The sequence below is a fragment of the Muscardinus avellanarius genome, assembly GCF_963383645.1.
Source record: "Muscardinus avellanarius genome assembly, chromosome: 3".
In the NCBI taxonomy this organism is placed as follows: domain Eukaryota; kingdom Metazoa; phylum Chordata; class Mammalia; order Rodentia; family Gliridae; genus Muscardinus; species Muscardinus avellanarius.
In genome coordinates this window covers 125,941,194-126,012,905 of record NC_137788.1, presented here as the reverse complement: position 1 = coordinate 126,012,905, position 71,712 = coordinate 125,941,194, and the positions used below count along the sequence as shown (strand labels likewise).

The 71,712-nt window shown below is 45.4% G+C and overlaps 1 protein-coding gene across 1 annotated transcript; it reads left to right on the top strand.

The window, feature by feature from the left end:
- Positions 1-26,622: 26,622 nt before the first annotated feature.
- ANXA2 (annexin A2) lies at positions 26,623-61,654 on the top strand (the record flags this gene model as incomplete). Its single annotated transcript, XM_080692109.1, has 12 exons — positions 26,623-26,670; positions 30,216-30,315; positions 44,733-44,827; positions 49,140-49,253; positions 52,946-53,036; positions 54,256-54,335; positions 55,483-55,542; positions 57,840-57,933; positions 58,360-58,455; positions 59,108-59,166; positions 60,179-60,301; positions 61,453-61,654. 12 exons carry the CDS (start codon positions 26,623-26,625, stop codon positions 61,510-61,512), a joined length of 1,020 nt encoding a protein of 339 aa, XP_080548235.1. The 3' UTR covers positions 61,513-61,654.
- Positions 61,655-71,712: the final 10,058 nt, after the last annotated feature.

Below are 71,712 nucleotides of genomic sequence, written 5' to 3'. Positions count from 1 at the left end.
ACCCAAGGGTGCAGTGGCCATTCTCACGTGGCACGCCGCTCACCCTGTTTCTATTGTGCCACATCAGCCTGCCATATTATGAAGACTGTAGCCAGGCCAATGAGGTGGAAGGTTACACACTGTGTCTGCTCAGGTGGGAGGAGTGATTCGGTAATGTTCTGCACAGCCTCATGGGTGGGTCAGATGTCTCCCCCTTCCAAGCCCCCAGACCTAAGTGGAATAGGGTTCCTTTCAGAAAGTTTTCTTTAGAGATTTAAATTGCTCTTACATAATTTGGTAGTGATTCTGAATCTGGAAAAAGATTGGTTCCTGCTCAAAAAAGTTGCTTAAAAAATAACAGTTGACAACCAGCTTCAGTTACTTAGTGAGGCCCTTTGTAACTCAGTGAGACCCTATTTCAAAATAAAGAATAAAAAATAGGGCTGGGGGTGTAGCTTGGAGGTGGAATGCTCCTGGGTTTCATCCCTAATACTGCCAAAAAAAAATAATAAATAAATGAATAAATAATGGTTGACTTTTATTTTATTTATTTATTTTGGTGGTACTGGGGTTCCTGGAAACCCTTCTACCTCCAGGCTACACTCCCAGACCCATTTTTTAAAATATTTTTATTTGGAAACAGGGTCTCTTAAGCTAGCACGGCTGGCTTCGAACCTGCGCGATCCTCCTGTCTCTGCCTCCCAAGCGGAGGGATTACAAGTGTGCGCCACCACACCCGGCACGGTTGACTATTTAAATGCTACTATTTTACCTACTTGCTCTTTCTCCCAACCTTTTAAAGCTTAGACTCTGAAAAAGAAGCCAGTCTGCTGGGAGCAGTGGGGCCGCAGGCTCAAGGGCAGAAGCTATCACAGCCACACTTCTCCCCAGGCTGCTTCAGTATTCATTTTGCATTTATGTTAATGTTTAAATGCTCAGAGTACTTGCTGTAAGTCTTGAAAAAGAAACGTGAGTTTAACAAACTAAATAGTAATCTGGAGGGCTGGGGCTAATGCAGCTCTTCACTGAAATACAGCTGTGTTAGAGTCTCCCATGGTGCCAGGCTGGCCTCATCCTCCTGGCACAAGCCAGCCTCCCACCTCTGCCCCCAGTACCTGAGACTTCTCTGCACCATCCTGGCTTGTTTGGTCTTGTTTTGTTTTTGTGAGGCCAGAGGCTGCCGAGCTACACCCCAGCCCTAGACAGAACCTAGACAGAAACCTCAGGGGTCTGATGTCATCCACTGCAAACTCAGCACGCTGGCTGTTCCCTTGCCCTGGGAGTGTTGGTTTTGTACTCTTTTGTTGGTCTTACCCATTTATTATTCATAGATATGTTATCATCAGGGTTTCCATTTCCCCACTATATTTTTTAAATATTGTCATCCTCCCTCCCAAATTAACTACTTTTAAATGGCAGGAACTCCAAAAACTTGATTGGACTAACAGATTTCTGCTCAGACCTCATATCAGAATGATCAAATTCCCTTGAAACTAGAAAGCAACCTGCTGAGATCATGGGACAGTCAGGCAGCATTCTGCCTTCCCATAACCTTTGTCCTATTAGTCAAAGCCTTAGCTCAGGATGACTGTTAGTGAGCACACCACCACTGAACTCTACCCCAGCCTTTTTTTTTTTTTTTTTTTTTTTTGGTGGTACTGGGGTTCCTGGACACCCTTCTACCTCTACCTCTGGGCTACACTCCCAGACCTATTTTATACTTTTTAAATTTGGAAACAGGGTCACTTAAGCCAGTGCGGCTGGCTTCGAACCTGTGTGATCCTCCTGTCTCTGCCTCCCAAGCGCAGGGATTACAAGCGTGCGCCTCCATGCCCGGCCTCTTTTTATGTTCTAATTTGAAACACAGTCTCCCTAAATTGCCCTGGCTGGTCTTGAACTTGAGATCCTCCTGTCTCAGCTTGCCAAGTAGCTAGGATTACAGGCCTGGGCCACTGAGCCCAGCCATGCTAGCTTTTCCTCAAAACTCAGCGACTAGGATTTGCTTTGACTTTGAGGGAAATACTTGAGAGGAATTCCAAAACTGTCCTCACAATGGTGCATTAGTCATTTCCCTAGTGACAATCCTCCATTTCAGTTTTTATACTGGCTGGTTTAAGAATAAACGGTCATACCTTTCTGTGCAGCCACTCCCTGCCGATATGTAATACAAGGGTATGTTCACTTCCCTTTTATGGTTGCACAATGACCTCCAGTAATCCTGAGTAACTGGCGCACTGGCAAAGATGGGATGGTTTACTTCCTTTCTCTAATGGTTAACTATCCTTAACAGAATATAGCCTTTTTACTATTGTGCTCCCCTGGTGCTTAGATTTAATTTTTTATACACTTGTCAAATACTAATTACTTCGTTTCATGAGACCTTAAGAATGGGCTACTGTTTTGTTTTTGTTTTTCCTACTGTGTATCTGCTGTACAGTCCTGCCCCAGTGCTAGGCCTTTAGTGGATACTCAGTATTTGTTAGTTGGATGCTTTTGTCTTGGAGTTCCTTGGTCATTTACACAGGTAAATCCTAGCAGCTTGTTCAGGGACATGGATGATCAAAACAAGCTAGGCTTGTATCTGTACAAGCTTTCCCCTCAAAATTTCATAGAAAAATATGTATAAACCATTTTATAGTGGGTTTTTTTTTTGTGTGTGTGTGTGTGTGACATTGGGGGTGGAACTCAGGGGCATTCTACCTTCGGGCTACACCCCCAGCCCTATTTTCTATTCTTTATTTTGAAACAGGGTCTCACTGAATTGCAAAGGGCCTCCCTAAGTAGCTAAGGCTGTCTGCAAACCTCAATCTTCCTGTCTCAGCCTCCCAAATGCTGAGATTACAAGCGTGCACCACCATGCCTGGCTCTAAAATACAGGTACATAAACCATTTGATAAACAGTGAAGTTCATGTTATTGATAATGAAAAATAAAATAGGAATCACCCAATATAGAAAATACTCCTAGGAAATATTTCTTTCTTTCTTTTTTTTTTTTTTTTTGCACTAAGGGGGATGAAACCCAGGGGCTTTTCTACTTCCGGGGTATACTCCCAGACGTATTTTATACTTTATTTGGAAACAGGGTCTCACTAAGTTGCTGAGAGCCCACTTAGTAGCTGAGGTTGGCTTCGAACTTGTGCGATCCTCCTGTCTCAGCCTCCAAAGTGGTGGGGGATTACAAGCATGCTCCACCACACCCAGCTTATTCTTTATTTTAAAACGGTCTTACCGAGTTGTGAAGAGCCTCACTAAGAAGCTAGGCTGTCCGCAAACCATGATCCTTCTGTCTCAGCCTCCCAAATGCTGGGATTACAAGCGTGCACCACCATGCCTGGCTCTAAAATACAGGTACATAAACCATTTGATAAACAGTGAAGTTCATGTTATTGATAATGAAAAATAAAATAGGAATCACCCAATATAGAAAATACTCCTAGGAAATATTTCTTTCTTTCTTTTTTTTTTTTTTTTGCACTAAGGGGGATGAAACCCAGGGGCTTTTCTACTTCCGGGGTATACTCCCAGACGTATTTTATACTTTATTTGGAAACAGGGTCTCACTAAGTTGCTGAGAGCCCACTTAGTAGCTGAGGTTGGCTTCGAACTTGTGCGATCCTCCTGTCTCAGCCTCCAAAGTGGTGGGGGATTACAAGCATGCTCCACCACACCCAGCTTATTCTTTATTTTAAAACGGTCTTACCGAGTTGTGAAGAGCCTCACTAAGAAGCTAGGCTGTCCGCAAACCATGATCCTTCTGTCTCAGCCTCCCAAATGCTGGGATTACAAGTGTGCGCCACCATACCAGGCTCCTAGAAAATATTTCTGAGTTAGCTTTTCTCATTCTTTTTTGTTTTGTGCTTTGCAGTACTGGGGTTCCAACTGAGTCATGCATGCTAGGCAGGTGCCACACCACTGAGCTATACCCCCAACTCCCTTTTCTCATTCTTTTAAAATCATAATAGTTTTTTCCTAGCCGGGTATGGTGGCTGGCACATACCTGTAATCCCAGCATTTGGGAGGCGGAGACCAGAAGATCTTGGTTTGCAGACAGCCTCAGCTACTTATTAAGGCACTTTGCAACTCATTGAGACCCTGTTTCAAAAAATAAAAAAGACTAAGAAATAGGACTGGTAGAGCTGGGCGTGGCGGCACACGCTTGTAATCCCAGCATTTGGTAGGCTGAGACAGGAGGATAGTGGTTTGCAGACAGCCTAGCTACTTAGGCCCTTTGCAATTCAGTGAGACCCTGTTTCGAAATAAAGAATAAAAATAAGGCTGGGAATGTAGCTCAGAGGAACAGCGCCCCTGGGTTCCATCCCCAGTACCTCACCAAAAAAAAAATAGGCCTGGGGGTGTAGCTCGGAGGCAGAATACCCCTGGGTTCCATCCCCAGTGCCATGAAAATAAATAAATAAAATCCTATCCTTTTTTCCTTTGGAGCTGAGACATAACCTGAAAACTGGAGCTGTGTTTTCTTTACCCCACCCTAGTTGCTACAGCTGATGAGTCATACAAACCAGAGGAGGAAAAGACCAGTGAAATCATCTGGTTCATCTCCAAATTAGGGAGTGGAGTGCTGGGTTGGGGGAAGACTAACCCCTCGTTTTGAAAGAGAAGAAAGAATGGCGGCAGCTAGAGCTGATTAGAGCAGCTCACCCTCTGCCTTCTGCTCCTAGCACACTCCGAGACCCGCCCTATTAGAAGGCATCTGGCAGTCTGACCGAGGGCCAGCTGCCAGGGTATTAAGAAGTTAGACTAAAATCCTGTTGCTTGAGTAATGTAGCTGGATCATGAATCTTTCAGTGATTATTTTAACTGACCACCAGAAAATTTTGAGACTCTGGTTTAGCAAACTTAAGAGTTAGCAAGGAAGTGATAGGTATTCTGAGCCAAAATACCTTGTCCCCAGATGCTAAGAAACTACGATTGAGAGAGTAAAAACGAACATGTGTACCAAGGGTGGGAGTGCAGATTTCTCATCTATTTCCCTCTAAATCATAATCTCCCAGGAAGGACCAGCCTTCCCAAAGCTCCTCTCTACCATGTTTATCTTTCCCTCCTCCTCCTCCTCCTCTTCTTCTGTACTGAGTGTTGATCCTAGGGGCATTCTATCTCCCAGATATACTCTCAGAGTATATCTCCCAGATATACTGTTTTATCTTTCATTTTGAAATAGGATCTCACTAAATTGCTAAAGCTGGCCTCAAACCTGCGATCTTCCTGTCTTAGCTTCCCAAGCTCAGAGATTACATGCACGTGTCACCATGCCTGGCTCTTCTCCTGTTCTTTTTTTTTTTTTTTGGCATTATTGCTTAATAAAATAGCAGAAATGATTTAGTATCTAAACAAGCTATTCACTCCAGCCAACCCCACCCCCAAGAATCAGGCATCATTGAGGCAAAGGGAGGCCACGTTTGCCCCACTTGCAGCCTGTTTACCATTTCTTTTTTTTGAAGTTTTTATTGGTACCTTGTAGTCATTCATCTTAGTGGAGTACAAGATGGTACAGGCATACATGCACACGTCACCCAGTTAGCCCTTACCCAGTTTCCACCCCACTTCCACTTCCCTCGCTTCCCTGCTGCTGGTTTCTCTCTTCCAGCCAGAGAGCCCGTTTCATCTCCTGTTTAGATACCACCCCATTCTTCACACCTTTAAACAGATCATAGTGTCCTCGACTCTTGCCCTGGTGTCTAGCTTAGCTCTACTCTAATTTCTCACGACCCCTCACTGCATCCCTGAGTTTTGCTCCTAAGATACAAAACTGGCCCATGTTCCCTAACACTCCCTGACAGAGGGGGAAATATCTATACCCTGTGAGTGCTGATGGCGTAAGTGTGTCTCCAGTGCTACCCTCATGTCTGTTTACCTGCATGTTATCACAGGTTCACACTATTAGAAATCAAAATTCCAGCCGAGCATAGTGGCACATGCCTGTAAAATCCCAGTACTTGGGAAGCTAAAACAGGAGGATCCTGGGTTCAAGACAGCCTCAGCAAGTAGTAAGACTCTCATCAACCTAGTGAGACCCTGTTTCAAAATAAATAAAAAGTAAAATAGGGCTGGGAATGTAGTTTGGAAGTAGAATATCCCTGGGTTCCATCCCCAACACCACACACACAAAAAAATTCCTTTGCAAAATTAGGGATATTTAGCAGTCATCTGTTACTACTTTAATATTCCATACAATTTTATTTTACTTTAGAGCAATATTTCTTAATAACAGCTATACATTGAATAATCTAGGGACTAAAAACATGTTGGGATCCTATAACACAAAGAGTCTAAATGAAAGCAGTAACTTTATATATTATATACAGTTCCCTCAGAGGGGAATTGGTTACAGGGCTTCCCCCCCCCGTAGATACCAAAATATGAGGATGTTCACATCCCTTATACAAAACAACATAGTTTTTGCATATATGCACATAGCTTAAATCATCTCATAGTTATTTATAATAACAATACAATGTAAAGGCTACATAAATAATTGTTATGCTATATTATTTAGGGAATAATGACACAAAATATCTGTATATGTTCAATACTGATAGTTTTTTCCCAAATATTTTCATCTGCAGTTGGTTCAATCTGTTGTTATAGAGTAAGCAGATGTATAGTGTCAACTATACTCAATTACACAAATTCCTACGGACAAAAAAGAATATAGAGAAAGAGGAAGACCAATTGTATGTGAAGATAAATCTATAGATCTACTTATAAAAAGTTATAGTTTTATATGAACAGGTTAAAAGGTTTTCCCCGACTTTTCAAATCCCATGTTTTGTGTTGCATTGGGGCAAGGGTGGGTTTGGGGTTTTCTTCTGCCAGGAACAGCCCTGGTAGATACAGCTGACAGTAGATGAAAAGCTGGGGAGAGGTTTTCGTTAGTTTGGTTTTGTTTGTCTAGACTAGTCCTGTTGAAAGAAACTAAGCCACCTTCAGTGTCTGCCTTACTGATTTTCCAGGAAGGAAACAATGGGCTTCCACCCTTCTTTCTAAGTGTTCCTCTTTGATTTTGATTGTGGCAAAATGTTAAGCATTTATTTTGAGCTAAAAATAAAAACTAATTTCATACTAAAAAAAAATAATAAAAATAAAAAGTTATAGTTTAATTATTCAAAGTATTTCCATTCAGAAATATTGGACCCTTTCAACAAATAAAGCAACATTCATGTACATGTACATGATTATTGAGCCTAAATTATTACATTTACATATTAATGGTCTTGCTTTAGAACTAAAAGAGGACTTGATGATTTCCTAGTCAAAGTCCCTATTTTCCAAATGAAAAACAACCAGAGAGCTAAAATGATTTGTCTGAGAACTCCCAATTTGAAGGGAACTAAAACCCATATTTTGAATGTTATAATGATTAGGGTACTCAGGAATAGAATTCACTCCCAAAAAGTGAGGCCTCAACACGGGACCCGGTCGGGAGCTCACTGGGGAGGTGCAGGCTTACCAAGATGAGCGCCGAGCTCACCTGCTAATGCAGCCTGGTTAGTCACGGGGCTGAGGTCAAAGGTTACATGAAGCAAGGTCTACTCTACCCTTCCCATAAACTTCATGCCGCAAGGTATTCATTATATTAATTTGCCTAGTGGAGCTTTTATTTCCTTCATAAATCGTAGGTATACGCCCTGCCTAGGTTGTATAATCATAGATTTGATTAGAAGAATCAAAATCAAGTTAGATTTTATAATAGTATGAAATTTGTATTTCACAGTGTACTTTATTGGCGTGGGATGATATGATGTTCCATTTTTCCTCTATTGATAGATTATTTTCTTATTGTGTTGTCCTAAATATTAATGAGAAAAATGCCACAAAAAAGATTGAAGCTTTCTCCAAAGCCTAGCACAAGCTCTCATATTATGTATAAGAAGGCAGTAGCCCTTCTCTTTACTACTTTATATCTTTTTTTACTATTTTTAAAACTGTAGAAATAATTTATGTTCATTATTAGTAGAAATAAAGCAAAGAAGTACATATAAAAAAGTGAATATTCTCCTTAGAGATACTTCCCTAAAGCTAACAACCACGCCAAGCTAAAGCTATCTTTTTGTATGTCTTTATACTCATTAAGAATATTTTAGCTGGGCATAGTGGCGCATGCTTGTAATTCCAGCATTTGGGAGGCTGAGATCGGAGTTCGCGGACAGCCTCAGCATTCTTGTAATCTCAGTACTTGGGAGGCTGAGACAGGAGAATTGAAGGTTCAAGGACAGCCTAAGCAAATGGTGAGACTCATTAATCTAGTGAGACCCTGTTTCAAAATAAAACTAAAATAGGGCTGGGCGTAGATCAGAGGTAGAATGTCCCTGGGTTCAATCTCTAGTCACACACACACACACACACACACACACACACACACACACACACACTTTTATGAAGCTGGGCATGGTGACACACTCCTGTAATCCCAGTATCTGGGAGGCTGAGAGAGGAGGATCGCAGGTTTGAGGACAGCCTCAGCAAGTAGGAAGGCTCTCAGCATCCTAGCGACACCCTGTTTCAAAACAGAATTTAAAAAAGGGCTGGGGTGTTAGGATTCCCTTAGGTTCAATCACTAATACCACATAAATACACACACACACACACACACACACACACACACACACATTTTATGAGAAATAGTGTCCTATTCTCAACAGATGCTAAGACTAAGAGATATAATGCTGTATTGCAGAAGTAGTATTTTTCAATTGATAATAGACTTAGCACTTAAATGTGTGTGTATATATATATATATATATATATATATATATATATATATATATATATATGTGCCAAACTATGTGGAAAATGCTGCTTGAAGAAACAATAGAGGTTAATTGGGTTTGAAATATTCATCCTCTGACTTGTCAACCCATAAAAATGCAGCAAAATAAGCTGAAGTAACAACTACGCTGCGTTCGCTCAGGGAGATGGAGTAGCCCAGTGAGCCGAGTGATCCCGACGGGCACACATCGCGGCCACATCCCGTGCCATAACACTCTCCATGCTGTTATAACCAAGCACGCCAGAAAGATGCAGGTTTGCACTTACATTCTGCTTGTTCTTTTACTCAACACAATATTTTTAAAAATCTGTCCGTGTCAAGAACACTGGTCCACTTCATGTTTTTCAGTAGCATAGTAGAGATTTCCCATAAGTAATTTACTTCAGCTTCATTTATGGACACTTAGGGTGTTTCATTCTTAAAATGCAGTCATAGACAACATCAGGAACGTGAAGCAACATCACTGAATCAAAGGCCATGAGCACTTTAAAAAATGTACTACCAGCCGGGCGTGGTGGCGCACGCTTGTAATCCCCGCATTCCGGAGGCTGAGACCAGAGGATCGCGGTTTGCGGACAGCCTCAGCTACTTAGTGAGGCCCTGTTTCAAAATAAAAAATAAATTGGGCAGGGGGTGTAGCTCGGAGGTCAAATGCCCCTGGGTTCCGTCCCTAGACACCTCCCCCCATTAAATAAAATACACTGCCACATTGCTTTCCCACCAATAATATACGGGAATTCCCGTTTTGCCTATTTTTAGGCGGGATACGATGAGCCTTTTAATTCTGGCCAGGTGAGCTGGAGTATGCAGCAGGTACAGGTGAGACATGTCAACTCAAACAGGAAACGACCAAAGGCCTGACCTCAAGGAGCTAGTCGCACAGACCAGCAAGTACGGAAGCCATGATGCAGAGCGCGAGCATCGTGGGAGGAGAGGCCCTTTAGAAAGGCCAGGAGGAGCCGGGCGCAGTGGCCGCGCTTGTAATCCCCGCGCTTGGGAGGCGGAGACAGGAGGACCGCGCAGGTTCGAAGCCAGCCTCGCGCGCTGGCTTAGGAGACCCTGTTTCCAAATAAAAAGGTAAAAATAGGTCTGGGAGTGTAGCCCGGAGATAGAAGGGCTTCCAGGAACACCAGTACCACCAAAAAAAAAAAAGAAAGAAAGAAATGCCAGGAGGAGCCGATGAAACCAAAATGCCTGGAGCACTGGGGAAAGGTTTCCTTCAGAAGAAAATAATATTCGCTCCAAGGCTCGGAGAAGGAGGCAAAGTTCACCTCTGAAGAAAGTAGGCAAGTTAATCCCCACAGGGAGGGGGCACTGCTGCAGGCACAGGCGCAGCTGCTGGAGTCAGGGTGTGGCGTGGCGCAGGGAGCAGTGAGGGCAGAGGCAGAGACACGCGGGCCAGGCAGTCAGAGCCCTGCCGGGAAGAGCTCTGGAGGGAGCGAGAGTCGCCCAGCCCTCCTTCCTGAGGTCAGAATTCTGTCTTAGGAAGATCATTCTGGCACCTTGTGGAGGATGAGTGGAGACCCAAAGCATCTGTTGGAGCTGAAGATGCTGGTTCCACTGCAGATGTTTCTCTGAAAATATCTCCAAACAAAATAGGAATCAAGGCTCATCCACACCAAGAATGCTCTGTGTGTTTTGGGTTATAACACCTGAATCGAATATGGGTTTACTGAGGACTTACCATGAGCTCAGCAAGGCTAAATGCTGAAGACTTAAAAAGCCATCAAAATCACCACCACTGTTTTATTTTTTTCAGCATGTATGTCAGGCATTACTTACACTTTTTTTTTTTTTTTTTTTTTTTGCACTTCTGGGGATTGAACCCAGGTGACTTCTACCTCTGAGCTATACCCTTGGCTTTATTTTTTATTCATTATTTTGAAACAAGATCTCACTAAGTTGCAGAGTACCTCACTAAGTATGTGAGGCTGGCTGCAAACCTGCGATCCTCTTGTCTCAGCCTCCCAAGTACCGAGATTATAGGCAGGCAGGTGCCACCATGTCCCACCCTTTTTAGATTTTCTAATCTATATAATAGTCCTGCAGTTGAGAAAACTGAGGTTTTCAAAGGATCCACCTGGCCGTGGATCTGGATCTGTCCAAATACTGTTAGACGTTGCCGTTCATATGGAAATAAGAGCTCTCTGCATCCAACCTTTTTGTGGAGTTCTAAGTGATCAATTTTAGATTATTCAATGTGTTATAATTGACTTCCGTTACTATTCAATGCATTGCTCATGTTATCCCAAGTTTTTACCATGCAAATCATTTCAAATTGACTTTTGTGCTTTTTTTTTGCTGTGTCCCCATTTGTCTTTTAATGTAAAGCTCAACTTGTATTTTCTCTGCTCCATCCCTGGAAATGACTCTTTAAGCAGCCCTAAGGAACAGTATCTGGAAACTCAGATCTGGGTGTTGAATGTGACCACTCTTAGCTCTGCACCTCTGTTATCACTCTGGAGTCTTTTTGGAACTTCTGCTTGTTCTCACCACTGCTCTATTTTTTTTTCTTTTTTGGTGTGTGTGTGTGTGTGTGTGTGTGTGTGTGTGTGTGTGTGTGTACAATCAGGGATTAAAACCCAGAGCATTCTAACTCCATGCCCCCAGCCTATTTTTTTAAGTTAAATTTTATTTATCTATTTTGGTACTGAGGATGGAACCCAGCAGGGTCTTTCTACCTCCAGGCTATACTCCCCAACCTATTTTATATTTTACTTGGAAACAAGGTCTCACTAAGTTGCCAAGAGCCTCACTAAGTGGCTGAGGCTGGCTTCGAACCTGTGCGATACTCCTGTCTCAGCCTCCCAAGAACTGGGATTACAAGCGTGTGCCACCACGCCGGGACTCAGCCTTTTTTTTTTTTTTTTTTTTTAAACAGGGTCTTGTTAAGTTGCTGAGAGTCTTGGCTGATTGCTGAAACTATCCTCAAACCCACAACTGTCCTGTCTCAGCCTCCCAAGTACTGGGATTACAGGCATGTACCACTATGCTTAGCTCATTGTTCTAAAATTTTATGATAATATGTGCCTTGGTTTGTTTTGTGTTTCCATTAATTGTGGCATTTTCTGTATTGCTCTCAGCTATCCTTTGCTTTGTCTCCCCTTCATTTTGCCTATTATTTGCATGTTGGACTTAGCAGATCATTCCCTTTTCCTCTTCTGGCCATGCCTTTGCTGATAACAGACTCAAGGGAAGAGTGGCTTTACGGCCAGTGAGCATCAAGCCATAGAATGCAGAGAGCCCCGCATCAACTTGTATCACACTGAAACAGTGACAGCATCTGAGAAATGTGGCATATGGGGAAAACAGTCGATTGAAAGACAGAAAAATATATTCTAGCTTCAGCTCCTTAACGAGTTTCAAAGATTTTGGTAGGCTACGGGAAGGTGATGGCGACAGTTCCTTCCATCCACGTAGACGCGTGCCACTCCTCGATGAGGGTGGACCTCCTTCCCCTGCTTTGGTTTTGGGTAATGTGACTTGCTTGGCCAGTGCAGTGCAGTGACAGTGTCACTGTCCTAGTTCTGGCCCTGGCAGCTTGTATTGTCCCCTCTGGAGCCAACAGCGCCCTGGTTTGAAGAGAGGCCCTTTTCGACCTTCCAGCCTCACTAAGGTCAAAAGAGTTTAATTCTAGGTCTACCTAGGTAGACCTAGAATTAAACTGTCCCAAGTACCCTGCCTTTTGCAGAATTATGAACAAGTAAATGGTGGTGGTTATTTTAAGAATCTAAGATTGGGAGATGGTTTATTTCATTCTGGGTAAATAGAACAGAAATTTAGTAAGTAAATGTAGTGTTACTGTAATAAAAACCTAAAATATTTGACATTGACTCTACTGCTAGGTGGTAGCCATAGAGGACACTATGAGTTAGAGATTGGAAGAGAAGTGAATAAATTGCTGTGGAAGGATATACCGGCACCCTGTATCATGTCACAGAGCTGCAGGATGTTTGGCATTCCTGCTCCCTCTGGTACCGGAACGGCAGCACATGTGCCTGGTGAACTTGTGGATCTAACCAAGGAGATTTCTGGGGAATGTTGGAAGTGCCAATGAGCATTTGAGCTGCGTGTTATAAAGGCCAAGAAGGAAGACCTGCACTGAAGGAATCTGATTGATTTTCAGGCAGAGTTATAGCCAGTGGCTTTCAAAGAAAGACGACCTCAGGATCAAGCGCATGACGTGAAGCTCGGCAACACTTATAGAAAACCCACATTGTTTAAGAAACGTGTATTGCTGAAAGACCTGTTAGCTTGGACAGAGAAACAGTTCAAACAGAAGAGGCTTCTAGATCCTTGAGTTTGTACCGGCATGGAACGAATGACGGAGAGAGAGGTGCTCAGCCGCAGATGTGGGTCGTCAGCCTTCTCTCATTCTAGCAACCCATCTGAGCTCCAGGCAGATGAAGCCACTGTCAGTCTCCAACCCAGTGTCATGGGGAACAGAGCCATCTCTCCCCACACAGTCCTGCCCAAAGTGCAGAATTATGAGCAAATAAAAAGTTAATTATGTTTTGAACACCAAGTTTCAGGGAGTAATTTATTCTTTGTAGTAAATAACTGGTACAAGGACTTTGGGCATGTTATTTAATCCCTAGACTGGACAGGAGACTTTGTTTGGGTTTGAATTTCTTCATAGACAAAAATCGAAGAGGGGGTGGGCCTGTAGCCCAGTGGTACTGTTTACCTAGCATATGGGAAGCCCTTGGTTCAATCCCCAGCACCTCAATAAAAAAAAGTCAAGGATGTGACGGGATATGACTTCCTCTAAGTCCCCTTCCTACTCTCACATTTGTTCATTTTGTGAATAAGTTTATCTTTCTAGAACATTCAGCAGGTATTTCTCATCGCTACGAGACAGTACTAGAGATGCTGAAGTACAGTATATAAAGTGTGAACCTGTAAGGTCAAGCACTTAGAAGATAAAATGAACAGCAGCAGATATCATCTGTGATTTCTAATGGAGTGAACCTTCTCCCCAACCGCAAAAAGAAGGAAGAAAGAAAGAGAATCTTTAGATGAATATTCAAAAGTTCTTTGCTGCAAGCAGAAGTGACCTCACATTCCTCAGAAATAGCAAACCGTGGCTTCTACTCACTCATCTTTATGATAACATCACTGCCTACTTCTTTCTAGTTCTGACATCGCACAGATCTATGCACATTTTGATTTGCAGATGCTCAAGATAAGCAAAAGATTGTTTTTTATATTTGATAACTTATGTACGTTCCACACGACTTGGTGGAAGGTATATAGGCCCTCTTCTGTAGAAGACCTCCCACAGCACAAGCAGGAGAGAGAGACTGGATCCGGACCTGAGGGGCAGAGGAGGGGGCTGATTTCTGCTGGCCTGCGTTTCTCCTATATTCCAAAATGTATGTTTGCACCAACTAGGCAGATAAACATGGTTTCTAATGTCAAAGCTGTGGAAATTGAAGAGTTGTAAATCAGTAAATTGTATCAAGTTGTAAACCACAAATTATATAAAAATATTGCTTTATTATCTGTTAGTGTGTCCCTATATTTTCTACTGATCAGCTGTGTGAGAGGGAGCTCTGTCTCTGGTGAGACCCCAGTCGTGTGGACTTTGCAGCCAGCTCCATGAGGCAGTGAGCGCTCCAGGCCCCAGGAGTGCGGTGTGGTTCAGTGGAAAGTCAAAGCAGCCCCTGCTGCACTGGATGGGAGAGAGGACACAAAAGCTTCGCACTGGAGGAACTCGCCGAGTGTGGGAGGAGCGGGCTCCAAGAGGAAGCCAAGGGCCCTGGGCATCCCAGCAAGGCCTTTCTGCTAGTTGAGGTTAGCGTACAGCTTTGGCCCAGTCACCCGCACAAATATGCTCGCACACATGCTGCCAACGTGACTCGGCCGCAGAGCTGTAGAAACGCTGGAAACCACAAACCCAGCCAGGGAGCTGGCTCTCCTGCGCAAAATCCCAGCAGCCAGGAAAGGAGGAAGGGAGGAAAGTTCTTTGTTGGAACTGGGGGTTCAAAGCCTCGGCCCACCCGCAGGGATGGCCGGGCAGAGCTGTCAGGGCGCGGTGGGCGCGGCCCTGGGGCGGGCGGGGCTTGGGGGGTGCGAGTGGGCTGTGCCCGCTGCTCCAGCTTCGGCCTCCCACCCCACCCCATCCCATCCCATCCCCATCCCCAACCCCGGCTGCGGCCTCCCGAGCTCTCGGCATTCAGGCGGGTGGGTTTTGCGGGGCAGGACCCGGAGAATCGCCCTCGCGGGCCGAGGCCAGCCAAAGCTTAGCAGACGGTAAATGGGTGGCTGGATGCCAGCGCCCCAGCTCGGGGAACCCACACTTATGTTTCCTGGAACAGTTCCTCCCTCCGTGGCACCGATGCCTAAAAGCCTTTTAAACAACTTAAGCGAGCCAGAGTCTACCAGAGTCTCGCTCGTTTATTAACCCCAGCCGGGGCGGAGACCTCGACGTGGCACTCTAGAAGTAAAACGAGGAAGGCGGGAAGAGGGGCGCGGAGCGGGGAGCGGGGCGGCCGGGCGGGTGACTCAGGCGGCGGGGTGGGGGGGCGGGGGGGCGGGGTGGCCTCGCCCACTCCGGGCGCCGCGCGGGTATAAAGGCCCCACCCAGCCTGCGCGCGGCGCTCTCGCGGACCTCGCAGCTCGGCGGCCCAGGTAAGCGGCCCAGCCCCGGGAGCTGGCGGCCGCCGGCGTGCACCCCCTCCTGCCCTCGCGGGAAGCGGGCGAGGCTGGCCGGGGGTGGGGGCGGGGGCGGCCGCCCCTCTAGGCTGACCGAGCCCGCTGCCCTCGGGAGCGGCCGGGGGTCGCGTCGCCCCCAGGACCGCGCCGTCGAGCCGCTCGGCCGGCTGCAGGGGGAGGGCGCCCCGAGGACTCCGGAGCCCAGCTTGCTCCTGCTGCAGACCGGCTCGGAGGGGGCGGCTGGGACCTCAGGCCAGGAGGAGGGTCCCGCTGGAGGCCCCGTCTGCACGGGCGGGTGCCCCCGGTCCGGGGAGGCCGCCTGGCGGCACTGGGACAGACTGGGCAGTGAGTGGGCCCGGGGAATGGAGCAAACTGGGCAGTGAGTGGGCCCGGGACTGGCCGGCAGAAAAGGGCGTGGCGCCCTGTGCAGCGGTCCGGGCTGTGAGTGCTGTCAGGACTCCTCCGCCCTAACGGGATATTAATGCAGATGCTAACGACGATGCCCATTCAAAATAAACCTGGAAAGTGTACCGAAAACAAGAAGTGCTGTACTCAGGTCCAGCAGTGGCGTTTTCCTAGTGAGATCGGCCGCGCCCAGGCCCTGCGCAGCCTGCAGGTGGGTGCGTGGCCTTCACCAGCGGCCTCAGCTCCAGGGCCCGGGCCTCACTCTGCCAGGGGTTCCGCCCATGATGAGGCCCTGCCCTGCCTGCGCCAACTTAGTGGTTTGAATGCAGAATGCACGTTCCCATCAAAACGTGTAGAAGTTCTGAGGTTCCAGGCAACCCCAGAAAGCCCCATTTAACCTGCATATTGAAGTAAGTGCTGCTGATTTCAGGGGCAAAAGACGGAGGCGGGAGGTTGAGGGGCCCTGTGTGGATAGGAAGACTAAATCCCTGAAATATTTGTATGGCTCTTTAATTTTTTTTGTGTGTGTGGTACTGTGGGTGGGCTTTCTACCTCCGGGATACACTCCCAGACCTATTTTATACTTTATTTCGAAACAGGGTCTAAGTTGCTGAGAGCCTCACTAAGTAGCTGAGGCTGGCTTCGAACCAAGGGTAAGTCTCCCAAGCGCTGGGATTACAAGCGTGTGGCCACGCCCGGCTCCCCTTTGTGTTTTGGTCTCAGTCCTCAGGCATTCCAGCCTCTTCCCTGTTCCTGTGTAATGAACTTCCATCCAGCTGGAGACTAGCAATTGAATCACTGTTAGGTCACCAATGGTTGGTGGTCCTCAGAATCTCAGCAACCCAGAGACGTTGTGTTAAAATAAATACCCACCTACCTAAATACATATATACATAAGAGCCGGGTGTGGTGGTGCTCCCCGTAATCCCAGTACCTGTGAGCTGAGACAGGAGGATTGCAGGTTCCAGGCCAGCCTCAGCAACTTAATGAGATGTTGTTCCAAAATAGATTATCTTAAAAAGGAGTGAATGTAGCCTGGAGGTAGAATGCCCCTGGGTTTAGTCCCCACTACCAAAAAGAACGTGAACAAAACCTCGCTTACCTAAGTGAATCTGCTATTTCTGGAATTTGAGGGTATGGAAGAACATTCAGGCCATGTGAAGGAAGGGTTTAGGTGAAACCAGGGCTGGCCAGATGTCCTCTGCGGCCATGCGTGTTAAGCATTCCTCCTTTGGAGTTTCTTCTGTCTTCTAAGGCCAGCTATTACCCACAAGTTCCAAGGGTTTCTCCCAAAGCATTGTTGCCCCTGCGGTGCCTTTGAATCTTTCAGTGGGAGGCAGGTGATTGGGTGGCCCGCCTGCAGGGACTCTGACTGCTTAGATGGAGAGCTGTCTTGGGCTGGAGTCTCCATATTTAACATCCTGCATCCTCCCCCTTGTCAAGAACCCTATTGATTGACATTAAACTTGCAGTCATGGCCATCGGTTTCCTGGCTAATCTGGTTTAAGTAGTTTTCCTGGCAAAGCAGAGACTCTTCTGTAATTGCTATTGATTTTGAGGGCTCTTAGCTCTTCCTGGACCTTTGGACCTAGGATCTGGCACTAGTACATGTCCAGGAGGCTCTGTCTCACTTTTTGCTGGCGCAGTGTGTAGGGCCTGCTGGGCTTTTTTCATTAAGGGAAGGCGGAGGCTGGGTGTGTCACAAAATGAGTTCCAGGCTCTAATAGGCTGCTTTCAATATCCTTTTGTTCCACAAAATATCTGTTAAGCATATACTGTGTTCTACTCAAAGTTAAAACATAAATGAACATAATCCTGCTCAAAAACTTTAAGCAAGCTCTTGGGGAAAGAAAAATAAGTGAACTGTACACCCAAAACTAACGTTAGCTGTCAGATGGCTGGGCACCTCTTTGCTTTAATCTGGCTGCTTCACAGACTCCAGCGTTGATTTTGTTCACCTCCAGGATGTGGTATTTAAAGTTATTGCGACCATCTTTCAGATTTGCTTGAGAGAATGAGATAGAACCGGGATGTTCCTCTTTTTTTGCACGTGAAAATCATCTTCCTTCATTTTCTCTGGTGCCACACCCTGTTCTGGTTTAGGCCACACCAGAGGAAATTCCAGTCCTTTAAAAAAAAACCTCCTTCCTCCCAGTCACCGTCTGATAGATTTTTCCTTTTCCCATTGGCAGAAATAATCTTCAGCTACTTTGTTTGGGGGACAGGTCATCAGGAAGTGTCAGGAGATCCACACTTGTGTTCTGGGTGGTTCTGCTAAAATTACTTCCAAACTTCCCATTCAGGGTACACGATGAAGCTTTTAAAACATCTTGAGTTCTGCCCGGCGTGGTGGCACATGCTTGTAATCTCTCTCAGAAGCTGAGAATGGGAAGATCACAGGTTCTTTCTTGGCCAGCCTCAGCTACTTAGTGAGGCTCTCAGCAACTTAGTGAGACCTGTTTCCAAATAAAATATAAAATAGATTTGGGAGTGTAGCCCAGAGGTAGAAAGCCCCTGGTTTTCACCCCCAGTACCACAAAAACAAACACAAAAAAACCATCTGAGCTCAACTTGGCAGGGGACAGGACAGCACCCGAGTGGCTGAGTTCCAGCCCTGGGCTGGGTGTAGAATGCTCTGACCTCAGGGAGTGGCCATGACGTGGAACCCTCCCTCCATGCCCTTTGCCTCCTCTCCAGGCCCAGACTGTACACTTCTGGCTCCCAGGAAATCAGAGTCCCAGTCCCAAGGCCACTTGCACATCCTGTCTCCTGTGGCCTTCGGTTACATGCCCACATTGCCCCGTGGCCAGAGCTGGGGACTCACCAGCCCTCTTATAGTGGCGAGGCCGTGCTGGGGTGGGGACAGGCTGTTGGGATGGCAAGGAGACTGACCAGGGGGTGATCAGCTGGGCCTTGCAAGGATTTGCAGAGGCCAGAATCAAAGCTTCTATCTCAGAATGTATGGAACTGGACATGTGCTTAAATGCTTAGTATGGCGGTGCGTGGTGGCACTTGCCTGTAATCCCAGGCTTGGGAGGCTGAGACAGGGGGATCACAGGTTCAAGGACAACCCAGAAAGTTCTGAGACTCATCAACCAAGTGAGACCCTGTTTCAAAATACAAGTAAAACAGTAGAGCTGGGACTGGAAGTGCAGCCCAAGGGTTGATTTACCCCTGGGTTCAGTTCCCAGTACCATACACAAACAAAAAGTTCAATAGAGGGAAAGAAGGAAGAAAAAGAGGCCTTTTCAAATGTAAAGAAACCATCCCAACATGTGATCAAATATGTACCCTAAGCCAGGCACCATGCTTGAGGACACAGTAAGTAGTCAGAGGCCTCTGGGTGGACACTGTTAAAGGTGGCCCGCACACACTAATGTTTCTCAGGCACACAAAGAGCTACAGGAGCACACAGCCTGGGGGGTGGGGGGGTGAGAAAGGGTGTTAAGATTTTCTGTATCTGAAGTCTCCTTTGGAAGGCAGCTAGTCAAGATAGCCTTTCTAATGGAGGGGAGGTGCGCAGCCTGTTAGGTGGGGAGTTAGTCCAATCTGATTTCTGGGTAGGGTGTGTGCCTGCGCATGCGCCCACAGAAGGTATTAAAAGGAAAGGTGGATTAAGTCTGGAGTGTGGAAGTGTTTGAATCCTGTATTTAGACATTTTTCTGTAGGTGGCTGGTATGTGGCCCATCACTCCCTGAAACTGAATTACAAGCATGAAGGACTGACTGTCTTTCCCACCCCACAGAGTTTTGGTGCAAGCTAGGTAACATCGTCTTCCTGCCGGTCTCCTTAAACCTCAGATCAGGGGACTGACAGGCTCTGAGAGCCAGGGCTTCTCTGCAGTGGCTCTGTAGATAGCAAATACTGCTCTGGAGAGCAAGTGCTCTGCCGACCAAGGAAGGCCGCTGGGCAGGATTCCAGGAATTCCGGGGAATGACTGGGCCCTGTGACTCAGACATTAATCAGGACCATAAAACCAAAAGAAAAGTATGTGCTCTCAAGAAGGTTCTATTAAATAAAGATGATTCAGAGGGATGGAGAGGGGACTCTCTTTCCTCCTCCTTTGTGCATTGTTTGGTTTAAAATTTCAGGGCAGTCCGTAGACTGCAGTGTCCAGGACAGCGTGGTAAGGGCTCTGCTGGGGAACCCCGTCCTCCACACTCCACCCCCACGCATTTTTGCTTGAATATCCTCGTCTGCGTCATCCAGGCGCTGATGAATCGTTCATGGTTGCTAGGGATCTGTTTTGTGGTAACGGGACAACACACCATGTTTCAGCTCTTAAGTGGGTGTGTTTCCGAAACCGTTCGGTTAGGCGCAGACTAGTCTCTGCACACCAGCCCTGTTTCAACACCCTCTTGTTTGTTTGAATTAGCATTTAGACCCCTTCTGGAGCGGATTCTTGATTCAGTTTAGTGCGACTTGATTTTCGTTTTTGAAGTGTTAACTTTTTCATTTTGTTGGTTTCAGCCTTCTTGCAAACTTTGTTTTGCTTTCGTTTTGGGGAGTGAAGTTAAACTGTTTCGGTTGTCCTTTTGGGGGGCAGAAACATGCAATAAAATGTGTAGTTTTTTTCTTTTTTCAAATGACAAACCCATAAGCTATCTTTAAAATACTCGTTATGTTAAATGGAAATGATTCTTCCACAGCTGCCTCAGCTGGGCAGATTCCATTACTGTGTAGCTTTCACCTGGAGAGCTTTTCTTCTGAAGCAATTAACAGTCTCAGTTATTAATCTTTTCAAGGCCAGAAAAGACTGTCTGTTCCCTTCATTAGGTGGAGTCCACGGAGTCTGTTTTCCCACCAACTGGCTTGCGGTGGGTGTGGCTCTTTTAGTAATCTTGTGCCTCTCTGGTTTATTTTCCTAAACAGAAACACTTTCCCTGGGCTGTTTAAACAGTGCCCTGCAGGTGCCCAGCCCTCCCTGGGAAAGGAGGGCCCTGCTACACGGTGTCCTCAGCAGATTATACTCCCTGATAGCACTTACTGGTTTGCCAGTTGAAACCTGTGGGCAAACTGGGTGAGGCTGAGGTGTTGGGAAGAGCGATGCAGGCTTCTCTTTTCATGTTCTGGGGAGCAGTTGGCCAGAAAGGAGGGTTGCCATGCTTAGCTTGACTTATTCTTAGGCTTCCCACAGGGCACCATGTGGGACATGGTTCCTTTCTAAACCTTTATGTCCTCTTATTCTCCTGCCACCTTGGGGTGCCCTCCCCTGTCAGGCACCCCAGGCCTCCTGGGTTCTCTGGCTGCATCCTCCTGTGGTGACTCAGCCCACCAGCTAAGGTATCAGTGCCTAAGCCCACGCTGAGCTGATCTCACTCTGTTCTTGTAACCTTTCTCTTTTTCTCTTTGTATCTTACCCTGCCAGAAGGAAGAGCGATCCTGGGGTGGAAAGGGCCAAGGCCAGGAGGCAGAGGCCCTGGGTCCTGCCCTCCCTCACCGGGGACCCCGCCGGAGGTGCACTTTACACTTTTGTGTCTTTCATTAATGTAGTACAGGCCTAGAGTGGATGGCTTACTTGAATATTATCAGTGTTTGTAACTTGCCAAAACTTTTCTGTTTTCAAAGGTACCAGCACATTGACACATTATCATTAGTCAAAGATATTGTGTTAAGTCAGGTGTGGTTGTGCACACATGTAATCCCAGTGCTTGGGAGGCTGAGACAGGAAGACCACAGGTTCGGGGCCAGCCTCAACAATTTAGCAAGACCCTATTTCAAAATAAAAAGGGCTGGGGGCAGAGCTTGGAGGTAGAATGCCCTGGGTACAATCCCCAGAGTCCCTCTGTACTCCTCTACCCTGCAAAAGGTACTGTATTAAACTAATGTTCTTCTTTTTTTTTTTTTTTGGTAGTACTGGGGTTTCTGGAAGCCCTTCTACCTCCGAGCTACACTCCCAGACCTATTTTTATATTTTTATTTAGAAGCAGGATCTCTTAAGCCAGCGCGGCTGGCTTTGAACCTGTGCGATCCTCCTGTCTCTGGTTCCCAAGCGCGGGGATTACAAGAGTGCGCCACCACACCTGGCGCTTAAACTAATGTTTTAACAAACATTGTGAGTAGCAAAGTCAACTATTTCTTCTAGCGACCTATCAGTTGTACTTGGAGTGACTTTGCGGTGCCAGGGGAATGGATGAAGTGAAAAGGCAAAGGAGGGATTTTGTTTCTAAAGTGAAAATGTGTTTACCATTAAACTTGTATGAAATCAGAAATATTTATAGCTATCAGAAGCTGGCCTGAAGTATTAGCAAGCTTCCTGGATATTGCTTTGTGGTCATTGTGACTTTATGGTTGTGACTACATTTTTATTTTTAGAATGATTACTTATGATAAAAATGTTACTTATACAAAATAGCAACTCATTGTTTTAAAAAGTTTAGCACCTAAAGGGTGCAAAGGTAGTGTTAAGCTTGTGTGTGTGGAGAGATATGGCAGAGAAGATAAAACATTACTGCTTTTTTGTGGGGGGGATACTGAGGTTTGAACCCAGAGGAATTCTACCTCCAAGCTCCACCCCAACCCCTTTTATTTTTTATTTTGAAACAGAGTCTTACTAAGTTGCTGAGGGTCTCACTATACTGCTGAGACTAGTCCAGAAACTGTGATCTCCTGTTTCAGCCTCCCAGGTCCTGAGATGACAGGCAAGCCCCACCAGCCTGCTTCTGATGTTAATCTCTAAAGGCCACTAGATCTGCTGGAGTGAGAGGAAGCCGCAGTGTTGATCTTGAATATTTGACAAGTCAGATGGAGAGATGTAGTTGATGGTGGCACACAGGACTGGTTTGATGAAAGAGCACCACAATTAGAGATGGTGAAATGGAAAGCGAGATTTGTGAGGCCTTCACAAATCCCTGTTATTTGTCTTCTGAAGACTTGGGGGCTGTGAGGGAATCAACATGGCTGGAGGATGGGAAAAAGTATAGCAGACTGTCTTTGATCTGTACAGTACTTGGGCGGAAGGGTGCCGGAACTCAGTGTGGGGGGTGGGGATTGAACCCAGGCTCTGGGTCTGCCTCTGAATGACACTCCCAGCTCTTTTTATTTTTTTATTTTGAAGCGGGGTCTTGCTAAGTTGGTGAGGGTCTCCCTATGTTGCTGAGGCTGGCTTCAAGCCTACAATCCTTCTGTCTCAGCCTACCAAGCAGTGGGATTACAGGCATGTGCCACTGTGCTCGCCTTGGAAAGACATCTTGAGAGAACTTGGTACAAACTTTGCTGTGCCTCTGTAGTTGAGATTGCCTAAACATCAGAATCACCATGAAGAGCCTGGTTTAATAAATACATGAACTTAAATCCACAGTCTGCGAGTGGAAACATCTCTGCAGCTCTGACTTGCGGGTCCCTGTTTTGTTTCTTGTTTGGTGTCTTTATTTTAGTTGTTTGTAGTAGTGTCGGCTGGTGCATTTCCTGGTACACGTTAAAGTTGTAGATTTCTTGCTCTGTCAAAGAAGACATTAACTTCTCTTTGACAAGAAATCTCAAACTTAAGGTTCACTTGAGCTGGGCTACTGCAAAGGTTTTGGGTTAATACTGGACCATAGCTGTGCTGGTACAAGCTGTAGTCCCAGTACTTGGGAGGCTGAGCTAGGAGGATGGCAGGTTCTAGGCCAGTGCAATAACTCAATGAGACCCTGTTTCTTAAAAAAATAATAATAAAGGGCTGGAGTAGCTTAGAGGTAAAACATCCCTAGATTCATTCCCCAGTTTCATATTAAAAAAGAAAAAAGACTGGACCATGGCTCTCTGGGATCCACTAGATCAGCACCACCCAGCAGAAATAGAATGTGATTTGTATATGCAATAGCAAATCCTTACTCCTTCTCCCTCCTTCTCCTTCCTCTTCTCCTCTTCCTCCTGCTCCTCTTCCTTGTCCTCATCTTGGTCCTCCTCCTCCTCTTCATCCTCCATCATCATCATCATCATCACCATCACCATCATCATCTGGTACCAGGGATTGAACATAAGGGCATTCCGCCTCTGAGCTAAACCCTAGCCCAATTTTTTAATTAATCAATTTATTTATTTATTTATTTTTGTGGTACTAGGAATTGAACCCAGGGGCTTTCTCCATCCCCAGCCCTGATTTTTATTCTTTATTTTGAAACAGGGTCTCACTAAGTAGCCTCACAAGTACTGGGATTACAAGCATGTGCCACCACACCCAGCTCTTATTTTTTTTATCTTGAAACAGGGCTGGTCTCAAACCTGTAGACCTCTTATCTCAGCCTCCCAAGTACGGGGGTTACAGGTATGCACCATTATGCCTGGCTGCAATAGTAAATATTCTAGTAGCCACATTAGAAATTAAAAGAAACATGAAATTAAATTCAAGTTATTAATTAATTTATTTTGCGGTACTGGGGATTGAACCCATGGATATTCTGCCTCTGAACTATATCCTCAGCCTGATTTTTTTTTTTTTTTTTATTTTGGGACAGGGTATTACTAAGTTATGGAGGGCATTACTAAGTTGCTGAGGCTGGCCATGATCCTGTGATCCTTGTGTCTCAGCCTCCCAAGTACTGGGATTAAAGACGTGCATCATTGCACCCAGCTATATTTTATTTAGTGTGACATACCCAACATATAATTATAATGTATAATCAGTATAAAAATTATTGAGAGATTTTACTTTTTTATACTAATTCTTAAAAATCAGTTATGTCCTTTTTACTTACAGCACACCTCAGTTTGTACTGGCCACATTTCAAATGCTTCATAGCCACCTGAGGTGGGTGGCGAGTATATCGGACAGTAGAGCTCTAGAGCAAGACTTAAAAAAAAAAAAGATTTTAGCCAAGCATGGTGGCATGCTTGTAATCCCAGTTCTTGTGAGGCTGAGACAGGAAGATCGCAGGTTCACGGCCAGCCTCGGCTACTTAGTGAGACCCTGTTTCAAAATAAAGAATAAACAAAATAGGGGTGGCAGTGTATCGCGGAGATAAAATGCCTTTGGGTTCAATCCCCAGTAAAACACACACACACACACACACACACACACACACACACACACACTAAAAGCCAGATTTTATTATTTTGGGGGCCAGTTTTCTGTTCAGAAAAACTGAACAGAAAGTCCAGAGAGCTGCTGTGTCCTCCTCTGCCCACTCGCGCAGAGCCCTCCCACGCTTGGCATCTCATGTCGCGGCAGTGCGTTGGTCAGGATCACGGTCACCCCAAGTCCATGGTCAACATTAGGGTTCACTCTGGGTCTCAGACCTTCAGTACATTGTGGCCAATGTATCTGCCATTATGGTTTCTAAAAATGCTTTCTCATATCATAATGAGAAGGCATTATTAAAAATCTTCTTAAAAACCTTCTCTGCTCCACCTCTTCATCCCTTCCTTCCCCCAACTTCTGGCAACCACTGATCTTTTAACTTTTTCCATGATTTTGCCTTCTCCAGAATGTCCTAAAGTTGGAATTTAAAGTTCCTCCATGTCTTTTCATGGTGTGATAAGCCACTTCTTCTTAGCACTGAATGATACTCTATTTTCTAAAGGGGCCACTGTTTATTTATAGAGCACAACTTTGTAGAAACCAGAATTCTAGCCCAGTGCTGGGTCTGCAGGGGGAAGGGGCAGGTTGAGAGTGGTGGGAATGGGCAGTCAGAGCGGCTTTGCCTAGCTTCCTTTTTGCTCATCCTAAAGAGCTTCTGTGGACCAGAAGAGCAAGTGGTCTAGGAGGAAGCTCTTGCAGGAACACAACCATAACCGTGACAGAGGTGAATCCTCGCCTCTTATTGGGCCTGGAATCCGCTCAGGCCCACACGCTCCTAAGTCGGCATGTCTGTGTCAAATACTAGGTCCAAACCAGTCTGATGAAAATATTGAGACGAAGCCAACTGTCGGAAGAGACCAGGAAGATGAGTTTCCATGTGCATCATTCCCTTGATCAGATACGAAGCAAAAGAGCAGAAGCAGCAGTTGCTGTGGTTTAAATGTTACTCCTGGCTCTGTCCAGAGGTGGCCCTGCTCTGTTTTCTCTGCTGTGGAGTGATCCTGCGGGAAGGCCCTTCTTCTCTCTGGTGAAATAGATTTGCTGCCAGTAGCGCTCTCCTCAAGGCGGGGTTGCGAGTATCAATTTCGGGAACTGACTACAAAGCTGGCAAACCAGTTGGTCAGGTTGTGGTGTTACGGCTGACTAAGTGCACTCACCACCTGGGAGAAGATGACTTTATTTCAACCATTTTGAATCTTAAATGCAAAAGCTAATGTGAGAAAGTCAGTCTATTGTCTTTCTCATGAATAGTTTAATGTCTTCTATGCATTACTGAACTAAGGACATAACTATGGACTTAATGAGGGGTCTATTTAGGAATGGGCCAACATAGAAATGCTATTGGTTTCTTTCATGGACATAATTTCCCCAAGCTTTCTCAATATGCAGAGTTACTTGTGATAAATACTGGAGTCATTAAGGATAGCGCTTCTCACTTTCTATGAGCCGTGCAGTCCTCGGCTCTGTCCTCATCAGCCTTGGCCTCAGGAGCGTTTGGGTTTAGCACTCACTGTTCACCCTCCCTGCGTCCTATTTAACCAAAGCAAGAGAAAGACTGGCTAGATTAGTCATCCACCCCAAACGTAGGCAAACCATCTCCAAGCTTTGCTTTTTCCCCTAATTATAAAATGGAAATTGCACCTGTTTGAAAAAATTGCTCTAATATCCTCAGATAAAATGGTCCAAGAAGTTGAAATTAGTATAATGAATTGCTGTTCCTGGGGTGCAAAGGGGAGGGAGAAAAGCCTCTTTGTAAATAATTTTGTATTTTTTCTTTCCCCAGCTTCTTTCAAAATGTCTACTGTTCACGAAATTCTGTGCAAGCTCAGCTTGGAGGGTGATGTAAGTATATAATTTTTCATGTTGTATAATTTTTGTAAATTGGATATCTCTGCATTATGGTGATACTCTTTCTCCTGCATATCTAAAGGAAATGGGGGTAAAACTTAATCATCATTTTATTTCCTCCTCTTCCTCGTCATGTTAGCTCTTTGCAGTAGTTTAAATTAGAAAGAAATGCCATGGCACTAATAACTTTTTGGAGCTAGGTGTGATGGCGCACGCCTATAATCCCTGTACTCAGGAGGCTGAGACAAGAGGATTGCAGGTTTGAGGCTAGTCTCAGAAATTTAGTAAGACCCTATTTCAAAAATAAAAAAAATACAAATGGGCCAAGGGTATAACTTGGAGGTAGAATGCCCTGGGTTCATTCCCTAGTATCACATGAGAGAGAGAGAGAGTGAGAGACAGAAAGAGAGAGAAAGAAAGAGAGAAAGAAAGAAAGAGAAAGAAAGGACGGAAGGGAGAGAGAAAGAAAGAAAGAAAGAAAGAAAGAAAGAGAGAGAGAGAGGGAGGGAGGGAGAGAGAGAGAGAGAGAGAGAGAGAGAGAGAGAGAGAGAGAGAGAGAGAGAGAGAGGAGAGGAAGGTAGGTAGGAAGGAAGGAAGGAAGGATGGATGGATGGATGGATGGATCAGAGAAGCACTTGGAGGGGTGCCAGCAGCTCACTGCATGGTACACAGTCCTCTGTATGGTCTGTGGTGCTTGCTGTCAACACACTCAGATGAACAGGTCGGCACAAGCCCAGGCTGTGTGAGGTTAAAGCCTGTACAAGGGTTTGTTTTGTTTTTTAAATCTCCTTTTCTTGGAACCTGTGCGCGCTATGGTTGGCGGCGATATGAGCTGCATGTTGGCCCAGACAAGTCCAGGTGCCAAATAATTTGTTTCTCTAATGAATTTGCTCATTAGATTTGTTTTTAGTATCAAGTTGCTTGAATGGGCTTTGCATGTAGCTTTTGAAGTCACTCCAGTGCGACACGTTTCTCTGTGTGGAGAAATGGGACTGAAATAAAAAATGTCCTGTATTGCCTAATATTTTAAGGGAGGGAAAGATCACTTTTGCCCAGTAATTTAATTTTCAGACAAGTGGATTTTATAGGCAACAGAGGTTCAATTGTCCATTTAATTTTGTTTCTAGAGATACTATAAAATTACTTAAAACTCTCTCCCACTCACTGTTATTTTAGAATAGAATGGGAGGATGCCTAATACATGGAGCCATGAGTGATATGGCTTAATGGCCAGACTGGCTGTGTCTGTAAACAAATAACTAAGGCACTGTTCGTAAATGGGACTAACATTCTCCTTGGATGCCTGCCCACATTGTATATGCTCCATTTTTATTGAGTTAATCTGAATGAAAGTTTAAGTAGTGAAATTGGGTGAAATAGGTTTCTGTTTTTTTGTTTGTTTGTTTTTTGGGTACTAGGGATTGAACCCAGCGACATTCTACTTCTGAGATATACCCCCAGCCCATTTTATTTGTTCTTTATTTTGAAAGAGTTTTGCTCAGTTTCTGAGACTTGGCCTCAAACCTGTGATCCTCCTGTTTCAGTCTCCAAAGTCCCTACTCCAGGCACATGTATGTCTGTTGGGCTTGTACTGCTTAGCTCTCAATTATTTGAAAAGCAAATATAAAGTGTTTGTCCACCTGTGGCTACCACACCCTAGATGAAACATATTTTAATAATGCATTTGTATTTCAGAGTTAAAAGCATTAACCATATTTACTCTTAGGCCAAGATGTTCCTCTCAAGTACATTTTGAAACATGTGTCTAATCCAGAGCTTAGGTTTCTAACATGCCCTGGCAGACAGGATGGCATCATAGTTGATTGCCTGGGAAACTCACTAATGGAGTCAGATGGTGTGAGTGCAGGGAGGGTTGGTGTGATGGGTAGAGAGGGAGGTGGGGACACCTTTGTCTGTTGACCCTTCACAGAAATGGCACCAAGGCCCAACCATCATAGCACATGGGCATTGCGCACCGGGGTGGGGTGGAGGGAGCCTTGCAGGATAGGGAGCCTTGCCATGGAGGTGGGCATTTGATCGCTGGTTCTGTGGCCATCAGCCAACTAAACTCACAGTGTATGTACTGTGTGCACTTTGCTTGGGGAGAGGAAGGCTGCACAAGTTTTCCAAGGGGGAGGGAACTTGAGTCGTGGGGAGAGGAGGAGGGGGAGGAGCAGGCCTTTGCCCTCCCTCAGTCTGGACTGAGTGGGCAGGGAGAAATTCCCATCCTTCAGCTCAGGAAGGGTTTTAGGCTTTGAAAAGCATCAGAAAAGGAAGAGGGAATAGTTAAAAGGCAACAGAAAAAGATGCTAGGCAGAGAGTTGGCAGAAGAGATAGTGCTGAAGAAGGCAGAGGCAAACACAGAGAAGAGAGGCCAGAGGGGAGCAGGAACTTTACCAACCAAGAGGATGTGGGCCAGGCCACCCTGGTGCCACAGTGGAGGCATGTAGGTGGAGGAAGATACTTCCCTTACTTATCTGATACAAACAAATGAACAAGTGTTTTGCGTTTGCTTTTCAAAGAATCCAGAGCTCAGCAATATAGGCCCAGTAGACATACTTGTGCCTATAGTAAAAACCTGGCTAAACATACTTATCCAGGCATTTCCACATTTCCAACTTATTTTGAATTGTTGCTAGGTCAGTTTAATGGTCTTCAAAGCCTTCCTAAATGTTAGTCTTAGATCCCTTGTGTGGCATTGTCTGCTTTTGAGATTTCACTAATTGTAAGATGAAAGGTAAAAATGTAGATAGCATATTCTAAACTGGCTGAGCCTTTGAAGATTTCTCTTAAGGTGGGCATGGCGGTGCATACCTGTAATCCCGGTAGTTGAGAGGCTGAGACAGGAGGATCATAGGTTAGTGGACAGCCTCAGCAACTTAGTGAGGCCCTCTGCAACTTTGTGAGACTCTGTTTCAAAATTTAGAAAATAGGGTTGTGCTGGGCGTGGTGGTGCATGCTTGTAATCCCCGCGTTTGGGAGGCAGGGACAGGGGGATCACGCAGGTTCGAAGCCAGCCACACGCGCTGGCTTAGGAGACCCTGTTTCCAAATAAAAATGTAAAAATAGGTCTGGGAGTGTAGGCTGGAGGTAGAAGGGCTTACAGGAACCCCAGTACCACCAAAAAAAAAAAAAAATAGGGCTGGGGTATGGCTCAGAGGCAGAACACTCCTGAGTTCAATCCCCAGTACCACACACATAAAACAAACTCTCTGCCAGACATGGTGGTGCATGCCTGTAATCCTAGCTGAGCCAGGAGTATTGCAGGTTTGAGGACAGCCTCAGCAACTTAACAAGACCCTCTTTTCAAATTTTTAAAAAAAGGGAGCTTGGGGTATACCTTGGAGATAGAATACCCCTAGGTTCAATCCCTAGTACCAAAAAAGAAAACTAGAGAAGATGAATTCTTATCCAACCTATGGTAGTATGGTAATACTTACCTAGCTACCAAGTATAAGAATGATTTGAATTGCTAAAAGCACAGTTTTTAGGAATTATTTCAACAGAAGTCACTGAGTGTATTTGTGTTTGAATCTCAGCACTCGACACCCCCAAGTGCCTATGGGTCAGTCAAAGCCTACAACAACTTCGACGCAGAGCGGGACGCTCTGAACATCGAGACGGCCATCAAGACCAAAGGTAGGTGATGGGTTTGTCCTCTTGCAGGTCTTCAGAAGCACACCTCCCTCCTCTGGTCGTTTGAGTCTCTCCATGCTTTAAGGAAGTGGATCCAGACCTAACCCAGCCCCAGCCCCATCCTGCTCCTTCTTTCTTTCCTCCCTTTCCTGCCCTGTCTGCTCTACAACCTGAGGTGATGCTTTAACCAAATTTCATGATAAAAGGGAAGCTGGCTTAGAGCTAGGACTGATCCATAGGCGTGTACTTTGGACTCGGCTTTAATTTAAATTTTTGGGGGACGGGTCCTGGGGATTGAACCCAGGAGCAGTCTACCTCTGAGTTATATCCCCAGCCATTTTTATGTTTTTATTTTGAAAATAGGGTTTCACTAAGTTGTTGAGCCTGGCCTCCAACCTGTGATCCTCCTGTCTCCGCCTCCCAAGGACTGGCATCACAGGCCTGTGCCACGCGCCTGGCTTGGGCTGGGTTCTTCACATTGACACTCAGTTCCTCCTGTAAGGAAGGATGTGGCCATCTATCCCAAAGGCCCTTTTTGCTCTGAATCCCCTTGAATTTCATTTTGTTTGTTGGGATTTTATTGCTTTGCTCTCGGCTTGATGTAATGACTCAGCACCCGAGGCTTCTGTTTGGCCCTGTTAATGGTGCTCCTTTCCAGGCCTAGGAGGCTGGCTGTCCTATGCCTGTGAGTTCAGGGCGGGTGGGAGGGACCAGGACACATAAAAGCCTCTCTTTCTAAGCAAAGCAAATCAAGCACTTAATGGGATGGAGTTGAGCAAGACATGCTGGGGTCATGGTGTTCTCTGGATCTACAAAAGTGGGTGTTCAGACTTTGCGGCTTATGTTAGTGACTCAGCCTCCGGGGTTACCCCATCCCTGGGATGCTCAGAGGCAGTGCGGTCATGATGGAGATTCTTCTGTATCTCCACCTCCGCCTTGGACAAAGCACTTCCTTCCACCAGGAAGCTAGACCATGAGGCTAGACATGGCTGAGACCTAGCAGTTGCAGAGGCTGCCAGTCCACACCCCCAGAGAAGCGCTACACCACTACTGGCGCAATTCACATGCAGTTCACAGGAGGATCAAGACACCAGGGAGGAGGACCTGGCAACCTAGAACGAGGGCCATTTGCCACCCAGTTCAGTCACTGAACTGCCTGGTTCTGGAGGCTGAGTCACACGACCACCATTTCTACAACACAGTGACCATCATATCAGCTGCTTCTGGCAAACCGGACCCCAGGAATCCAAATCTTGGCCCTCAGCCTTAGTTCCCCAGGTATTTCTGATGGGGAACTGCAGGGTTTTTTGAACTCAGAAAGGGCCCAAAGGTATTTTTTTGGTGACTTGTTTCCAGAGTTAAGGGGAGGACCAAGATCCTTTTGTGTGCTGTGGTTGTAACACGATGTCTGATGTTCTGGGGAGACAGGGGGCCACCTGGGAATGACAGGCAGGACAGCACAAGAGAGAGTAGTGGAGGGTCTGTTAGGCTTTTAAAAAGTCTTCTTCTATTAGTGCTTTTAAGTGACCAGTCATGCCCAGAGTCACTAAAGGGAAACTAAAGTCTGCAGGGCGGGCTCACCGAGGCCAGTTCTAGTCAGTGAAGCATAGTTGGTGGGGACATGTGTGAATCCGGCCCAGGTCCTGGCTCTGCCTCTCACCGTCACAGATCTGACTGAGAAAACAGAGGTAAGGACTTTGCTAAGACTCGGTTCCTTACCTCTGGAGAGAATGTTGCTAATGCAAGTTCACACTTGTCATAAACAAGTTCCCACTTGTAAACTATAAGGCACTTACATGGTTCCTGGCATACAGACAGTGGTCAAGATACATACCTTGCAGGGCGTGGTGGCACATGCCTGTAATCCCAGCATTTGGGAGGCTGAGACAGGAGGATCACAGGTTTGAAGCCAGCCTCAGCTACTTAGTGAGGCTCTCAGCAACTTAGTGACACCCTATTTCCAAATAAACAATAAAATAAGGCTGAGGCTCAGAGGTAGAGCACTCTTGGTCAATCCTCAGTACCATGCATACCCACAAAAACATACACGCCTTAAGACAGTACATGTATGTGTAATGTGAAATACACACACACTCACACACACGGCCCACTTTCAACCTCTTTCACTATTGGGTGTGCCTGCATTCTTGTGGTTTCCAAACATGCTGTTGCAGAAACACCCTCAAAGTTGAATGGTTAACTCATTTGACAAAGATGGTGCCTTTTTACAAGCTCAAGACAAAGGGTGCCTTTATCCCTGCATGAGAGAGCTTCTAGCCCACTGGAATGTAAGGACTGTGAAAACGAACTCTGGTCACAGTTGAAACTCTCGTATTAATAAAAATACCTTCAGGCCCCTTCCAAGCTAGAAAAATTCTGTGCTTCCCAGCAGGAGTGTCTGCAGGGCTAAGATTTGGAGCCCTGGGCTCCGGTTAGGACAGAGCAGCTTGAAGTGGTTGTTATGGTGGCAGCTACTTTGGGCAGATGCCTCACCGGCGCTTCAGGACCAGCAGCTTAGGTACACTTCACACTCACCCTGATGGGATGGGCCGTCATTCCCAGGCTATGGATGATGCAGTTCAGGATGACTGTGCTCCACGTTTCTTGGTCTTGGTTCACCTGGGATTTGACTACAGCTCTGCCCAGCCCTGGGCAGTTCTTAGGCACTGTTATGTTTTAGCACCCAGCTGTTAGGATTTGAATGTTTTCTTTGCCTTAAGCTATTTCAGGCATGAGAAACCTTGGCTAACTATGATCATATTGTCACCTGATATGTATCACATTTGTGGTCTAGTTTTAGTTAGGTCACGTCTTCCTCTCCCTCCTCCTCCCCCTCTCCTCCCCTCCACTGCCCTTCTCCCTTTCTTTCTCTCTTTTTTCCCCCAGACATATTTCATGTTCAGTTAGTTTCACTTAGGACCACTTTTATTTTATTCTCTTCTCCTCCTCTTCCTTCTCCATCTTCCCTCTCCCTTCTCTCCTCTCCCCTCTTTTCTTTTCTCTCTCTCCTCTCTTTCTTTTGTGCAGGGGATCGAACCCAGGGACATTCTACCTCCAAGCTACTCCCCCAGCCCTATTTTATTTTTTATTTTGTCTCGCTAAGTTGCTGAGAGTCTTGATAAGTTGCTGAGGCTGGCTTTGAACCCACAGCCCCCCTATCTCAGCCTTCCAGGTTCTGGGATTACAGGAGAATGTAATTCCACCTGGTTTAGGAACACTGTTTATATACTTATTTGTTTTTGGTATCTAGTGATTTTAGAGAGTAACTGTTTTCCTGAGTTAATTCCATTAGTTCTTTAGAATATTTCTGTATTGTCAGTATCTTTTAAAACCTTAAATCTTTCTAGGAAAGTGTTGGGAAGAAAGAATATAGTATCTATAAGAGCTGTGTACTGTTATATGTTAGTATCAATTTTGGCTGTGATAGTGGCAAACCCAGATATGTCTTTTAGTTGAGGAATGATTAAGAAAAACATGGCACTTATGAAGAATGTCTTGTTGACATGAGAAATAAAGGTGATGAAGAGTTTCTGACATCTTAATTGGGATAGAACTCAGATACCTTACTGTTCTCCTCTTGAAAATACACCGTTTGTGCAACTGTTGCCTTGGTCAGTTCTGTACGCTGGTTTGAACATCCACTTACTTTAATTGACCCCATAAGATAGTGTATACTATACTGCATGGTGATAGCCACAACAATTTTTTAATCAAAAAGAAAGAATAAGCCAGGCATGGTGGCTCATGCCTGTAATCCCAGCTACCAGGGAGGCTGAGGCAAGAGGGTCACGAGTACAGGGGTAGCCTGGGTAACTTAGTGATACCCTGTCTCAAAATAAAAACTAAAGAGCTGGGGCCAGGCTTGCTGCTGCAGGCTTGTGATACCAGTGCTTGGGAGTCAAGACAGTAGGATCACAGGTTCAGAGACAGCCTCAGCAAGTGGTGAGACTCTCTAGTGAGACTCTGTTTCAAAAAAAAATCTGGGATGGGGTTGTAGCTTGGAGGTAGAATGCCCCTGGGTTTATTCCCCAGTATGAAAAAAAAAGAGTTAGGGATGTGGCTCAGTGGTAGATTGCTTGCCTGGCGTGTGTAAGACCCTGGGTTCAGGCTCCAGCACTGTAATAATTAACTATTAAGTAAAAGAAAAGTAAAGGCTTTAGTTGCTGAAATGTAGAATTATTGATTCTTTTCCTTTTTTGTGCTTTTGGAATATTCTATATTTAAAATTTTTTTTCTAATGACATGTATTATTTTCACAGTGGAAGGCAGTAAACTTAACCAAAATGAAAAGATAAGTTAGGAAAGGTAACAACCCTCTAACTCCTTTCTCTTCCGTGAATTTTTTTTTGGGGGGGGGTCTGGGGATGGAACCCGAGGGCATTCGACCTCCAAGCTACACCCCCTGCTCTGGTTTTTTTTTTTATTCTTTATTTTGAAACCAGATCTCACTAAGTTGCAGAGGGTCTCACTAAGTAGCTAAGGCTGTCCACAAACCGGGATCCTCCAGGTCTCAGCCTCCCGAATGCTGGAATTAAAAGTGTGCGCCACCACTTCCGGCCCTTCCTTGATTTTTTTTTTTTTTTTTTTTTTGGTGGTACTGGGGTTCCTGGAAACCCTTCTACCTCCGGGCTACACTCCCAGACCTATTTTGTACTTTTTAAAATTTAGAAACAGGGTCTCCTAAGCCAGCACGGCTGGCTTTGAACCTGCATGGTCCTCCTGTCTCCGCCTCCCAAGCATGGGGATTACAAGCGTGCACCACCACACCTGGCTCTTCCTTGATTTTTTTTAAAGATAAATAACATCATGTAGAACATGATCTAACTGATCTTGAGTGTAACTAAGCTCCTGCCAAACCTTGACCCACTTCCATTGCAAACTCTGTATCGGGAGTTGGCATTTCTTTGACATCAAAGGAGACAGAATGTGTCACCCTCACATGCTGATACAAACACAAGCCAGAGGGCTGAAGGATGGCTGGCAGGCACCCCTCTCCCCTAGATAATGGTAGCCATGGGTGCCACCTGGGAAGCAGAGCATGCGGGCACCTTCTGCCCCATCTGATCCTCTGTGAGAGCGGGTCACCTGTGGCAGATCCATTCATCTGTTGCCGTGATGCCCGAGGCCCATGCAGGAGCAGGTGGCTGGCCCACCTCATGCTGCCCAGAGGGTCCCGGGCAGCTCTCACCCTCCTTCCCGCCCGTCAGGTCTCCCCTGTGGGCCCTTAGGACAGCTGCCTTTAATGGAAGTCCCTGCACACACCCATGGTTCTCTTTGTAGCTTCAGCCCAATGATGGAGCCTCTGCCTGGGCTCCTCCAGGAGTGTGTGTCTGCCTCTGTCCCTGTCCAGACTCCCTCACTCACACACTGCTAGCACCTCACCGCACGCTCCTCTCCAGGCGCAGAGTTGGTTTTTCCTCACTCTGTGTTCTCGTTGTACTAACACCCTCGCGCATAGCTCTTGTCACGTTGAGTTGTAATTATTTACCACTGGACTTGTCTCTCTAATGGTAAGGATTTTATAGCATTAAGCTCGTTTAATGCCCAGGCCCGGGGGACCCTGTGTGGGGGTGAAGATTGAAGACGATTGTAGTGAAACGGCACGCAGGCCTCAGCACACACAGGGGGGCTGGGACACCTATGGGAGCAGATTCCAGAAGTGGACAACATCCAGGACAGCAGCCCCCAGGAGCTTCCATCTGTTTTCTTCACTAACTGAACTGAGCTCTCTCCGAAGTAGGCTTTGTTTCTAGTTGGAGGGACCTCAGTATGTCCTGAGGCATCACCTATGCCAAGGCACGCTGCTTTGTGTATGCTCCAGCTTGAGGTAGACTATGCCATTACTTATGTTAATTTCTGTCTAGTTAGAAATGGAGTTAAGCCATGCAAAAGTAGTAATATTGCTTAATTAACAAGAGGTTTCTGAGATTTAATCCATAGGAGCCTCTTGGTCTAGATTGGCCTTGGGTTAAATATATACTGTGGAGTGTACAACACAGCTGTGAGTGGTTTACCATATGGGTCCAAATAACTAGAAAGGAAAGTCAGCTAAATTAGAAAAGGATGAATCTAGACTACATAAAATAGATTGTAATTAGCAGCAGCACAACCCCAGAGTTAGTGTAAGTGCCAATAAACCGGAACAGCTTTGGTCTCTCTCTGCTAGGGGAGGGTGGTGACTTGCTCTATTATTATTGCCACTTTTGAATTTAGCAGTATTTGTGTTCTCCGGAAGGGATGGAAAAGTGGGTGATTTCCACCCCGCCCCCAAAGCACAAGTATAGAAGCAAAACTGCGGCAAGTTTTTGCACTCCTTTCTTTCTTTCTTTCTTTCTTTCTTTCTTTCTTTCTTTCTTTCTTTATTTCTTTTACTTTCTTTCTTTTCTTTCCTTTCTTCCTTTCTTTCTTTCTTTCCTTTTTTTTTGTGGTACTGAGGATTGAACCCAGGGACATTTTACCACTGAACTACACCCCTAGTTCTTTTATTTTTTTATCTTTGAAACAGGGTCTTACTACGTTACCACGTGCCAGCCAAGAACCTGCAGTCCTCTATCCCCTGCGAGTACAGGGATTATAGGCATGTGCCACCATGCCCGACTTGGCTTTTTTCTTCTGCTTTCAAAATAGAACCACTTGAGATTCCAACATGGCCCAAAGAGTAGCATCCCCTGCCACTGGGATGCCAGCAGGACATGTATTCTTGGTGTCACGTGCACACCTGGAGGTGTTCATTCATTCAGTTGAGCACAGCAAGCAGGAGCATGTTCTCTTGAGATACCAGGTGGCAGATTGTCTGGAAACCTGCCTCTCACCTATAGAATAGGGTTGGCGAGGAGCCAGGTCTGGGAAGATCCAGCTGTAGGTGAGAGCGCCAGCCTAGTGAGAAGCCTTGGTGACTTACGCAGCCCGGCGCCCTCTCCCCTCTTGGAAAGGGGCCACCAAGAACTGGCCCTTCTCCTCACCTGTTACTGAGGCCTTGGGCTGTGCTCAGATTGCCTTTCCACCCTGTCCTCATCTCAGCAATGCTGGGACCAGAGGCCAGTGCTGAGTCATGGTCACCCTTAGTCCCTCACTCGGGAGCACAGATCTTTGTAATGGATGTGTCTGTGTAGCCTTGGAGCTGGCAACCCAGGCCAGGTGGCTGTCAGCCAGGAAGGAGTCCCTGGCGCCTTTCTAACTGTTGGCTTCAGCTTTCATCGCTGACCTCTCCCAGCTCTTCTCCTTTGTTATCTCTTTTCCCTGCAGAAAACCAAACACCAGTTTCACCCAGGGACAGCGGAAGTAACCGGATTCTATCTCGTGTCCGCAGTGCCGAGTAGCTGAGATGAGGGTGGACTTGGGCTTCTTCGCATCTCTGGGGTTTTCCTTTTCTGTCTCCCGAGGTGCGCAGTGTCAGGGCATAAAATGGCATGTGTGCTCTATGCATGCTCCTTCATTCACAGTTTGGTTTGATTTGAATCTCCAAGTTGTGTTCTCCTGCTGATTCTGAAGAGTATTTCAGAAACATCCTTAGGCATGGAAAGCAGACGGTGTTCTAGATTATTCCGGTACCCAGTGGGATTCCAAGTAAATGATGCCAATAAATCCTTCCAGAGAAGCTTAGCTGAGGTGAGTTCAGAGCAGAGTGGGAAGAAGGCATTGCATTTCTGGACCCAAACTTCTTGTTGAATTAGGCTTTCAGTGGGTTGGGACCATGTTGCCTGACTGCTAAACTTGGTAGGGCCCAGGGCTCCCTAGCTCTCCTGCCTTGTGTAGGGTTTTTTTTTGGTCCCATCTCTTAGGCAAATTGCCAGTCGGTCCTATAACTACAATCTGATGTGTGCTAATGGCAAAAATGTTTCCCATCTCCTTTGTATTCTGTATATTCATAGACTAAAAATTGAATGCAACCGGGCCCTGTGGCATATACAGACAGTCCCACTTGGGAGGCTCAGACAGGAGGATTGCAGGTTTAAAGCCAGTGTGTGGTAATACAGAGAGACTCTGTTTCAAAAATAATAAATAAATAAATAAATAAATAAATACATGGGTCTGGGGGCTGTAGCTTAGAGATAAAATGCCTCTGGGTTCAATCTCCAATGCCACACTAAATAAATAAATAAATAGGTCTGGGACAGAAGCTAAGAGAAGCCAGTAGACATGGTAACAGTTGTTCACTCAGCTGGGCGTCCGTGTCTGTCACCCACCTGGGTGAGAGACCCTCTGGAGACAGGGTTTGCTTCTGCGAAGGACCCAGAGGAGTGATGGGAGAGCAGGAATAGAGGCAGCACTGTGGCCATGGGGAGGGTTCTCTTGGGCAATGATGTGTCTGTGTTTGGGGAGGGTGTCTTCATCCTAAAATCACTCTCAATAGATAGATAACTAGTTGGCATAACAGGCTTACTGGGGAAGATTGCCTCCCTCCACTGGGTGATTAACAGCTATATCCAGAAGAGAGCTGTCCAGCTCTTTTGTAAACCTCAGTGAGTTATCTCTTCAGGAGCTATGAATTGTTCTGGGGTGGCAAATCATGACTTAGAGGTTGCTAAGTGTGAGTGCATTTATATGCACTAAATAGTCAGCCTTGCTCTATAAACATGTGGCCACATTGCCACTCTGAACCCCCTTTGGGAGCCAGATGGAGGAATGTGATGAACAGCATCAAAGTATAACCGCAGAAAGGTGCCAACAGCGAGATGTGGTGGTGCACACCTGTAATCCCAGCACTGGGAGGCTGAGACAGGAGGATCTCAGATTTGAAGTCAGCCTCAGCAACTTAGCAAAACCCTGTTTCAAAATTAAAAAAAAAAATTAAAAAAGGGCTGGGAGCCAGGCATGGTGGCACATGCTTGTAATCCCTGTGCTTTGGAGGCGGAGACAGGAAGATTGCACAGGTTCACCTCACTGGCTGAAGAGACCCTGTTTCCAAATAAAATATAAAAAAATAGGTCTGGGAGTGTAGCCTGGAGGTAGAAGGGCTTCCAGGCACCCAGTACCACCGAAAAAAAGGGGGGGGGCTGGGGTGTAGGTAAGAGGTACACTCTCAGCTACACTCTCTAGGTCCAGTCCTCAGTGTCTCTCACACACACACACACACACACACACACACACACACACACACACAAGTACAAACATGGCTCATAAATGTAGGATGAACTTGTGTCAGACATTAACTTGCTGAGGTTAAGCAAATTCAAAGGGAAATTTGAGAGGTTGTTTATAGGCACTGAGAAAAGAATGTTGAAATAAGATTATTGGGTTTGATACAAGACTATTACTGTCCCACCGAGCAGTGTAGCCATAATCTTTAGGGTTAGATTTTCTACTGGACCAAAACCTACAAGGTAGTTCAGTGTGGTGGTGCATGCTTGTAATCCTGGTACTTGGGAGGCTGAGACAGGAGGATCGCAGGTTCACAGTCAGCCTCAGCTACATAGTGAGGTCCTCTGCAACTTAGTGAGACTGTTTCAAAGTAAAGAATAAAAAATAGGGCTGAGGGTGTAGCTCAGAAACAGAGCACCCCTGGATTCAAACCCCAGTACTGCAAAAACAAATAAACTACAAGGTAACAGGTAACCCTTCAGAGGCTATTTCCCAGTCCTCAGGAAGTAGCAAATCAAGGAAGAACGTGGCCCTGGAGAGTGAGTTCTGGGTCGTCATGTTAAACGGATCCAGAACAAAAATCTCCATGACAGGAGGAAGGGTTGCCTGGTACTGTGAGCCAAGGTCTTTAACCCTGGCCTGAACCTCAGTCCTACCGCTGACCTACCTTAAATGAGCCTCCTTTTACTCCATAATACTACAGGGAAGAGAGTCACACCCACCTCATTTAAATGTGGTAAAGATAACACACAGGATGTGTGCTAAGGACCTGAGAAGATACGTGGCATATAGTAGACGCTCAGTAAAATGTTGCTGTTAATATACTAAGTAAAATATGTCCACATGAACACATCCATGGGTCTTTACACTAAGATGGCATGCCTCTGACCTTATGGTAAAAATGATTTCTTCCAAGTTTCGACACCAGTGCACCCAGAAATCTGAGTCATGGCTTTCCCATGATCTAGATAAGAAGAGATCTGGACAACTGCGCTTTCCTTTCCAACTGGTCAACCCCTGCCCTGGGGCCTCCTGAGCCCTTCATCAAACACAAAGGAAATCCATTTTCTTTGTGCAGTCAGTGTGTCTCGGCAGCTGTGAGTCAGCATCCTCTTCCAAATGGTCGTTGGTTCTGTGCCATGGACAATAAAGACACACATTTTCCATGGAATGCCAGGCCCTGGAGCTAACTTGGGTTTCTATCCACAAAGAGGAGGAGGGAGCTCGAGGAGGCAGTTTGTGATTTGGGATTCAGCCATTATTTTGGATGGCCTCCTCTTCCTCCCCCCCCACCCCTTTTTTTTTTTGTGGTACTGGTGATTGAACCCAGAGACATTCTACTTCTGAGTTATACCTTGTTTTTATTTTGAAACAGAGTCTCACTAGGTTGCAGAGAGTCCTCCTAAGTTGCTGAGGCTGGCCTGGAACCTGCAATCCTCCTGTCTCAGCCTCCCAAGGACTGGGATTATAGGAATGCACCAGCAGGCCCCACTTGAGGGGCATGTAGAAAGGTGAATAACCTTTCAGATTCCCACTGTCAGAGCACTGCTTTAGTTAGCCGATTAGATTAGCTGGCTATTTCCATTCAAAGAGTAGATGGTTGCTGGATGAGGTGGTGCTTGCCTGTGCTCCCAGATACTCTGAGGTGAGGCTGGAGGCTCTCAGGTTAGAGACCAGGGCCTTGAGTGCCTTGGCAATTCAGCAGGACCCTGCCTCAAAATGAAAATGAAGGGCTAGGGATGTAGCGCATGTGTAGAGTAACCTGGGTTCAGTACCCAGTATCGGGGCAAAAAATAAATAAATGCTTAAAAGCCTCCTGTGCTAGTTTCCATCAAGAGTCAAATACATACATTTTCGTCATGGCTCCTTGCCAATCTTAGAAAACTATAACTTCTACCAGTCCTGAAAATAAAATTTAAAGCTGGGTGTGGTGGTGCATGCTTGTAATCCTCGTGCTTGGGCTGTGAAGCCAGGAGTATTGCAGGTTTAAGGACAGCCTCAGCAACTTAGTGAGGCTCTCAGCAATAGAGTGAGACTCCATTTCATAAAAAAAAAAAAATGAAAAGGGCTAGGGGTGTAGCTCAGAGGTATAACGCCTTGGGTTCAATCCCCTAGACGAAAATAAATAAATAATACATATAAGTTTACGAAGTCTGCCTAGTTCACAGGAGTTAGCACCTCTCACCCATCTTCTGCAGGATCCCTGCCCACATAGCAGTTCCCCTGTGAGCCTTTGCTTAGAGCACTTTGTAAACACCCCTAGCGCAAGAGGGATAGGAGATCTTTATGTGGTGGTGCGTGCATGTAATCAGAGTACTTGAGAGGGAGGGACAAGAGAATTTCAAGTTTGAGGCCAACCTCATCAACCTAGTGAGATTCTGTTTAAAAAAAAAAAAAAAAAGCCAGGCATGGTGGCGCACGCTTGTAATCCCTGCATTTGGGAGGCTGAGACAGGAGGATCGCACAGGTTCAAAGCCAGCCTCAGCTACTTCGTGAGGCTCTCAGCAACTTAGTGAGACCTTGTTTCCAAATAAAATATAAACTAGGTCTGGGAGTATAGCCCGGAGGTAGAAAGCCTCTGGGTTCCACCCCTAGTACCACCAAAAAATAAAAAAATAAAAATAAAAGGGGCTAAAGTGCAGGTCAGAGGTAGAACGCCTCTGAGTTCAATCCCCGTCATTGAGAGAGAGAGAGAGAGAGAGAGAGAGAGAGAGAGAGAGAGAGAGAGAGAGAGAAAAGGCAGCATTGTTCAAGTTTGTTTCTTCACTAAGCTTCTGCCACCCACATAGTTCCCTGTAGATCCTAGATCATTCTGTCTGGATCTCTTTCCTCAACCCTGGAAAATGAGGGGTCAGAAAGTACAAGTCCAGGAAGGCCATAGGTGTCTCATGGGTGTCTGGAGCCAGGCGTGTAAGGCTTTTCTAATGACTGTCTCTGGCTGTGTGTTGTTGGTGACAGTGGTCTCACACAGCTGCATCCGGGCAGCAGTGGACAGTAAACCTTTGACCCCCGCAGCTTCAGCCTTTACTGAACGGTTTCCACAGGAATATACTGCCTTGCCCACTGCAGTGTCTTGCAGATACTATGGCTCAGGTCCAATGGCAGGCCTGTGTATTCTTGGTTTTAACATAGGACATCCCTTAAGTGGCCTCAGGTAGGCATTTGTCCCAGGCTCGCTGATTAGTTTCTCTTTCCAGCTCAATTTGGAACATGCATGTTTGGGAGTAGCCAATGTGGGTGAGGTTTTTGGGGGGCAGTTTCTCAGTAGTTCCTGGCATGAGCATGTGTGTAATGCATCCAACGTTACATGTGTAGAGTCCCAGCATATTGAATACTGCAGCTCAGTGGCTGTTTGCTTGATAAATAATTTAAGTAAAACACATGTAGATTCCTTCAGACTATATATAGTGGGTGCTGTCTCCTAGGGGAGGTTTAGGTTACTTCTTGATTCTAGATCAATGACTGCACGCCATTCACTGTGTATTTAAAAAATCATTTTTATGGTTACTATGGTGAACTTTTAGAATACAAATAATCATCTCGCTCCTCAAGTTCAAATTTGGATATAAGCTGGGTGTGGTGGCGCATGCCTATAATCCCTGTACTTGGAAGATCACAGGTTGACAGCCAGCCTCAGCAGCAACTTAGTGAGGCCCTCTGCAACTTTGTGAGACCCTCCTTGTTTCAAAAGTAAAAAATAAAATAGGGCTGGGGGTGTATCTCAGAGGTAGAATATTTCTGGGTTCAATCCCCAGTACCACCAAAAAGATTTTTTTTTTGTATAATGGCTTCCACGTATTTTCTTGTACATGCGTATGAATTTTATAAAATTAAGGTTGTCCTAAGCACACTGTTTTACAACCTGATTTTTTTGCCTACTTAATAGTATATTGTGAATAATTTTTATATCAATAACTCTATGCCATTATCTTAAACAAATACATAGTATTCTATTATGTGGACAAAAGAACATTTAATCGGTCTCTTACTGGACAGAGCCCCCTTCTTTATTTTTTGATACCATGTACGAGGCTGAAATAATCATCTTTGAAGCTGACTCATATATAGCAGTTGGATTTCAATGTTTACATTGGCTACTCTCGAAATCACAACTAAATTATAGATGTTTCAGTTGAGATAACCAACATATTGGTATGAACTCACTTTGAAATGAGTAAGTATATAATTTTTTTAAATGTTATTTTTATACCCAGAAATTTGAACTTTGTGCTTTTGATCTTTCTAACATACTTGAGAGGTCAAGAAACCTCTGTTGGTCTGCTCATTGCTTTTGCCTCAAAGCATTACCGTCCTGGCCTTTCTGTTCTGTGGGACTCCTCTGATTTCCTTTAAGCCAGGCTATTTGCAGTTTGCGAGTGACCTTGTGGGCTTAGAGACTCTGCTCTGTCATCCTGGAATTACCTAGCCAGTTATTGCAAAGACTTTTCCTTTTTATTAAACAAAGTTCATAATCAGTCGGGAGAGAGACCTTTCACATTCCGAATCCCTAAAATCATGCTTTCTTAAGTTAAATGCATGTTGGGAGTATTTCTGATAGAAAATTGGAAACTTTCAGATACCAGAAGGCATTGCTTATCTTTGTAAATACACATGTTCCAATTAAAATAGGTACTAAAATATTTTGGTGGCACTTCAAAACTCCCAATTTAGATTTAATTTAGATTAAAACACTTACTCTTTTTAATAAAGTTATAAAATTGATTATTAAAATTGCCTATTGAAGATTAAAGGCAGTGGAACGTTTATTTTCCTTACAAAATACATTAGTCTTCAATAATCATGATTACATTAATCAATTATGCTCTTAAAATACAACTGTCATATTAAATCTGACTCATTTGTCACCGCAGTTTCTATAATTATAGAAATTATACCTAGCTGCTTATACAGCCATAATCCTGTAATAAATATAAATAATTGTCTCTATTAATTCATTTTGCAGTTACTGTCTATTAAATCCCCAGTTAAAGAGCAATTTGGAGACCTTCCTTTAAAATCCTTCTAAATCTTGTTCCATTTGACCGCTAAAGCTGCACAAATGTTCCTCCTACTGTTGATTTTAGAAACTGGTTTATGAATAAAATAAGTTTTTTAGTACAGATATTTAAAAGGTCCATGTAGGCTTGAGGTTTGAGGCTTCCAGGAATAGAAATGAAAAGAGGGTGTACATTTCAGGTGGTAGCGCACTGACCATAAAAGAGAAAACTAATCTTGATATTCTGGTATGTCTGTTTGCAAAACTCTGCCTGCACCCTTCTATCTAAGCCCAATTGTAAGAATAATGGTTGCGTAACTCTCTACAACTTGTGTTTCCGTAGGTGTCGATGAGGTCACCATCGTCAACATTTTGACTAACCGCAGCAATGCTCAGAGACAGGATATTGCCTTCGCCTACCAGAGAAGGACCAAAAAGGTATGGGCAGTTTGGGGGCTGGAGGGCACGCCTTACTGAATTTCACTTCCTTAGACGTTGCTTTTCTTTTTCTGAGTTGTGACTCACACCAGCCAGAGCCTTCTAGAACCTGTGGATATCTATCTTATATCCTTGTAAGAGGGAGCTCGTGTATGAAGACAGTACCCTTTATTCCAACACCCTGTTATTCCATTCCAGCATATGTGGAGGCAGCAGTTCTGGGGAGAGAGAGTTGGGAAGGAGTAAAGAATGACAACAGTGATAATTATGGGTGCCTTTTATTGAATGAATTATTGGTGTCTTAGTGCCAGGCATTGTGCTCAGTACCAGCTCATTTCATCTTTAACTTTTCCTGTTTTCTTTTTTTACTTTTTTTTTTTAAGGTGCTGGGTATTGAACCCAGGAACATTCTACCTCCAAGCTGCACCCCAGCCCTTATTTATTTATTTATTTATTTATTTATTTATTTATTTATTTAGAAACAAGGTTTTGCAGCCGGGCACGGTGGCGCATACTTGTAATCCCGTGCTTGGGAGGCTGAGACAGGAGGATCACACAGTTTTCAAAGCCAGCCTCAACTGCTTAGTGAGGCTCTCAGCAACTTAGTGAGACCCTGTTTCCAAATAAAGTATAAAATAGGTCTGGGGATATAGCCCGGAGGTAGAAAAGCCTCTGGGTTCCACCCCCAGGAACACCAAAAAAAAAAAGAAACAAGGCTTTGCTCAGCTGCTGAGGGTAATCCTGAACTGCGATCCTCCTGCCTCAGCTTCCCAAGTACTGGGGTTACAAGTATGTGCCACCATGGCCGGCTTCTGCCTACTCTTGATAAGCTGTTTCTAATTTAACTTTAGGACTCTAGCTTGTCCCCAGTTCTGATCCTAATACCTCCTCCCATTCTTAAAAACAAAACAAAACACTTGAATGCTTAGGAGTTTTTCCGTGATGGGTGTAGTTGGCAGTGCATTTGTTTGGTCTTTACCAGACTGTCTTCAACACACTATCTTCCACGACTTAAAGACTCTGTGTGCTTGCTTGTCCACTAGTGTTTAAGGAGCAGCCAGCGCTTATTCATCCCTTATTTTGTTGCAGTGCTAGGAATTTTTATTTTAAGGATATGTTGTTTTATTTTTAACTTCTTGCTATTAAAAGCTTTTGATTTATTCTCGGGCGGTGCAGTAAGAGTGGCTTCCTGCGGCTCCCGTTTGACGAGGGCTTTCACTCCCAGCTCCTAGAGGTGAGCTGGAAAGACTCTGGAAGCGACTTTCTGTCTGGAGGATTGACACGGCCACCAGCGTCCTGGGAGCTGCAGGTCGAGTCTTGCCGTAGCCCCCTCCTTCACTCCCCAGCACAGTTGGAAAGGACAGAAATAGGAAAGCAGCTGGCTTCTTTCATCCCATAAGAATTAAAATTCTTCTTCTACTAGGCTTATATTAAATCTTCCTTAGTGAGGCATAGAGGGGAGTGTTTTATTTCTGCAGCTTCCCCGAAGGATTTATGAGCTAGGAGAGCCAAGTTTCTGTTGGAGCAGAAGGTCCACCGCTTTGGACAGTAGGCAAATACTTGCTCATTCAGCCTGACGCTTGCAGAGTGCGGTCTGGAACACCTTACGGATTCACAAACATGGAGGCCCGGATCTGGATTTCAGATGGGATACATGGAGAACAAAGCTCTTACACACCCTGTTGGATAGAAGATATTGCCAGAATCTTGGTGGGGGTTAGCAACAACACAGGCTTTTCTGTGCACTGCCCATGGATTCTATTTTAAAATTGAGGATTGAACCCAGGAACATTTGCTCTCCAAGCTACACTCCAGTCCTTTGTTTTTGGTACTGGGGGTTGAACCCAGGGACATTCTACCTACCCAGCCCTTTTCATGTGTGTGTGTGTGTGTGTGTGTGTGTGTGTGTGTGTGTGTTTCTTTTAAAATTTGAAACGAAATCTTGCTAAGTTGCTGAGGCTGGTTTCCAACCTGTGATATTCAGCCTCCCAAGGGCTGAAATCACAGGCATGCGTGGTCACCATGCCTGGCTTCCTATGGATTTTTTTTTTTTTTTTTTGGTGGTACTGGGGTTCCTGGAAACCTTTCTACTTCCGGGCTACCAGGCCTTTTATGTATATATATATATTGGAAACAGGGTCTCTTAAGCCAGCAAGGCTGGCTTCAAACCTGTGCAATCCTCCTGTCTCCACCTCCCAAGCGTGGGGATTACAAGCATGCACCACCACACCCGGCTTCCTATGAATTCTTAGTGGCCCCTCAGCCTTTGGCTAGGGAGACTTTTACTTTTACAGAAACACTCATAACTACTTGAAAGCTTCTGAAGGAAATCCCGGAAGCCCTGTGAGCTGTTTGCAGAGCACTGTGATGCTGTGGAACCAGGCTGCCCTGGTTGGGTTGTGAGTTTGAAGACCTGGGCACAGCTGGCTGGCGTGGAGAGGAGCTGAGAGAAGAGGAGTTTTGTTTGCTTGGTTGCTTGTTTCATGTTTAAGTAAATGTCAGGTGCAAGGTTTTATTATGTTGAAAATGGTCTTGTTTTGTTTTTTTTTTTTGGTGGTACTGGGGGTGGAACCCGGAGACTTTCTACCTCTGGGCTATACTCCCAGACCTATTTTCTATTTTATTTGGAAACAGGGTCTCACTAAGTTGCTGAGAGCCTCACTAAGTAGCTGAGGCTGGCTTCAAACCTGTGTGATCCTCCTGTCTCAGCCTCCCAAGCACTGGGATTATAAGCATGTGCCATCACACCTGGCTTGAAAATGCTTTTTTAATCAGTCATTTCTGGAATTTTCATTAAGCACAAAGCCTGGTGCTGACCATGATAAGAAATGAGAAGTCGAATACCCATAGGGTTTCAGAAGTGAGGAAGCCAGTAGGTGCCCAGATGCCATTTGAAGTTTGAACAGAGAACAGCACTGGGGAATGTCAGGGGTGGGTTAGATGTGGGATCCCCTGACCTCACAGTTCCAGATTGGAAAACTTGAGCAAAAATTGGGATGTTTTGCTTTGAAAACCCCCTCCTAGGTGCCATGTGTTCTTAGGACACTGGGTAACGGAGACAAGTAGGTGGTGGAAGGTCTGGGCCACGGTTTCTCCTGTCCACGTCAGTTCTAACGTACTTGAGACATGTGCATGGCTTGAGAAGGCCGTCTCTGCAGCAAGCTGCACTCCACTTCTTAGAGCTTTCAGGAGGCGCCTCCCGGGGCTCCACACATAGGTGTCATGAGTGCTACTGCAGGAGGGAAGGAAAGTGGGGAGAGAAGAAAACAGTGGAAAGACAGAAGAAAATAATTGCAGTGGTAGAGTTCATCCAGGAAGCATCTGTAAAAGCTACATTGAATTAGAGTTATCTGTTTGCATATAAGGAGCGTCAGACCTCTTACTTAAACACTGGGCTCATGATGACAGTGGAATCCTTATGATGGAGCAGGCAGCAGCGAAGTCAGGGGCCCCAGGGCTTTGGCTCCCCATTGTCTCCGTTAACACGGTCCTAATTTAGCATGGACAAATTGATGTTTCTTGTATGAGATGGAGTGTTTTGTCCGGGGAAGCTTCATAACCCACTCCAGCCATGTTGGCGCCTGCGGTTCCTTCTGGAGGCTTTGAGGCACCACCCTGGGCAGCTGCTAATGCACTTTTGCAGACTCTCAGCAGCCACAAGGACTCTGTTTCCCAGGAGGCCCCAGTTCCAGCCACGTCCTCCTTGGCCGGGATCTTACACCAGAAGGTGCCTCTGCCCCAGGTGCTAGCACTCTCACATGTGTCCTGGGGACCTCCACACTCAGAGCTTATTTTTCTTTTTACTTATTTTTTTTCATGTGTTATGTGTTTTTTAATTGTAATTTTATTAGCGCATATTAAGTTGCTGAGGCTGGCCTCGAACCTGTGATCCTTCTGCCTTGTGATTACAGACAGGTGCCAGCACCTGGCTTATTACCTCATGTTGAGTGTACAGGTGAGGGGTTTCTCTCTCACTTCTGTCCATGTACAGAACCCCTATGCCCTTTGCTGCCGTCCCCTCTCCCACCTGGAACCCCCTGAGGAGTTGCGTGCCACTCTAGCTGGAGTGATTAGGGAAGACGCAGTCAGCTCAGCTTCTAAAGGATTTGCTTACAGCAAAACCTGGTCATTAGGTTTCTGTCACCTGTGTCCAATGAAGGGAAGCCGTTGGGGGAGTCTGACCCCAGCGTGGTCAAAGGCCCCCAACCTGCTTTGCAAACAGTCCTCTTGCTTTGTTTTTCTCACTCGGCAGTTTTAAAGTGAATATTGCTCGCCAGTGATGTTTCCTATGTGATTGCCTGTTTCTCTACAGGAACTTCCGTCAGCACTGAAGTCAGCCTTATCTGGCCACCTGGAGACAGTGATTTTGGGGCTATTGAAGACACCTGCTCAGTACGATGCTTCTGAACTAAAAGCCTCCATGAAGGTAAACACATGTGAGATATCAGCTTTGTCAATCTGCTACTAATATTTGTGAATTATAGCTTTCTGAGTGTAATTAGGTGATTTTCAGTTTTGTTGAATTCTCATTTGGAATCTTTTTTTTTTTTTTTTAATGAACTGAAGCTTATAAGTTTCAGGATTTGTACCAAAAATATTTCAATTACTTTTTTTTAAGACTGCAAGAAATTTCATGTTGTTGAGAAGCCAGTTACCAGCTGCTTCTACTTGGCACCTGGGTGATTGGAATGCCATTTGGGAAAACTACTTCCTTGATTACACTTCCTCCTTAAAAGATGTGTTGTGATATTAAAGAGAAAGAAAAACTCATTGCTTTGTTAGGAGGAGCTTGCGAATTCTGCCCACGCTTTCATGGGCCTCTCTTTCAGCTCTGACCTTCTCTGTCAGATTTCATTGTTTATTTCAAATCCTGGCAATACCAGAGCAGCACACTGCACATTAGAGGTGATTTTAGATTGTGAATGGTCAGTCTTGCAGTGCATATTATCTCTTTTGTGAAGTTATTTTGAACTTAGAAGTTTAGGTTATCAGCAAAATTTCTAGGTTGGAAATCCTCTAAATTTTGTTCATACCTAAAATATCAGATTTTTTTTAAATGTAGTAGATGCATAAATGTATGTAACTGCAGAGCATATGGACCCTTTTCACAGTGTGCGTTTGTGCTGCTTTGAGTAATCTGATACTGCCCTCTGCTGATGCAACAGGGTAAAGCCTTCGTGGCGGGGGGTGGGGGTGGGGGACGTCATAGTTTTGATTTTTTATTCTGAGTGAGTTTTCTGTGATGCCAATGTCTCTGAGTTGTGAACAGACCGAGCTGTAAGCCTGTCACCAGAGCTAATGCCACAGTTCAGTTGTCATTCTTCTCCCAGAGAGCACCTTGAGAGAGAGGCTGCTTCACACACGGGACATTTCAAGGGCCCCAGACCCAATGGCTCAGGGCTGCTTCAAGATTTGCTGTTAAATCTCTGTCTTCCTTCAGTTCATGCCCATTTTATTTGAGCATACTTGTTCTGGGTGTCCTACGAAGTGTATACTGCAGGAGAGATATAATTAAGAAAGGTAACATGTCAGCAACGCTTAATGACGTGGCTTGATAAGAGAGCGCCTCTGAATACTGAGTCCTTGGGCCTTTGGAGCCACGCAGGAGCCAGCATTGCCTAAGTTTCTCCTGACCATCAACACTTCAGATGGGTTTACCTTATTTTCATCCAGATTCCACCTAGTTGCAATTGATGTGGTTTTACTAGTATCTATTACCGGGTATTCGTGACTTGAAGCTGACCCATTTGCGCTGTCATTCACTGTTGGAATCTATGTAATTGGACCCAGTGAAAGGTGCTCTAACTGCTAAAGCTTTGACCTCGTGCCAGCTCTTCCATTAGCCATCACAGTTGAGTACCCCTCTGAAATGAATAGAGCTTGAAGTGACATTACTGAACTACGGTTAAAAAAAAGTCTGTTTTGACTTGTGGCGATACCGGTGGCAGTATTTACCATATGTTCCAAGAGCAGTTGCCCTTGTGACAGGAATCGTGGGTAATTTGAGGGAAGCTTGGTCTGAGTTTTGGAAATTACCAAGGTCACCTTGAAATGCAGAGATGAAATTACTGTTAGAATTCTCGGATATTAACACTGGCATATCATTGACCGAGGAAACAAATCATATAGTTCTAAGCCTGTTTTTCCTTCCTACAGTGTCAAGATTTAGCATTTCTTTCAAAACATTAGTTACTTTTAGACTACATTTCTATCATCCTTGAGGTTGAAAAACTGCTCCTCCGTAAAATATTCAGAGATGCTTGGTAGTCATTTTATAGCATCTACGTAGAATGCTGTGTGGACCTTTTGCTAATAAGGGAAGGATTCTTGGCTTTGGTGGAACCTCTACAAATCACGATTAAAAACCCTGGAAGAAGAGCCATTGGCTCAAAGATTAGATTACAAATAATATTCAAAATTAAGCCATTCACCTGAGGCTTAGCTTAGATGCTGCGAACCACATTTTCAGGGGCCTATAAACTCCAATAAGTTTAATTAATAGCTGACATACTTTTCATGTGGATAAGGAAGTTTCTCATTGTATTAACACCTTATAATTGATTTACATTTTAAACAGTTGTAATTCTACTTAGTTCAAAGTGATATTTTCATATTTGGGAAGACAAGTATTAGAGAATCCTGATTATTAAATCTTGACTTTGATCATGAAGCCAGCTTTGAAATACACATTTCACTGAGTCCTTTCAAGCTGTCTGGCATACTCAAAAGTGTATATATTAAATCACTCATCAAACTCTTACTCCTTAATAAAGTGTTGGTACCTAGGTTTATTTGGCACTTCATTATTTTCCTTTGCTTCCCTAAAATGCCCAAAGAGTGTATGATAATCAAGCAAAAATAGAAGCACAAAAATGAAATTTTTAACATTAACCCAATTTTACATTTCAAAGACAAGAAGCTAAAAATTTTATCTCAGCTGTACTTTTCTCTGGTAAGAAGATGGATGCTGGCTGCAAATGACAGCATCAAATTTCCTTCTTTCTTATTTTTGTGACACTGGAACTGAACTAAGGAGCATTCTACCTCCAAGATCTACCCTGGCCCTTTTAATTTTTTGTTTTGAAACAGTCTAAGTTTCTGGCAGCCCCACTAAGTTTCTGAGGCTATCCTTGAACCTGTGATCTTACTGTCTCAGGCTTCCAAGTACTGGAATTACAGGTGCACCACCAAGCCCAGATTCAAATTTTTGTATTCCTTTATTTTAGATTAGTAAAAAGAGTTGCTAAAGCCAGGCGTGGTGGCGCACGGTTGTAATCCCCATGCTTGGGAGGCTGAGACAGGAGGATCATGTAGGTTCGAAGCCAGCCTCAGGTACTCAGTGAGGCTCTCAGCAACTTAGTGAGACCCTGTTTCCAAATAAAGTATAAAATAGTTCTGGGAGTGTAGCCTGGGGGTAGAAAGCCTATTCCCAGCTATTATAATAGTGATTGAGTATTACAGAAAAACAAAGTAAAATTAGGAGGAAGAAAGAGTTACTTTACAAAGCCATCATCAGGAGGCAACCACTTTCAATATTTTGGTGTATTTTGTTGCTATTTATTCCCATTCTCATTCATTTTTTTTGTTTGTTTTAACACAGTTAAATTCAAACATGCCACTTATACCATCTTGTGTCCTGGGGAAGCATTTTTAAAATTTTTTCCCTCCTCCCGTCCTCTTCTTCCTTTCCTTCCTCCCTCCCTCCCTCCGTTCTTTCTCTCTCTCTCTCTCTCAGTACTGGGGATTGAACCCAAGGGCATACTGTCTCTGCCTTAGGCATACTACCCCTTTTTATTTTTTGCTTTGAAACAGAGTCTCACTAAGTTGCTGAGAACCTTGCTATGTTGCTGAGGCTGGTTGTGAACCTACAATCTTCCTTTCTCGGTCTCACAAGTACTGGGATTATGGGTATGTGCTATCACACCCAGCTGGGAAGCATTTTTTAAAGGAATAGAAAATATTATTTTGTGCAGAGGAATGTATTACAGATTATGCCATGGAACTGTAGAAAGAAAAATGCTAACAGACCCAATCCATGTTTGCAATATACCTGTTGGAGATGAGAAAGTAGGCCAATAAGGAGGAAGTTTGCTGATGTCTGTGCATCTTGGTTCACAGGGGCTGGGAACTGATGAGGACTCCCTCATTGAGATCATCTGCTCGAGAACCAACCAGGAACTGCAGGAAATTAACAGAGTCTATAAGGAAAGTGAGTAGCCTTATGTCTGCGTTCCCCTCTCTGCCCAGGTCCTGTGACTCCATCATGGCGTCCTGGGCTAATGTTGGGGATGGATGCTCAGATTTTAGATATGTTGCAGTAGCCGGCATCTTTGCCTTTCAGGCAAGATTGGACATGGTCCAGGTTTGCCACCTGAATTTCACTAGAACTTTAGCAGAAGGATAGATAGGATAGATAGGAAGAAAAGGAAACAAAATCTATTTATTTTTTTTTCATGGTACTAGGTTGAACCCAGGGGCATTCTACTGAGCTACTCCTCCGGCCCTATTTTTTTTTTTTTTAAACAACGTCTCAATAGGTTGATGAGAGTCTCACTACTTGTTGAAACTGTCCTCAAACCTGTGATTCTCCTGTGTCAGCCTTCTAAGTACTGGGATTACAGGCATGCACCACCATGCCCAGCTATTAGATGTAAGAGGGAGAAGGAGGTCTTGTACTGGGGTCCCATGTACTGGGTGCCATTCAGTGCCTGCCTGAGTGAGCCCTAGCTCTGGATAGTAGGAGAATGATTACAGAGGACCTGTGGACCTCTGTGTACCCCGCAGCACAGGAGGCAGTGGGCAGAATAAATAACGCAACTTACACCTGTGTGGAAACTATTTTAAATAATGAAATACAAATTCATTCAAAAGTAGTTTGCCATGGTTTGTTTTCTCAGTTTGTTAATAACAAAGTATAAGTGTGTGTTTCTACAAGTTTTTTCTTTGTTTGTTTAAAATGAGTTCAGAGTCAAAAAGGCTAGCAACTGTATTTTTTTTATGGAACCCAGGGGCATTCCACCTCTGAGCTATACCCCCAGCCCTATTTCTTATTCTTTAGTTTGAAACAGGGTCTCACTAAGTTGCGGAGGACCTCACTAAGTAGCTGAGGCTGGCTGCAAACTTGTAATCCTCCTGTCTCAGCCTCCCAAGTACCGGGATGACAAGGGTACACCACCCTTGTCATATTTTAACTATATTTTAACTATAAGAGTTCCTGGTCAAACTAAGCCTTAGGACTCCTGATTTGATTTAGACCTCTCTGTCCCTTGTCACTGATCCTTACCGTGGCTCTAACGGACTGAGAGGGAGCCTTCCCCACGGGTTTGGGTACGGAGCTCCTGTGGCACTGGGGGCCTCAGTGGGTGGGAGGGTGGCTGGGTGCTGTTTGCACAGCAGGAACCTTCAAAGCAGATGTGTCGTTTCCCAAGTGTACAAGACTGACCTGGAGAAGGACATCGTTTCTGACACGTCTGGGGACTTCCGCAAGCTGATGGTCGCCCTCGCAAAGGTTGGTTTCTTGGTTTGTTTCTTTGGCCCTGCTGCCTCCAAGGCAAGCCTCACGCCTCGTTCTATACTTAGGAGCAAATTAACTAAGCCTTGGTGCCTGCGTCAGAAATTGCCTACGTTTCCAACCGCGGGCTCTTACCGTCACTGCAGAGCTGTCGTTTTGGATAATAGGGCTCCTTATCCTGAGAAACTGTGTGGGCAACTGGACTTTGGGGGCCAGAGGAAGAACGGGCAGATCCTAAGTTCCAGACTGGATTTATGTGCCAACTTGTGCTGTGTGACCTAGGGAAGGTCACTTTGCCTCTACCTGAGGCCACACGAGGCCCACAGGAAAGCACCCTTCCTATTCCTTTCTCTTCTCCGTTTTTTTCTTTTCTTTTCTTTCTTTCTTTCTTTTTTTTTTTTTGTGGAACTGGGGGTGGAACCCAGGGGCATTCTACCTCCTAGCTACACCCCCAGCCATATTTTTTAGTATTTTATTTTTTGAAACAGGGTCTCACTGAGTTGCAAAGGGCCTTACTAAGTAGCTGAGGCTGTCCGCGAATTGTGATCCTCCAGTCTCAGCCTCCCAAATGCTAGGATTACAAGAGTGCGCCACCACGCCCGCCTAGTGCATGTGCTGCCTCTACCCGTGCTGTCTGTGGTGTGCAGAACGTGCCTCTCCTCACCAGCCTTTTCTTCAGCTCTGGGTTGAGCTCAGGCTCCACCCACTCTTCCCAGACCTGGCCCATGTTGCTCCCTGAGAGAGCTCTGCCTTCCCTCTTCTTTCATGGCTTCTTAATGCATGAGCTTGCCTTGTTTTTCGACCGTTTGTTTCAATCTCATTTCTCCATCTGGATTGCAAGGTCTCTGAAGGAAAGGGTTAAATGTCTTCTGCTTTCTTTGGGGGAGGGGCATTCTGCAGGGTGCTTGGCCAGGCCTGGTACCCAGGAAGGCCGGTGATGGGGTGATGGTGAGGCGGGGCGGCCACTTCACTGCCTTGACTGTTTCACAACCGTTGGTCTCGTTTAGATTCAAAGTGAAAAGAAAAGTTGTAGTTGGGTATTTGTTCAGGAAATTAATAGTGCTTACACGAATTGGAGAGAAAACACTTTCGGTTTTAAAATACACACATAAATAGATCTGACGTCCTCTTTCTTCCCCTGTAGGGCAGAAGAGCAGAGGATGGTTCTGTCATTGATTATGAACTGATTGACCAGGATGCCCGGGTAAGTATCAAGCTCTAAGGTTTGGATTTTATTTTCGGGTAAATCTGTATAGTCATCTATTTCTGTGTAACAAGTTACCACCAAACATACTGACTTAAAACCACAGTTATTATCTCTGAGTCTCTGTGGGCTGGGAATTGGACAGTGGCTTGGCCAGTGGGTCTAGCTCAGAGTGTCTGTGAAGTTGCAGACAAAACGTTGGCCAGGGCTGTGGTCACTGTGGGCTTGACGGGGTCAGGGGGATCTCTTTCCAAGATGGCTCACCCTGTGAGTCCTATGCTGGCAGGAGACATTCGTAGCTCTCCAGGTAGGCCTCTCTACAGGGTTGCTTGGGTGTTCTCACAGCATGGCTGCTGGCTTTCCTCAGAGTGGTCCAGGAAGAATGTCCCAGAGTCTTTTATAACCTAGTTCCAGAGCCATACATTCTCTCTTCTGTCATACTTTGTTCATTAGAAATGAACCCCCAAGCCATGCATAGTGGCACACACTTATAATCTCAGTACTTGAGAGGCTGAGACGGAGGATCGCAAATTCACAGCCAGCCTTGGCAACTTAGCGAGGCCCTCTGCAACTTAGTGAGACCCTGTTTCCAAATAAAGGAATAAAATAGGGCTAGGGGTGTAGCATGGAGATAGAATGCCCCTGGGTTCCATCCTCTGTTCCACAAAAAAAAAAAAAAAGAAAGAAAAATAAAAAAGAAATGAGCATTTACTTGACTCTAGCTTGCAGATAATAGGAAGGGAATTAGGCTCCACCTTGGAAGGGAGGATGTCAAAGAATGCCCCTGGGTTTAATCCCCAGTACTGGAAAAAAAAAATTCATGTCCTAGCTGGTCGTGGTGGCGCACGCTTGTAATCCCTGTGCTTGGGAGGTGGAGACAGGAGGATCGCATCGCGCAGGTTTGAAGCCAGCCGCACTGGCTTAAGAGACCCTGTTTCCAAATAAAAATATACAAAAAAAGGTCTGGGAGTATAGCCCGGAAGTAGAAGGGCTTCCAGGAACCCCACTACCACCAAAAAATAAAAAATAAAATTCATGTCCATATTTTAAGCCCACAACAGTCTGAGAATATGAGTTTCATTTTCCCTTTCTGGGAACAGTATTTATTAGAAGGTATTCCCTTATCATGCTGGCACTAATTACTGGACTGATAGCTGACTCAGACACTCATTCAGGCTTTGCCTGGATGGAAGCCCAGTGTCCACAGGGTGGGTTTGCCTGTGCAGCCAACAGAGTGAGTGGGGGGCACAGATGGGGAAGGCAGGGCCAGGGCTAGGGAGGCTTTCTGCTCCGCTGTGGCGGGAGCAGAGGAGGCCAGCGGAGATCTCTTCTTTTTTCGCTCACTAAATCTTTGTTATAATCATTGAAAACAATTTGTGAGGCCAAATGAGACAGCGCTGAACTATTTCCTTATCTAGAGGGTCAACAGTTATCTCAATGCAGAAAAGATGAATTTAAATTCATTTTAGTTTTAAAATTAAACATAGTCTGCACAGTACTTTCAGCAAGAGATAGAGAAGAGTGTTAAATACAGTATAGAAACTGGGTTTGAAGATGGTGGCGGATTCCTTGTATAAACCTTTTTTCTTCTTGACATTCTTGCATTTATATATTTATGTGTGTATGTCTGATGTATTTATTTATTTATTTATTTTACTTGTGGTACTGGGGATTGAACCCAGGAGTAGTCTACCTATGAGCTATACTTCCAGCTCTTCTTATTTTTTTATTTTTATTTTTTGAAACAGGGTCTTGCTAAGTTGCTGAGGGTCGAAGTTGCTGAGGCTGGTCTCAAACCTGTGATCCTTCTGTCTCAGCCTCTTAAGAATTAGGATTACAAGCATGTGCCCCCATGCCTGGCTGACCCTCTTACAATTCTCAGCATACCTTACAGCTTTTACATTTTCCAGAAACTGCAAATGGACTGGCTCCTTTCCCTATTCTATTATTTTCGGGGTCTCTGAGAAGCCCGGGTAGGGGTGTCTTCTTTGTATGAATAGAGTGTCTTAGTCTTCCTACATATGAAAAGCTTTCGTCTTTCATGTTCAAGAAAGGAGATTTGCACAGCCCCAATCTCCTGAAAAATATTTTTTTGTGTCTGTCTGTACGTACTTAAGAAAGGTCACTTATAAGAAAGATTTTTTTTACCTAGTCAGTGAGGTTTTGACCACGCCTACACTGCAATCACCCTTTCTCATTCGGCATTTTGAATGTGTAGCTTTGGATTCTTTGCTTGGCATCTCTTACAACCTTGTTCTGATGGTGCGTTAACCTTTCCTGGTTGGCTGTGCTCATAGGATCTCTACGATGCTGGAGTGAAGAGGAAAGGGACCGACGTTCCCAAGTGGATCAGCATCATGACGGAGCGGAGCGTGTGCCACCTGCAGAAAGGTGGGTGGGTGTCACCCTGACGCTGTCCACACCTGGGGGCTCTCAGGAGGGCGGGGAGGGCGTCTGCTGGGCTGTGAGGACAGGCTCACTCTCCTCTTGGCGCTCCTGCAGGCTCCCCTGCTTTTCTTCACCAAATCCACTTGCCTTCTTTTCTCATTCTGGATCCTTCTTTGACTGAGGTGTTTCCCATGATTAGCACTTAGCTTGCTTCCTCTTCTTGTCTGAGGTCCATTTTATCTCACTATATCTGTTGAATTAGGAGACTTGGCTGGGCGCTCTGTACTCTTTCTGGTGATGGTGGCGTCTGTGGCCTGGGCAGTGCCACCTGGGGCAGGTGCCTGCCCAGTTCCTTCTTCTTGTCTGGTGTGTAGCTATGCGGGTGGTTTGACCAGTGGTTCTGTGGTAATTATTGTTGTTCTGCCTTAGTCTTTGATAGGTACAAGAGCTACAGCCCCTATGACATGTTAGAAAGCATCAAGAAGGAGGTCAAGGGAGACCTGGAAAATGCTTTCCTGAACCTGGGTAAGTAAGTTATCCCATTGGTCCCTAGTGGACCTCAGCTCCCAGTGGACAGTCACAGTCAGAAAGAACAAGTGGCCCCCTCCTAAGTCAAGTGTGTTTGGGAGGTATGGCTTCTATGCCTGATTTGAATAATCAGTTATCATACATTTATATCTTTATTACCTCAATTATATCAACTTAAGGATATGGAATTGACGAAGGGCTGCAGTGGGTAGAGCAGAGCATTGCGAGGCAGGAGGAAGACCTTATGCAAAGAGAGGGCCTCTGTTCTCACACGTGCCCGCGGGGCTTTGTGGCCCTTGGCGTACCCTGGTTGAGCACCACAGTGGGGCTCAGTATCTCAGAGTTGCCAGGTCACTGGGTTTTTCTTTCTGCAGTCTGTTGCATCAGATGGTCTCTGGCTGGTTTGAGGCCAGCCTCAGCAAATTAGCAAAACTCCAGCAGCCAAGACTTTGTTTCCAAAAAAAAAAAAAAATTAAAGGGCTGGAGATGTGTTGCTTAGAGGTTGAATGACTCCAGTACCTGTGCACACACACATGCACACACACACAAAGATAACATTATTTGGTTAGTGCCCCAGGGTCAGGACCCATCTCCCTGTGGTGCTCTAGGGATGAACAGCCGCGCCCTGACACCTTTCTTCTCTCCACAGTTCAGTGCATTCAGAACAAGCCCCTGTATTTTGCTGATCGGCTGTACGACTCCATGAAGGTAAGGGCAGCTGGCCAATAGGCTAGATTGCCACACTGGGTTCTTCTTTTGTGCCCCAAACTCAGACCCTTTGGCTAGGATGGAGGAAGGGACACCAGTATTTGAGTGCAGGAGTACACTAGCCAACTGTGGCTGGATCTGACAAGTGAGAGGTGCACGAGTCCACCTTCTTGGAGTTGCTTGAGCATGGATTCGGTACAGAAGAGAAAGTGCTAGGTGCAGAGTGGCAGTGGTATCTGCTTCCTCTGGGGTTGTTCACTGATTTCATTAGATGACTCCCAGAGTTAAGACAAGCAAGGACAGGAGGAACTGGTAATCACCCACTGTGCGGCAGCCATGGTGCCCCTTACTTTCCCTTAAATCCCGCAGGAAACCCCGCGAGGCTTAGGTTGTTTATGTAATGAGTATGAAGGGAACTGGCGCTCACAGGCCTCACCTGCTTGAGGTTACACAGAAGCTCTGCTCCTGCATCTCGCTGACGCCAGCAAACCCATCCCACCTCCCATACCTCAAACACGCAGACCTGGCCTCCACGACTTTGTTGCTGCCCTCTGGAACACCTCCTATCTGCACTGCCTCTCTGCCCTCTGCCCATGGGTTCTGTGTGAGAAAGGACCCCTTCCTTGATGCTGCGGGCCTGAGGCTCTGGATTAGACTCAAGGGTCCATACTGCCCACACCATCCCATTGGCGCAGAGCCACAAAAAACTGTTGGTCATCCTCTCTAAGCCCCGGAGAGTCAGGAGCATTAGTTATGTATGGGAACTTGCAGGCTTCTTGAGCGGAGCCTTGCAGGAGAAGGTATAATTTACTGAACGTGCAGATCTGGGTTTGTTCTGATCAAATCGGGTGGGGTTTGGAATTCCAAGGTGGTCATTTTTCTTGCAGTATGGTGTTACCATTGTGTTTTCAATCACAAGCATCATGGACCATGTCTGTGCCAGAAAACCTACTAGGTGCTTTTCTCTGGCAATCTAAGAGAATTTAACCCGAAGCATCAACTTGACTTTCAGGGCAAAGGGACTCGCGATAAGGTCCTGATCAGAATCATGGTCTCCCGCAGTGAAGTGGACATGTTGAAAATTCGGTCTGAATTCAAGAGGAAGTACGGCAAGTCCCTGTACTCGTACATCCAGGTAAGGCCCCTGGTGCTGGGCTGGCTTTGCCTTGCTGTCCACAGGGCCTGGAATGTCTGCTCAGAACAGTGGCCAGGCGGAGATGTTTCTGCTTTCCAATTCTCTGGGGGAGGAAATGTTGGTCATCAAATATCAAGGATTCATTTTGAAAGAATTAGTTGTGATTTGCCCTGGACTCTGTAGAACCAGGCCAGCCAGTATTTTCTATTTCCACATTTGCTACTCTGCAATGGCCATTGGTGCTTGAAGGCCAATTAAGGCTTACATTCCATGATGCTTCCTCAGAAGCCCTGACAGACATGCAGTTAATCAGAACTCCCATCTCTTCTCTCAGTTTAGCCCTCGTCCCTTCTGGAGGAGGGAACATTAGTGTGGAAGGCGCTGCTGCTCCAGCAGCTGCAGTATCACCAGCATAGTTCAGCTGGGCTTTGCAACCCCTGTGTATATGGTCCTGAAATTCCCAAAGGCACAGGTGTGGTTCCTTGGGAGAAGTCTAGAGGTGGGTTTGGTAGACGCAGGTTTATTAGGGTGCATGTTTAAGGTTGAGGTACCAGTTAGATTCTTAATAATTGTTTAATCCAACTCATTAGCTTATTTCCACGTAACCTTAAGAATCCATGGAACAGGCTGGGAGTGGTGGCGCACACCTGTAATCCTAGTGACTCTGAAGGCCTGAGGCAGGAAGATAAGTTTAAGATCAGACTGGCAAAGTTAGCAAAACCCTGTCTCAAAAAGTAGAAGGTGCTGGAGGTGTAGCTCAGTGATAGAATGGCCCTGGGTTCAATCCCCATATCAGGAAGAAAAATATATCACACAGCAGTAGAGTGAGGAGGTGAAATACCTGTCCACTGTGTCGGGGAAGGACCGGAGAGGAGAGTGGGGCTGCTTGCAGGACCTGGCTGCAAGAAGATCCTGCAGTGGCGGCACCTCTCTGCTCTCACGGTTGCCCTGGAACTTGAAATCTCTCAAGCACCTTTTAGACCGTGCCCCAAAGAGCCAGCTGGGCTCTCCAGGGTGTGGCTGTGGCCCTCTAGCGGCCAAGAGAAGACCCGCAGAATCTCTGTCCTGGGAGAGGCTCTGCTGCTAGTGCATCACCCTGGAGTTTGCTCTTTTTTCTGATACATTTCTCTTTTCTCCTTGGCCGCTTGCAGCAAGACACCAAGGGCGACTACCAGAAAGCGCTGCTGTACCTGTGTGGTGGGGACGACTAAAGCAGAATCCAGCGTGGGCGCTCGGAACCGGCGCCGTGCCCCCTAATGTACCAGAGGATCAGCTTGACTAACAGACCCCGTGCCGCCCGCCCGCGAAAATATGCTAGCCTCCCTCAGCCCTGATTGTAGGTGCCCAAGCATGGCCTGGCTTCCTTCCCACCCAGTCTCTCCCTTAAGCCAAAGAGATGAGCATTCCAAGGAGTTGGAAGTGGAGTCTATGATGTGAAACATTTTGCATCTTGTGTATTGTGTCATGAATAAACTGAATTTTTACTTTAGAAACAAGTACTTCTTTGGCCTTGCTTTCCATTTAATTTCATGAAAAATATCACAGACATGCTTGGGATGTACCTTTGGGCTGGTGTGGCTGTCCCCAGAGGAGAAGGCTCTAGAATGGAGCTGTCTGGTAGCTACTACCCAGATGTGGCTATTTAAGTATAAATGAGTTTAAATTATAGAAAGTTAAAGAGCCAGGCATGGTGGCACACATTTGTAATGCCAGTGCTTAGGAGGCTGAGATAGGAGGATCTCAGGTTTAGGGACAGCCTCAGCTACTTAGTGAGGCCCTCTGCAACTTAGTGAGACCCTGTTTCAAATAAAGAATAAAAATAGGGCTGGGGGTGCAGCTCAGAGGTGGAATGCCCCTGGGTTCAATCCTCAGTACTGAAAAAAAGAAAAAGAAAAAGAAAAAAAGTTAAAGCCATGTGTGGTGACATGTACTGGTAATACTAGTACTTGGATGCCTAAGACAGAAGGAGTGCAGGTTCAAGGCCAGCCTCAGCAACTTAGATTAGTGAGACCCTGTTTCAAAATAAAAAAATAAAAGGGGCTGGAGGTGCTACTTGGAGATAGAAATTGTCCCTGAGTTCAATACTCAGTACCACACACATACATAAAAATGAGGTCAAGTTAAAAATACATTACTTCAGTCCAGCCATTTCAGATGCTTGGTGAGCAGAGCTTATTGACCAGTGCAGGAGGAGAACATTTCCATCACAATAGAATGTTCTGTGGGGAGCCCTCTGTGTGCAGGGGAGGAGAGGGCAAAAGGGGGGTGGCATCCTAGGGTGGCTCCTCATCTTCCTGCCTTCCAGTAGGTAAATTAAATGAAAACAAGCATGTGTGGTGGCCACAGATGGAGAGAGGGGTTGGGGAGGAGGAGTCTGTGTAGTAAATATTGTACATGTCTGTAGGAGTCGGTGTGAATAACAGTCTCCCCTGCCCTCAAGCCCGCCTGCCAGCCAGTGAGGTTGGGGTGCTCCTGTGAAGGAGGGCTGAGGGCAGTGGGCTGGAGGCACAGGGAGGGGTGCCGTCTTCTGCTGGGTGGCTTCGGGAAGGAAACACCTGAGCTCTGCCCTAACATTTAAGATGGGATTTGATAGCTGGGAGGAAGCTTTCCATGCAGATGCTTATGGCTCAGCAAATAATAGGTCACCATGCAACTGGTACACCTTCCAAAGGCATGGTGGCCCATGCAGAGGATGTGTGCCTGCAACTCCCCTCCGCACCAGCTGGTGGCCTTGCTTAGAGCCACCTGCTTCCTGTCTGGTGTCTGTGCATGAATAGACTTTACATAATAATCATGTGTGTATCTGCACCTGGTGGCGCATGCCTGTAGTCCCAGCATTTGGGAGGCTGAGACAGGAGGATCTCAGGTTTGAGAGCAGCCCCAGCTAATTAGTAAGGACATCTGTAACTTAAAAGAAACATAGAGCCGGGTGTGGGGGCGCATGCTTGTAATCCCCGTGCTTGGGAGGCGGAGACAGGAGGATTGCGCAGGTTCGATAGCTTAAGAAACCCTGTTTCCAAATTTAAAAAAATATATAAAATAGGTCTGGGAGTATAGCCCAGAGGGAGAAGGGTTTCCAGGAACCCCAGTACCACCAAAACAAAACAAAACAAAAACAAACAACAACAACAAAAAAAAACATAGAAATTGGGCATGGTAGAGTATGCTTGTAATTACAGTACTTGGGAAGCTGAGACAGGAGGGTCACAGGTTCATGGCCAGCCTCAGCTACTTAGTGAGGCCCTCTGCAACTTAGTGAGACCCTGTTTTAAAATAAAGAATAAAAAATAGGGTTGGGGGTGTAGCTCAGAGCAGAATGCCCTGGGTTCAATCCTCAGTTCTTCCCTCAAAAATATAGAGAATAAAAATAGGGCTGGGGGTATAGCTTGGAGGTAGAATCCCCCTGAGTTCCATCCTCAGCACAGCAGCAACAAGAAGCCTGTGTGCACGTGTGTGCATTTGTGTCTCTCTGTTCATGGCTGTGAAGTGAAGGTGCTGGGCTGTTGTTTCTTCTTTTTTTTTTTCTTCTTTCTTTCTCCTTCCTTCCTTCCTTCTTTTCTTTTTTTGTGGTACTGGGTATTGAGCACAGGGGGATTCTACCTCCAAGCAACACCCTCAGCCCTTTTTATTTTTTGTTTAGAAGCAGGTTCTTGAAGGTTGCGGACAGTCTCGCTATGTTGTTAAGCCTATTCTCAAATCTGTGGTCCTCCTGTCTCAGCCTCCCAAGTATTGGAATTACAGGTATGTGTGCCCCCACACCTGGCAAAGGTGCTTTATATGAGCTGCTAGCCCGGGGCCCTGTGGACTTTCCCTAGGCAGAGAGTAAGGCTAAGCAGGAGAATGGTGACATCTCCCACTACACATCCTTCAGAGCATCCTCTGTCAACCGCTAAATCTTGACCCCTGGCCAATGCAGAGTGAACTCACTAGTCTGTGGGGACCAGGAGGTTATGGAAATAAATGTGGGAACTGGGCCAGCTGGGCAGAAGTGGGGACTCTAGGGAAATGGAGGATGCCTGCCTGCTTTGAACACTCAAGTTCAGTTAAGACAACTACAGTAGCAGCAACTGTGTTGACCAAGTTCATCCGATTTGCTGTTGTGACCCTGTAGAAAACTTTAGATGGAAATTTGGAAGGAGCGTGGCTCTTGGGTCACTAAGTGGCCCTTTAAAGCCACTGAGATATTCTTTCAAAAACAGGTTATGCAAAAATGTGGCCTTCTATGCACATTAGAATTGATGCCCCAGATCCCAAAATATACTCTTTCTTGTGCTCGGGGCAGAGTTCAAGAAACTGCAGAAGCAGCAGGACCTTTCTATTTAACCCCAAATTATTGTGCTACATTCAAAATTGATAGGGCAGAGGCTGTTAGGAGCAATGTTTGAGAGTAGGAAGTGTTTAGACTTTCTTCCCTTTCACCAAAAAAGGACATTTCAGAGCCAGGTGTGGTGGCACGTGCTTGTAATCCTAGTACTTGGGAGGCTGAGACGGCAGGAGTGCAATATCAAGTACAGCCGCAGCAACTTAACGAGTCCCTATTTCAAAATAAAAATTAAAATAGGGCTGTGAAGGCAGCTTAGAGGTAGAGTGTCCTTGGGTTCAATTCCCAGGGACACACTCACACACACACACACACACTTGTGCACACTTTTCAGGCTTTAAGGGAGCAGCAGTGGAAGGGGAAGGTAAGCAGCTTCAGTCTGGCTGGCCTGGATTCTCTGGCAGGTACGAGGAAAACTCTACAGGGCAGGCTGGCAGAAGAGAGGCTCCTTTATACCTATGACCTCTTCCAAAGCTGCCTCCTGTGTCTCCTCCATGTGGAGCCACGGTTGTCTAATGTTTTCCAAAACTGACAGCAAGGATACATGGAATTTGGTATCATTTTCTTCTGGATTCCAGTCTGTCTGCCTCTATCAAGCTGTCCAAACAATTTCTTGAAACAATGACAACCATCTGGAGGTTTGAATATTCTTCCAAGCAATTTTACTTTGCAAAGAGAAGGGAAAGAGCGTTGGGCAGGATTTTGCATTTTGTGAGCTGATAACATTTTATTTTATTTGGTTGTGTGTGTGTGTGTGTGTGTGTGTGTGTGTGTGCACATCTGTATGTGTATGTATGTGTGTGTGTTACTAAGGATTGAACTCAGAAGTATTCCACCTCTAGACTATACTCCCAGACCCATTTTATTATTTATTTATTTATTTATTTATTTATTTATTTATTTAATTTTGAAACAGAGTCTTGTTCAGTTGCTGAGGCTGGTTTTGAACCTGCAACCCTCCTGTCTCAGCCTCCCAAGTTCTGGGATTACAGGTGTGCACCACCACGCCCAGCTTTGATCTTATTCTTGGAGGAATAAAAGTCAATAGATGTGCAGCATAGCCACGGTGATGCTGTGGGCAGGAACATGATATCTCCCCTCATCTAGGTAGTAGTGCTGGGCAAGGCTGCCATGTTGCATGACCTAACACACTCTCCACATTATAGTCTCTGTGTTATTTCCTCCAAAGTTGTAGAGTTGGCCAAACACGATGGCTAGATATTGTGACTTGTAGTTGTGCATCAGGTGGTCTATTAGATGTTTTGCTGGAGTTGGCTTCCAGATTAAAAAGTAAGAAAATGAACTTTCTTGGACACTAATAGATTAACCCCTCGAGGTTCCCACCCATTTTACTGGGTTGTAGACAAGAAACTATGTTTCTGAGTCTTCTCCACTATGGAAATTATTAGTAAAGATAGCTAAAGCAAAGAAAACCAGACTCACAAGAGTAACTACATTTAGCAATAAAAATGATTTGAAGACAGAAATCTTTTAAATCAATTCTGAGTCACTAAATGATTCCCATCGCCACGCTTCTCTCTACATTTTGACAGATGGCTTTGGCTTCTTAGCCACATCAGTTTATTTGACCTCCTTTTTCCATCAACTACTAAAATGAAATCTCCACTGCAAGAGAGAGAGAGGGAGCAATTTTGAACATCCCTTAGCAATGAGGCAGAACATGCTATAGCCATCAACTTCTAGTTGTTCATTCTATTTATTGAAAAGAGCCTGTAGCCTGATTTCTTTTATGCGAGTACATTTGAGCAAGCAAAGTTTACAGAGATGACTTATCTCATTACATTAGAAGAGTGATTTGCTATCTCAGCATCTATAAGCAATTTTAACAGACATTTCTGGATGAAGAAAGGCTTTTGTAAATATATGCGAAAGACACGATTTTGTCAAGCATTAAATTGGAGGTGCCCTGGAAAAATATTACATTTGTGCATTCAATTAGCTTGATTGTGGATGAATTTTGTCCACCGAAGGCAGCATTTCTGCAGAAAAGCATCATTCCCTACGTCAGCAGGCTTCCTGAAACAGAAAGGCATAGTTCCCCCTTGCACACCCTCTTTTGCATTTACACCGCTCCCAGCTCCGCGCTCCTAATCAGGCCATTCAGTCTGGTTCTTCACGGGAGGGTGTGAGGCCAGATCGAACCAGAGGCCATTTTAGACCTTCAGAAATCCAAACCGAACAGCCCCAGCTTATGCCTCTCGCTTCTAGTCTGAAAGCTAGGCAAGCGCTATGGTCAAGAACGGACTTCAGTCCTCCACCCTCCTCCTGCTCTCTGCAGGCCTCTCTCCTCTGGGGTCTGCAGGATGCTATTTAAGCCTGGGTGTGGCTGCAGGCACGTGCTGTTCTCAGAGGCCAGTGTAGAGAATCGCCCTTCTCGACTGGAATGACAGCTTTGTGCTCCTGTAGTGAGGAAATGGACGGTGATGGGGCACAAGGGGTACAAGGGGAGTTGGACCAGTAAACTCCAGCAAAGGAATGAGCTAGAGTCCTACATCTCCTAACAGCCGAGACTCTGCAAACTGCACTGCTGGGTGATTTTGTCAGCACATCATCAGAGCACACGTAACACAACAAAGATAGCTCTGATCTCACCGGGCAATGTACATACGGGACCACCTTTCTATATGCGGCCCCTTGTTGACCAGAATGTCATTTGTGGTATGTCTAGGATGCTCAATGCACTCTTCTTAGCCAATGCCTCCCCCTTTCATTGCTGATCCATAACTGAGACAGCAGCTTTCTAGTGATAAGAAACAAACCAGAAAAGACTAGTCAATCGTACCTGGCTAGGGAGGGGGAGGGCTGTTGTATTTATTTATTATTATTACTATTATTATTATTACTGCTACTATTACTACTTTTGGTACTAAACCCAGGCGCATTCTACTCCTGAGCTATCTCCCCAGTCCTATTATATATATAAATTTTTGCCAGGCGTGGTGGCACACGCTTGTAATCCACGCACTTGGGAGGCTGAGACAGGAGGATCACACACGTTCGAAGCCAGCCTCAGCTACTTAGTGAGGCTCTCAGCAATTTAGTGAGACCCTGTTTCCAAATAAAATATAAAATAGGTCTGGGAGTATAACTCGGAGGTATGGAGGTAGGAAGCCTCTGGATTCCACCCCCAGTACCACCAAATATATATATATATATATATGTATATATATAATTTTGAAACAGGGCCTCACTAATTGCTGAGGCTGACTGTGAACCTGCGGTCTTCCTGTCTCAGCCTCCCAAGTACTGGGATTACAGACATGTGCCACCACGCATGGCTATCTTCAGCACTTTTTATCTTTTATTTTGAAACAATCTCAATGAATTGCTGAGGCTGGCCTCAAATCTGGGCTCGATCCTCCTGCCTCAGCCTCCTGAGTATTGGGATTATAGGCACATACCACTGCATGAGGCTGTGCTTGTTTTTATTTCCCTTTTTTTATTTGTGTGTGTGGTACTGGGGATTGAACCAAGGGGCATTCTACTTCTGAGCTACTTAGTGAGCCTGTTTATTTTGAAACAGGGTCTCACGAAGCCACTGAGGCTGTCCTTCAGCTTACAATCTTTCTGTCTCAGCCTCCCAAGCACTGGCATGGGCCATGGCACCAGGCTGTGGCTCTTGGTTTTAAACAGTAAATAAGAACAAAGTGGAAATTTCCTAACTATAACTTACTGTAGCCCAGAGATGTTTTTTGTTTTTGTTTTTGTTTTTGTTTTTCTGGTGGTACTTGGGTTCCTGGAAGCCCTTCTACCACCGGGCTACACTCCCAGACCTATTTTATACTTTTTATTTGGAAACAGGGTCTCTTAAGCCAGCGTGGCTGGCTTTGAACCTGCGCGATCCTCCTGTCTCTGCCTCCCAAACGCGGGGATTACAAGCCTGCGCCACCACGCCTGGCTAGCCCAGGGATTTTATACATTATACTTTTAGGTCAATTCAGAAGTCAATTATTAAGTTAAAGAAATAGCAAGGATTTTGGAACAGAGAAAGACAATGCTAGAAACAAGTTTTCGGTGACTATATCAGTGTGGTCACCAGATTTCATGCTTTACCATGAATTCTTGAGCCTGGAGAACCATTTCGGTTAATGAATCACCTTTGTCCTAATAGATAGGGATTCATAGATGAGTATAAAGATTTTAAGGTCTGGGGTTTGTGCAGGTAATACTGGGCCTAAGTCATTTACTTATTATCAGCCGACTTATTCATCAATTCAGTAGAAATACCTACTGTGTGCGGGCTATTGAACTAAGCCTAGAGAAGAAGATAAAGGAGAAGAAGAGCAAGGACTGGTGAGCTCCCGGGGTGAGAAGGCTGCGGTGGGGGAGACTGCAGGCGCCTGGTGAGCAGAGCCGCTGAGCCTCAGCCAGGGTGATGCACCTCAAAGGGTTCTGGCGGAGGCAATTCTTAAAGCAAGACTTTTTTTTGTATTTTTTTTTTTATGTGTGTGTGGTGTACTGGGGACTGAACCCAGAGGCATTCTACCTCTGAGCTACATCCTCAGGACTATTTTATTTTTACTCTTAGCTCCCCACTAAGTTGCTGAGGGTGGCCTCAAACCTACAAGCCTCCTGTCTTAGCCTCCCAAGTACTGGGATTATTAGCATGACCCACCATACACGACTTTGTATTTTTTATTTGGGGGGAGCTGGGGATCAATCCCAGGGACATTCTACTTCTGAGCTACTTTCTCAGCCCTTTTAAAACATTTTTTATATTTTGAAACAGGGTCTGGCTAAGTTGCTGAGGCTGGCTTCAAACCTGTGCTCTACCTGTCTCAGCCTCCCAAGTTTTGTGATTATAGGTGTGTGCCACCATGCTGGCTTGGTACTTTTTTTAAGTAAGAAAAATGTGTAATTATTAAGAAAAGTTAGGAGCTATAGGAACATATAGAGGAGACGACTTACATCACTGGGACCCTCAGCTGGCACAAATCACTACTACTTTATTCTGCAGGATGGCCTGTTGGCGGGATAGCCCTTTTCTCTTCAAGGGTGAGCTGATCTGGAGAGAATCAGAGGTAGTTTTCTCTCCTTTCTCAAGAGGGTGGACTGGGCTGTCGGCTGTGAAAGCCAGTCTTCTCTGGCCTCATGGAGAAGCTAAGGTATCTAAGGTAGTTTAAGAGGATGTAGACCTGGATAGTCTCAGTGGGAGGGGGAGACAAGTAGCTTATCCACAAGGCAGTTGGACTTCCAGAGACTGGAAAGGGAGGCGCCCATGTTATGGGGAGCAGTGCCTGGCCACCATGCTACACCTGGGGTGTCCTGACCTCTCCAGAGAAGATGAGTGTTTGCAGGGACTAAACACTGAGCACACAAGTGCTGGGACCCTCTGGAAAAGTGACTGGTGTGGAGAACAGGGAATGAGGCCTGCCCCATGTTCAAACCAATTTTATATTTTTAATTGGTGCATTGTAGGTGTACATCTTAATGGAGTACAAGATCGTGGAGGCTTGAAATTAGACCAGAGACTTTGGAGCTCCTTGAAGGGGTCATAGGTCCAACACTGAAACACATAGGCACAGGTAAAAACTTTCTCAACAAGACCCCAAAGGCACAAGAAACTAAAAGGCAGATCAATATGTGGGATTGCATTAAACTGAAGAGCTTCTGTACAGCAAAGGAAACCATCAAGAACCTCAACAGAGAGCCAACAAGATGAGAGAAAATCTTTGCCAACTATTCCTCCAATAGAGGACTAATACAACTCAAAAAACTCAGTACTAAGAAAACAAATATCCAATAAAAAATGGGCAAGTGAACTAAATAGACACTTCACAAAAGAAGAAATTTAAATGGCCAATAAATTATGAAAAAGTGTTCAACATCGTATGCAATCAGAGAGATGCAAATCAAAACTACCCTGAGATTCACCTAACTCCACCTCCAACCATTCAGAACACAACAACAGGCTAGGCGTGATGGCGCAAGCTTATAATCCCAGGATTTGGGAGGCTGAGACCGAAGGATCGCGGTTTGCGGACAGCCTCAGCTATTTAGTGAGGCCCTCTGCAACTCAGTGAGACCCGGTTTCAAAATAAAGAATAAAAAATAGGGCAGGGGGTATAGCTCGGAGGTCAAATGCCCCTGGGTTCCATCTTCAGACCCGCCAAACAAACAAACAAACAAACACAACAAAAAAAATGCTGGCAAGGATGTGGAGAAGTGGGAATGCTAATAAATGATTGGTGGGACTGCAAATTAGTGCAACCACTTTGGAAAATAGTATGAAGGATCCTTAGAAGAATGGGAACAAACCTACCATATGATCTAGCAACACCACTTCTGGGTATCTACCCAAAAGAATGGAAACCAAACTACCCAACTAATGCATGTGTATCTATGTTCATAGCTGCACAATTCACACCTGCCAAAGTATGGAACCAGCCAAGATGTCCATCAACAGATGAGTGGATTACAGAACTATGGGATAGGCTGGAATTTTACTCAGCCATAAAAAAGAACAAAATTATGTCATTTACAGGGAAATGGACGGAATTGGAGAACATTATGCTAAGTGAGATTAGTCAGTCACAAAAAATAAGAAATCAGATGCTCTTCCTAATATGTGTAAGCTAGGAAGAAAATGGGTCATAGGAGGAGCTCTAGGTGAAGAAGGAGAAAGTACAGATGAGCAGATAGGGCTGAGTCAAACCTACTTTCTACTGGGTGCAGTGGTGCGTGCCTGTAATCCCACTGCTTGGAAGGCTGAGGCAGGAAGATCGCAGGTTTGAAGCCAATCTTAGCAACTTAATGAGATTTGGTTTCAAAATAAAAAACAAAATAGGGCTGAGGATAGGGGGGATTACTGGCGCACATCTGTAATTCCAGTAATTGGGAGGCTGAGATAGAAAGATCAGAGGTTTGAAGCCAGCCTCAGCAACTTAACAAGACCCTGTTTCCAAATAAAAAACAAAATAGGGTTAGGGGTATAGCCTGGCAGTAGAAGGCCCCTGGGTTTCATTCTTGGTACCACACACACAAAAAAAGGGGGCTGGGGGTGTAGCCTGAAGGGCAGAAGGCCTCTAGGTTCAATCCCCAGTACTGGAATAAAACAAAACAAAAAAAT